Source organism: Schistocerca serialis, chromosome 4 (genome assembly GCF_023864345.2).
Source record: "Schistocerca serialis cubense isolate TAMUIC-IGC-003099 chromosome 4, iqSchSeri2.2, whole genome shotgun sequence".
Lineage (NCBI taxonomy): Eukaryota > Metazoa > Arthropoda > Insecta > Orthoptera > Acrididae > Schistocerca > Schistocerca serialis.
In genome coordinates this window covers 190052673-190124761 of record NC_064641.1, presented here as the reverse complement: position 1 = coordinate 190124761, position 72089 = coordinate 190052673, and positions in this window count along the sequence as shown.

Sequence of the window (72089 nt, the reverse complement as noted above, 5' to 3'; positions counted from 1 at the left end):
TTTCTTTTTCAGTTACTATAGTAATTGTCCATAGGACTGGCGATCGTAATTTCCCCCAAATCTCAAATATCTAATTACCGCTAGTTAATTGTCAACGTAACGGCCGCATATTTACTTTCTTTATTAACTTTACCCCTTTTCAAAATTAATTTCCACCAGTTTCATTTGCATTTTTCCTTTCATTTAGATGTAACCCTTTCCTCCCTCTTTACCGACAAATTAACTTCGGTGACGATCGCTTTTCCCAAATTTCCATTAGGTACACGCGGTTTCATTTTTCACTGTCATTAAGGTCGATAAGTGAGGGGGAGGTTACAGACTGTTCCACGAAATTGTTTTCACATCCGTGGTTTTAGCTAATCAACCTCAGGAGCCGAATGTTATGCATTTTCAATGTCCGTTTCCTGATTCAGATAAAGGCACTTTTTGGCCAAGAGCTACTTCCTGCCAGGGCTTTTCAAAACTTCTTTTGAGACACCTTCAGTAGTGGGAAAAATCACTTGCCTTCAAGCCAGAGTTTCTGACAACGCATGTAGAGGGATTATAGAAAGACCAGAACGTCATGCACGGGCTGAATGCAGCAACCTCCTCAAGGATACTTGAAACTGCTGTGGCATCTACAACGGCCAAGGGCGAGCACACGACTGTGCTCAGTAATGGTTAGTCGGTTGGTTTGGGGGAAGTGGGACCAAACAGCGAGGTCATCGGTCCCATCGGATAGGGAAGGATGGGGAAGGAAACCAGCCGTGCCCTTTCAAAGGAACCATGACGGCATTTGCCTGAAGCGATTTAGGGAAATCAAGGAAAACCTAAATCAGGATGGCCGGATGCGGATTTGAACCGTTGTCCTCCCTCATGCGAGTCCAATGTGCCGCTGCTTTTTATGATTTACATAAAGGATCTGGTTGATGGTACTGACAGGGGTATTAGACTGTTTGCCGATGATGCTTTAGTCTACAGGAAAGTAGTATCACACGAAAGTTGTGAACAAATCAATGAGGATTTGCAGAAAATAAATGCGTTGTCTAATGACTGGCAGTTATCTCTCTATACTAGTAAGTGTAACCTACTCCGTATAACAAATCGAAAATCCCAATTAATGTGCGAGTACAAAATAAATCCCCAGTCACTGTAAGAGGTAACATCTGTCAAGTATCTGGGTGTGACGATTCTAAATGATATCAAATGGAACGATCAGATTACATAAGTAACGTGTAAGGCGAACTGTAAATTTCGGTTTATCGGTAGAATCCTGAAGCAATGCAGTCCTTCAACAAAGTAAATTGCTTACAATACTTTAGTTGTCCAGTCTAAGAGTACTGTTCGTCTGTATGGGACCCTTACCAGTTGGGTCTGATTCAAGAGATTGAGAAGGTCCAAAGAAGAGCGGCAAGATTCGTGACTGGTACATTTAGTCATCGCGAGAGCGTTACAAATCTCATAGAAAGTTTGAAGTGGGACGCACTTGCAAATAGAGGACGCATTAAACGGAAAGGGCTGCTCACTAAATTCTAAAATCCGATCTTCGCCGAGGATGTAGAGCATATATTATTACCACCAACTTTCATATCGCGCAGTGATCACCATTCAAAGATAAGGGAAATAAGAGCTCGTACTGAGGCGTTCAGACAGTCGTTTTTCCCTCGCGCGATCAGCGAGTCGAACACAGAGGGGAAATATGACTTTGGCGCGAATAGTGCCCTCCGCCACACACCGCTTGGTTTGCTAGCGGAGTATATGTGTAGATGCAGATGTAGAACCACTGCGCCACCTCGCTCGGTGCTCAGAAATGATGTGTTTATATAAGGGGCAGTCAAATGAAAACGAGGCACATGGAAACAAAGTAAGTAAACTCCGTCTGCACAAGCCTCGGAAGACGCAGTGCTACTGACCGACCGCCGTGCAATCCTCAGCCGACAGGCGTCACTGGATGCGGATACGGATACGGAGGGGCGTGTGGTCAGCGCATCGCTCTCCCGGCAGTTACCAGTTTTCCTGCGCAGCGGACCTGCTTCTCAATCCAGTAGCACCTTAACTGACCTCACGTGGGCTGAGTGCATCTCGCTTGCACACAGCGTTCGGCAGACCCGGACGGTCCCCCATCCAAGTCGTAGCCGAACCCAACAGCGCTTAACATCAGTTATCTGGTGGGAATGGTGTTGCCACTGTGTTAAAGCCGTTGGAAAATAACTTAAGCAGTCTTTTATTCCAGATTAATTGCCATAACATTTAATACATTTATCCCACTGAGAGAGAAGACGTCAATGCCTTTATGGAAAAATATTTGTGCTTGCCTGCGGAATGACGATAGAGCCCAGGTTTGCACCTCTTCTTAAAAATTTTTCTTTTTAAAATTCAGTCTTGATCGCACCACGTAAGCTACAAGAACATAGGTGACCGGTTTCGGTCATATCACATGACCATCATCAGACTTGTAATTTAATTAATAAAGTAATAGAAACCTTACTAGACTGACAATAAAATATGACAAAATGCTTATAAGGATAAAATACAATAATACTTGTTATACCCATGGCATCTTTTCAATGAACAGTTGGATTTTCGTGAAAAACATATTTGTGATCTCTTTGACGAAATTCTATGAACACGTATGTACTCTTTTGTTCATAAAATCGTTGGACCCAGTTGTATCGATGGCAGAAATGTACCTTGGAACAGTACGTAAATATTTATATCACAGTCTTAAACTTCCAACTAGAAATATTACGAAATATGACTCCATTTTTAACAAATCAGTTTTATGACATTTTAAAAAGTGTAAGTAATATCATAGCACTCTGCAGCTGATCTTTCCGTTATTACATATATCACCAGTGGCAAATAAAGTTGATATAAGGCAGACAGACTCAACCTAGCATAGGTGTATACTTGCAGTCGAGTCACAACTCACATATCGATAGGATGCCGCAATGCCAAAGACCTTCACAACATCGTTGACTTTGAAACCATTGTGGTAGTACCACCTTAGCCCATAGAGGGCACACTGAGTATACGTCGTCTGTACAGTTATTTTAAAGCTTTTAATTGATATTTTATACAATATTAAAGTAGTTCCATGGTTGTAAAGAGATATTTGATACGTAACTATTTTTATGTTATTATTGTACTTCGTTTTTTACGTTTTGTCGATTATGTGAACCCGTTTTACACTGATTGGCTGACGTGAGATAGAGGGAGAAGAGGTAGGCGGAGGATCTTCGTATTTAAGCGTATGCCCGTTACTTGCTGGCACCAGTTGACATCACAGCAGCTGACAAGAGTGTCCCACCTAACATCTTCGAAGGATGCCATGGGTATGACAAGTCTTATTGTATTTTATCCTTATAAGCATTTTGTCATATTTTATTGACAATAAAATATGACAAAATGCTTATAAGGATAAAATACAATAATACTTGTTATACCCATGGCATCTTTTCAATGAACAGTTGGATTTTCGTGAAAAACATATTTGTGATCTCTTTGACGAAATTCTATGAACACGTATGTACTCTTTTGTTCATAAAATCGTTGGACCCAGTTGTATCGATGGCAGAAATGTACCTTGGAACAGTACGTAAATATTTATATCACAGTCTTAAACTTCCAACTAGAAATATTACGAAATATGACTCCATTTTTAACAAATCAGTTTTATGACATTTTAAAAAGTGTAAGTAATATCATAGCACTCTGCAGCTGATCTTTCCGTTATTACATATATCACCAGTGGCAAATAAAGTTGATATAAGGCAGACAGACTCAACCTAGCATAGGTGTATACTTGCAGTCGAGTCACAACTCACATATCGATAGGATGCCGCAATGCCAAAGACCTTCACAACATCGTTGACTTTGAAACCATTGTGGTAGTACCACCTTAGCCCATAGAGGGCACACTGAGTATACGTCGTCTGTACAGTTATTTTAAAGCTTTTAATTGATATTTTATACAATATTAAAGTAGTTCCATGGTTGTAAAGAGATATTTGATACGTAACTATTTTTATGTTATTATTGTACTTCGTTTTTTACGTTTTGTCGATTATGTGAACCCGTTTTACACTGATTGGCTGACGTGAGATAGAGGGAGAAGAGGTAGGCGGAGGATCTTCGTATTTAAGCGTATGCCCGTTACTTGCTGGCACCAGTTGACATCACAGCAGCTGACAAGAGCGTCCCACCTAACATCTTCGAAGGATGCCATGGGTATGACAAGTCTTATTGTATTTTATCCTTATAAGCATTTTGTCACATTTTATTGTCAATCTAATAAGGTTTCTATTACTTTCTAAATTAAATTGCAGGTCTGATGATGGTCATGTGATATGACCGAAACCGGTTACCTATGTTCTTGTAGCATACGTGGTGCGATCAAGACTGAATTTTAAAAAGAGAAATTTTAAAAAATTTTTTGATCGCTGTTCCATACATGTTTATTAAAATTGTTGCACCTCTTCGTCCGAAGCAAATCGACGGCCACGAATGTCTTTCTTTAGGGCGTCAAGAATATAAAAAACGCAGGAGGCGGGATCGGGACTGCATGAAGGATGTGTAAGGCCTATCCAGCGAAACTTCTGCAGCGGAGTCAAAACAACATTGGCAACTTGTGAGCGGGCATTATCGTGCAACAGATTGATGTCCGTCAACGCTCCTGACCATTTGGATCTGATAGCACGTTGTAATTTTTGCAAAGTGTCAACGAATGGCAGTGCCTTAACCGTGACGCCGTGTTCCAAAAAGTCAATGAGCACCTGGCCCTCACAGTCAAAGCAAATGCCCATTATTTCGACTACACTGCAGAAGTTCCGCTGGGGAGTATTTACACAGTTCCATATAGTCATGGTCTCTTCCCATGCTAATTCCTTATTTTTATTTTTGGAGGCCCGAAGAAAGAGATTCATTGCCGTCGATTTCCTTCGGCCGCGCAGGATTAGCCGAGCGGTCTTAGGCGCTGGTCCCGGCGGAGGTTCGAGTCCTCCCTAGGGCATGGCTGTGTGTGTTTGTCCTGAGGATAATTTAGGTTAAGTAGTGTGTAAGCTTAGGGACTGATGACCTTAGCAGTTAAGTCCCATAAGATTTCACACACATTTGAACATTTTTGATTTGCTTCGAACGAAGAGGTGCACTGCTTGGTACAATCATGGTTCCACAGGCAACCGAAAATATTTTCCATGAAGGCACTGTCCGTCTTGTCACACAGTGGGATAAATGTATTAACAGTTACGGCAATTATTTTTAAAATAATAAACAGTTTACTTACTTTTTTCCTTGTGTGTCGTTTTCATTTCACTGCCCGTTATGTGTGGCTGTGATTAACGCGATTTGATAAATCGTACTAGCATACCAAGTCTTCCATTTAGAGGGTTGAAATTATAGGACTCCATTTCACTGTTAATGTTGTCCGCACTCCACGTATTCACTAACCTTTTTCTCATGAAGGCACAACCTCAAAACGATGTATATATGGAATGGCTGATATTGGTAGAATCTGTGCTATATCAGACAATAGCATCACAGCCAGTGGGCTGAGTACACAGGGAAAAACAGCCATCAATAAATGAGCAATGTGCGTGAACATAGAGTACGCCATTTAGTACTGACTTCTTCCCAGAACTAAAAGCGCCTATACCTCAACTAAAATTTGTTCTCCGCTAAGGATATGGAACAATGTCTTTAAGTACCTGTGGAAGACCTTATCTCAACGACACAGATGAAGGGAAGTGATGGTCAGCACGTTACGAAGAGGACATTGTCCATTCACACACAGTTTTCCCCTCCGGCGGGATGATACGCCAAATTACGGAGCTTGTGGACTACCACTTTTCGTACAATAATGTCGATTAAATGTCATATCGTAACATAAGATCAAGTTTCAGATTTGTTGGAGACCAGTCCAATCATCCTAGCTGATACCAATAATGGTGTGACACGAGTTATAAATTTTTTGGAGGTATTGTGGAGAGTGCACTGCAGCACAGAGGTGTCGTGGTATCCATCCTACCGTTGGAGGTTAAAATCTACCTAGTTCATATATAGAATAGATTCTAACGTAACCTCCTTGACCCTGCCCCAAACTGACGAAGGAGATCGGATGCACCGTGACCGAGCTGTTGTCAATGAGTTGTGATCGGAACAATCGGTCCCTATTTTTTATTAAATGGTCAGTCATTCAGATGTTACAGCCAGAGTGTCGTTAGCACGTTTCTCCAACTATTGTAGGATTTTGATACATGATAAGCTAACTGACAGGTTGATTTTTTCAGTGACTAATAACTTACATGTGTAATCAGACATTTTAAAGAAAAATTTTAGTATGACTTCCTGGCGAATCGTCACAGCACTTTCGCTTCTGATAACAAACCACGAGATGCATCTACATATATTGCTCCGCTAGCCACCAAGCGATGTGTGGCGGAGGGCCCAATTCGCGCCAAAGTCATATTCCCCCCCCCCCCCCCGCCCCCCTCCGTCGCTGTGTTCCACTCGCGGATCGAACGAGGGAAAAACTACTATCTGAACGCCTCAGTACGAGCTCTAATTTCCCTTAACTTTGAATGGTGATCATTGCGCGACATGAAAGTTGGTGGTAATAGTATATGCTCTACATCCTCGGCGAAAATCGGATTTCGGAATTTAGTGAGCAGCCCTTTCCGTTTAATGCGTCGTCTGTCTGCAAGTGTGTCCCACTTCAAACTTTCTATGAGATTTGTAACGCTCTCGCGATAGCTAGATGTACCAGTCACGAATCTCGCTGCTCTTCTGTGGACCTTCTCAATCTCTTGAATCAGACCCAAGTGGTAAGAGTCCCATACAGTCGAACAGTACTCTAAGACTGGACAACTAAAGTATTGTAAGCAATTTCCTTTGTTGAAGGACTGCATCGCTTCGGGATTCTACCAATACACCGCAATTTAGAGTTCGCCTTGCCCGTTACTTGTGTAATCTGATCATTCCATTTGAGACCATTTCCAATGGTCACACCCAGATATTTGACGGATGTTACCGCTTCCAAAGAATGGGCATTTATTTTGTACTCGTACATTAATGGGGATTTTCGCTTTGTTATACGCAGTGGGCTACACTTACTAATATTGAGAGATAACTGCCAGTCATTAGACCACGCATTTATTTTCTGCAAATCCTCATTGATTTGTTCCCAACTTTCGTGTGATACTATTATCCTGTAGACTACAGCATCATCGGCAAACAGTCTAATGCCTCTGTCAATACCATCAACCAGATCATTTACGTAAATCGTAAAAAGCACCGTGACCTATTACGTTGCCCTGGGGCACACCTGAAGTTACGCTTGTTTCTGTTGAAGTCAGCCCGTTCAAGACGACATACTGCTCTCTGTCTGTTCGAAAACTTTCTATCCAACCTCATATGTCATTGGATAGACCGTAAGCGCGCACTTCTTAGAGCTAGCCACAGTGCGGAATTGAGTCGAACGCCTTTCGAAAGTCGAGAAATGTGGCATCAACCTGGGAGCTAGTATCTAGAGCCTGTTGTATATCATGCACAAAAAGGGCCAGCTGTGTCTCGCATGACTGCTATTTCCTAAAACTATGCTGGTTTCTGCAGATGAGCTTCTCAGTGTCTAAAAAGGTCATTATGTCTGAACACAAAATATGTTCCATGATTCTACAACAAATCGATGTCAATGAAATTGGCCGATAAGTAAGTGCATCCGATTTGCGACCATTTTTATAGATTGCTATGACCTGGGCCTTCTTCCAGTCCCGTGGAACTTCCCGCTGTTCCAATAATCTCTGATAAATGATGGATAAGAATGGTGCTATATTTGTAGCATAGTCAGCATAAAATCTGGACCAGATGCCTTCCTAGCGTCTAAGGATCTTAATTGTTTTACAGTCCCACTAAACCCTATGGCAGCCATCCGTGCGTTTGTTCGATAAATGAATAGGGGAATGGTGCTGCAGTCCTCTAGCGTAAACGAGTTTCTGAAAGCTATGTTCAGAATTCCGGCCCTCTGTTTATCATCATCTGTTACATTGCCCGTACTGTCAGCAAGAGAAAGTATTGAATTATTTGTAGCGTTCATAGACTTTACATACGACCAAAATTTTTTGGGGTTATTTTTACAATCTCCAGATAAAATATTGTTTTCAAATTCGTTAAAGGAATCTCTCATTGACCTTCTGACAGCTGCTTTCATTTCGCATAATTTATGTTTGTAAGCGGGACAGTGACTACGTTTAAAACGACTGTGCAAAATTCTCTACTTTCTCAGCAACTTCCTAATTGTTTGTTGTACCAAGGTGGAGCCTTTCGCTCCCCTATATTTTTGCTACACACTTACTTCTCTAACACGTGGTGAACAATACCTTTAAATTCCAACCAAAGATGCTCAATATCTTTGTGTCCCGCGGTGAATGCTTGGAGCTGACTATGAAGATATTCATTAATGACACTTTTAAATGCTTTCCCAAACAAGAAAACTCTACGCTGTTTCTTTCGGCATATGTTGATATGCAGTGCGGGCTCTGATGACCTCATTGTCACGCGCTCTAAATCCAGCAACGTCCTTATCCTCTGAACGGGACGATGTTCTGACATGACGTCACCGCTGGGGGCCAGGGACTAGGTAACGAGTCCCAGTCCCTGTGTGGTCGCAGACACGTAAGGCCGTTGCGCCCGCTGCGGAACCTAGCAGGCCCTCTGGCAGCATTCCTTTCGCGAGCCCGCAATCCGCGGAGGGCGGAAGCGGCGCGCCTCTTAGCACCTTTAATTAGCGACGCCGCGCGCGCCGCGTAGCGGCAACAAAACAAAACAACGGCGTGCCACACAGCCAGTAGGCGGGCGGCGGTGCAATTAGCGGCAATAAAACAGAGGAGTGCGCCATCTGCCGCTACCAGCCACCAGTGCCGGTCCCGAGGCGCCGGCGCCGACACAAATATCGGAGGTCTTAGGCTGCGTTTACAGTGGCATCGACAACGGTCCTCAAGCTCAGTAGCCACAGATCACCCGATAACATCGGCCAACAGCTCGGTCACGGTGCGTCCGATCTCCTTCATCAGTTTGGGGCAGGGTCAAGGAGGTTACGTTAGAATCTATTCTATGTACGAACTAGGTAGATTTTAACCTCCAAGGGTAGGATGGACACCACAACACCTCTGTGCTTCGAGCTGAGTGCTGCAGTGCCGATGCCGAATACAAGTAAATAAGCTATAGCTGTCTCGAAGAGAATGTAGCGAGTACTGTACACTGTCATCAATTTTTGGAATTACCAGACAAGTTTTGTGAATATATGAGATGAAGGGAAAAGCGCCATGACACAAAAGTTAGAAACGCTTTAACTTTGTGACGTCACTTTCCTTCTCTCCGAGGCCTACGAGAAAGACAGGCTGCGGCGCGTACGTAACGAAGGTAGTCCTGCGCTCGTTTGCTCGCTTAAATCAGCAGACAAACTATGTTTCTACACCTCTTAACTCGTAACTAGGCGTGTCCGTACAAACTAAAACTGAATCTTCTTCTGGAATCCGCTACTATGGAATCTTACTGTTGTTAGTCCTATAATGATGAGAAGTTCGTTACGGCTGTACTGGCGTAGAATAAAATAAAATCATGCTAAAATGATTATCAGTTGCATAAGGCACCACTTCCAGCATGTAATGAGTACTGTTAAGTAGAAGTGACTAAATGCTATAAACAAACCGGTATACCATTTATATCGAGTATTGATCTTCAGTTAAATTTTGCTGTAGTACTATTAATCAGTAAGACTTCATAAAAGCAGATTCCAGTGGAAGATGAAATTCTAGTTAGTATTTACACGCCAAGCTGAGAGTTAATAGGTTTAGAAACACCTTTTGTCTGCTGAGCTGAGCGAGCGAGCGAGTTCAGGACTACCTTCGTGACGTATGCGCCGCGGCCTGTCTTTCTCGTGGGCCTCGCCTTCTCTCACCAGAGATTGCTGCGGAAGCCTACGTTTATAAAATTGAAGTGAGTTTGAACGTGGTGTTGTAGTCGGCGCACGAGTGATGGGACACAGCATCTCCGAGGTAGCGATGAAGTGGCAATTTTCCTGTACGACCATTTCACGAGGGTACCGTGAATATCACGAATCCGGTAAATCATCAAATCTCCAACATCGCTGCGGCCGGAGAAAGATCCTGCAAGACCGGGGCAAACGACAACTGAAGAGAATCGTTCAACGTGACAGAAGTGCAACCCCTCCGCAAATTGCTGCAGGTTTCAATGCTGAGCCATCAACAAGTGTCAGCGTGCGGACCATTCAACGAAACATCATCGATATGAGCGTTCGGAGCCGAAGGCCCACTCGTTTACCCTTGATGACTGCACGACACAAAGCTTTATATCTCGCCTGGGCTCGTCAGCACGGACATTGGACTGTTGATGACTGGAAACTTGTTGCCTGGTCGGACGAGTCTCGTTTCAAATTGTATCGAGCGACTGGACGTGTACGGGTATGGAGGCAACCTCATGAATCCATGGAACCTGCACGTCAGCAGGGGATTGTTCAAGCTGGTGGAGGCTCTGTAATGGTGTGGGGCGCGTGCAGTTGGAGTGATATGGGAGCCCTGATGCTTCTAGATACGACTCTGACAGGTGACACGTACGTAAGCATCCTGTCTGATCACCTGCATCCATTCACGTCAATTGTGCATTCCGTCGGACTTCGCCCATTCGAACGGGACAGTGGGACATCCCACCCACCCACGATTGCTACAGAGTGGCTCCAGGAACACTCTTCCGAGTTTAAACACTTCCGCTGGCCATCAAATTCCCCAGACATGAACATCATTGAGCATATCTGGGATGCTTGCAAAAATCTGTTCAGAACAGATCTCCACCCCTCGTACTCTTACGGTTTATGGACAGCCCTGCAGGATCCATGGTGTCAGTTCCCTCTAGCACCACTTCAGATATTAGTCGAGTCCATGCCACGTCGTGTTGCGGCATTTCTGCGTGCTCGCTGGGGCCTTACGCGATATTAGAGCAGTGTACCAGTTTCTTTGGCTCTTTAGTGTATGAAGTAGATTATATTTCACCCCCCCCCCCCCCCATAAGGATGGGATGGAACCATGATTCTATTGCGTCCGGAAACGAGAGCTGGAATGTGGCGTTTGCTATTAAAAAGATGCCGATTGCATGTAAGTGAGCGTGGCGAGTACTGTATACTCTGTCTTCAGTTATTGGAATTACCAGACAAATTTTACGAATATATGGAACGAAGGGAAAAACGCCATGCCACAAAAATTAGAAGCGGTTTAACTTTGAGACGCCACTTCCCTTGCCTCACCGCCGATTATCGTCAGAAAAGACAATTACCTTTGCAGCTAACATGCGTGTATTTACGAAAATATTTGCTTTAAATGATATACCACCCTAAGGATCTCTCCAAAACGCTTTCCTTAGAGTACGCTTTGTTGTGTCACAGAGATAGGATGTACGACTTGTGTGTGTAAAGGTGTATCAATGAGCACAAAATGGTTAATTTATGAGGTGAAACTAGATGTTTCTGTTACATGATGCATGGATAAAATTTGTGTGTGAATAAACAAATGTTATTTAATTAATGAAAGGTACATGTGTGGTTTCACAGAAGCTAACTTTGTCCTAAAATGGTGAAAATTAATGCTGTAATAGCAGTATATTCAGACAATCAGATTCTAGTAAATTTGGCTGCCCTTTAATCACTTGCTCAGCGAGTTTGAAGAAAGGAAGTAACAAGATTACTGGTGGCAGTATTATTTCAGATTGAGTGTAGCTTTTAAAAAAGAAAATCGTAAATATTAGTCTGTTTTAGTGCACTTCCACGAAGCATGGTACTGAATAAACTAAAAATTTCGTAATATCGGCAACTGGAGTGAAAGAGTGGAAATATTAGATTAAAAATTTGTATTTAGGGCATCGTAAATAGCATCCAACATATCACACAAAACTTTGAAACTTTTCAGAACGTGGATGGGCCTAATTACCGGAAAGATGTAATCGCCAGATGTCAAATATAAAAGTGTCATTTCTAGTTGTACTTGCATGTTTAATAAGAGTATCGGATTTTTTAATAGACCTCGAAACATACCTCTTCAAGTAGGGTTCTACTCGAAATGTGTTTTGCTGAATTTATTTGAAAGTATGCAGACATATGTAAGTTAACCTTCAAAAGGTGCCATTCAGTAAACACCTAAAGCTGTGGAAAGTAAAAACACATATGTACACTACATTTGCAAACTACTTCATGCAACAAAACCACCTCTCTGCTGCCATACAAACTCCAATAACCAGTAATAACAATTTGTAGACAGCTAATGTCCACCTACAACAAGCGAAAAAGATCCACTACAGTAATTTTAAGCATAAGATTCGTCACCTTTGTCACTTGAACAAATTCTAAGTTATAATCCACACCTAATTTTTTTGATAAGAGTATTGTCTAGTTGTGGTTTCCAATAAACCTGCGATTTCAGTCCATAGATTCCGAACTACATCCCGGTTACGACTTTTTTTGTTTTTTTTTCAGGACGACACAAACTCTGCCTTTGACTAAACTTATCAGTTTCTCGCAGTCCATGTTTCTTGTCGTATCGGCTATTATGACCGAAAACATACTAATTTGAATTTCATGGATCGAAATCTGTACTTTCGGCTACATTGTGACCGCGCAGCGTGGCGTACTGATATGAAAAGATCGGCCATATTCGGTCGATGTTGATCGTCGGCGGACTCCAATGTTGTCGGTGCATACTATGACCGCAGCCTTACACGCGTTCTCTACGCATTCGGCTACGGAGATATCTAATCCAAAATCGATTTGTTCTAGATTATAGGCTGTCGCACTCATTCATCTGCATCTGTATTCCGTCAGTCACTTTATGGTGTGTGCCAGAGGGTACTTTGTGCATCACTGTCGCTTCCCCCCTTTCTCGTTCTGCGTGGGCAGAATGATGTTGGCAAGCCTCTGCGTGAGCTCAAATTTCTCTAACCTCACCTTCATGGTCTACTGCGAGATGTACGTGAGAGGTAGCACTGTGTGACTTGATTCTTGTAGGAAGGTAAGTTCTCAATTTTAACCGCGTTACATAAAGCCTGTCCTGTAGCCTCTGCCACTGGAGTTAGGTAAGCATCTCCTCAACGTTTCCGCAATCAACCTGTGACCAATATTCAGTTATTCGTGGAACCAGCGTTTCGTAAACTATCTACTTCATGGGCGGATTATACTCCCTGATGATTCTTTTAATGAATCTGAATTCGATATCGGTCTTACCTACGATTAGTTTAATAAGGTTGTTCCAGTTTAAATCCTTCCATGCGCATTATCTAGTATCTTCTTCGCCTCGAACATTGATATGAATAAATTATATCTATTAGCGGCCAAGGACAATAATTAACATACCGCAAGTAAAGAGGTACAAACTATTTTCTATCGCTGCCGATTTCAACTGCTTCCGACGTTCATCTAATACTTTTTCCTCGGCACAGCACAGCGTGCTCATGTATTTACTGTCTCCCCCGTTTTATCCGTAGTGGAGTATAGACGTACCTACGTGACAGTCCTTGGTTATATGTCATAACTAAAACTTTGTGTTGTGCCTTACGGTAGATCTTGTCATGGAGGAAGCCCCGACAGGGAGGTCCACCGCATGAGCGTCTAGGGAAGTGATTCCCCTTGTGGTTTCCCGTTGCCTTCCACTGATGATAAGGAAATGATAATGAGGACAACACAACACCCAGTCCATGAGCGGAGAAAATCTCCGACCCAGCCGGGAATCGAACCTGGACCCCTTGGCGTGACAGACCGCCGCGCTGACCACTCAGCTATCGGGGCAGAGATATGTGCTAAAGAAACATTTTATTATATTGCACTGTAAAGTTAGCAACTTTTATATAAAGACTGATATGTTCATTTTTGAAAAGGTGAAAAGACAATTTCAATTCCTAAGTGTTTTTATTGTAACCTTTACCGAACATCCGCTACTAAACACGTTTGTATTGTCTAGCTTCTATGTTCTTATAATTAAGGAACGCTATGATTTGAATTTGCACAAGAGATATGAGGTTTGTACCGATGCCAGGCTCGTGACAAAAATATTTAACTACATAAAAATCCAAGTGTCGATACTCGCAGTAATTCCTGCATTTCGCCGCAGTTTCCTAGCGTTGCAACTTCTCTATACATAGCAGCATCATCCGCGAAAAGCCTCGTGGAACTTACGATGTAACCCATTACGTCGTTTATACCTGTTGTGAGAAGTTTCCATCGCACCGTGTAGTACACCAAAAATTACTTGTACATCAGAAAGTTTAAAAATGACTTGCTGTATTCTGTTCGGTAGGAACTCTTCAGTCCATTGCCAAAGAAATTTCATCATTCACTAGTCAGAAAACGATTTGCACTTTCTGAAGCATTATACTGAAAGTTCTGCACTGTTCACCAACTAGCGTTTTCAAAAGTCTATTAGGAGAACTAAAAAACTTGAGTAAATAATCCTGTGACTTCAGTCTAAGTTGAAAGGTTTCATTATAGCACATACTTCTGCTGTATACAGGAATTCCTCGTAACTGCTGAGAACTATTGATTTTAATATGTTAGGTATTCGTGTACTGATGTTATGTGGCAGTTTATTCCCAAAGTTTTGTAATTATAATGCACATCCCAATAATCAGTCAAGTCAAATCACCAGCACTGCATGCGAACTGGAATGAATATTCATTGCTGCCAATGACTGCATTTCTGATTGTTTCTGTATCTCCTTGCCTCTTCGTATGGTGAGAGAGTCTTGTAATTATGGCATCTTTGGGAGTTTTAGTTGACTCGCGAAAGGCAAGTTTCACACAGGGGAACGAATAGTTGCAAAGTTGTTTTCTACTGAAAACAGTGCTCTGTGCAGGTATAGAGCAGTGGAGGACGGTTTGCCACCCCAGACCAGCAGGTGCTTCGAGTGACAATGGGCGGTGTGCCATAAAACTGCATTGTGCGAGTAGTGAAAGGAAACCTTTTTAGCTAAGACGATAACCTGAAAGACAGGACAGGGGAGAAGCCGTTAAGCCCAGCGGAGGCTGTTGGAATGTTCGCTCAGATTTCAGTAAGGGGTTCTCTGGTTGGCTCATAGCAATTATTTCGGTAGGAGTGGCTGTCTGGGGGGAAAGGGGGGAGGGGGGACACGTGGGTATACGTGGACGTCTTCTGGTTGGCCAAGACTGAAAATTTCGCACGTTGTGGGGTAGGTTTCCTACTTTCTACCCCATGCCAAGGGACAAATATACCATGTTGATTAACCACACAAAATCAAATAATGATTCAAATGGCTCTGAGCACTATGGGACTCAACATCTGAGGTCATCAGTCCCCTAGAACGTAGAACTACTTAAACCTAACTAACCTAAGGACGTCACACAAATCCATGATCGAGGCAGGAGTCGAACCTGCGACCGCAGCGGTCGCGCGGTTCCAAACTGTAGCGCCTAGAACCGCTCGGCCACTCCGGCCTGCACAAAATCAACAAGAGTAGGAAATTGTTAACCTCGTTACTGAATTATCTTTGGTCAGAACTCGTAAGGTGTGCTGCAACTGGCTGGCGAGATTCCATCGCTGTCAAAACGAGATAAATTATGTAGAGTACATTAATGACTCGCTACTCCTTAGGCCACCACAAGCGTGACTCCTGTTCCAAGGCTTGAGGCAGTACACTGTGCATTAGGGCTGCAGGACGAGATGTCTCCGACTTAGAGCAGAATTCAGAGGCCAAGCTGAACTTAGAATTCTCAGTCAATATTGCAGTCGTCTTCTGTCCTCGCAAATCTTTAGAGTGGTAAGCACGGGCCGTCATTACTGCCACCGGTATGACGTGAGTGTAAAGTCTGTAAACTTGCATCAGCGTTTCGTTTTTCACATGTAGTTGTTATAGCCAGCTAACTGCACTCATCATGCTCTTAGATGAGAGCATTAGAGTTCATTCATGCTTTTCCGGGACATTTCTTTAAATAAGCAAACATTTATGCAATTATTGGCTATAAATGTGACAGAGTTTTATGTATCCACCAACCTGTGCCAAGGATATAGTTCTAATTTACAATCTCTTGTCCACTTGTGAAAAGTCTCTGTTCTTGACTCAGTAGATAAATCACATTTTTCATAACTTTTGGCGGTAAACCACTAATGTCATTTCATAGTTTGATATTTCCCGTTATCAGTATGTCCGTGTGAGGTGAGTTACCCATACTTTCATGTTTAGTTGGGCCATCTTCGCAATTTTCACTTAATAAGTGGTGAAACGTTATGCGACGTTGTTTCTTTTAAGTGAGCAAAATCTAATGGGGAGATTTTTATCCCTGTAGGTCAGCGGGGACACGATCTGCAGCATCTTAGGGGTATGCTAAATAGCTCAACCAGCACCTCTCAATGGCTCATTTTTTCAATGTTTTATTAATTATTTACACAGTTTGTTCATGAAATTTCTAATCATCATTAAGTAAATTATGAACTGACTCATTCCACGGACTATTAGTTTTGGCTCACATGGTCCCACAGAATTTTAAGAACAAATAAATTAAAAAAATAGTTTTATTTTATTGGCGATAGATTATCAAACGAGGTCTCTGCAGCATGTCTGACGGTCTTAGTGACTTCATAATGGTTAAAAAATAGGTAGCAGTTGGAAGAAGTCTGGCCAGATGAAAAAGGAGGAAGGGTGTTGACGAGTATGCAAGCGTCAGCTAGGTGTGTGGGTTAATGAGCTATGTGTGACAAACAAATGTCTTTTCATTTCCTTCAGCTGATTAAGAAGTCAGGTATAAAAATCTCCGTTTATGCAAGTACTGCCCCAGGAAATGTAGTCCACCATTACAGTATCTTTCTTTTCCAGAAAACGAAAGCGACGACTTGATTGTTCTTTGGTTTCGCTCTCATAAATGTGGAGCCAAGTTTCATCCTTTGTCACTAATTCGTGCCTTCTTCTATTCACATTTGGGCAGCCACTTTGCTGAAAGCTTCCTCGTGGACCCAGTGTGATTGTGTGGTTCGGCCTTGGACGCTCCCCCCCCCCCCCCCCCCCCCCCCAGGGGAACGTTTCATGCCAGACAAATGTAACCCCAAATGTAGAGTAATTATGGTGTACACGTACGTGGAGATAGTGTTTGCGGAGCAATCGCCGACACAGTGTAGCTCAGGCGGGATAAGGGAAACCAGCTCGCATTCGCCGAGGCAGATGGAAAACCGCCTTAGAAACCATCCACAGGATGGCCGGCACACCGGACCTCGACATTAATCCACCGCATGGCTAGCCGGGCGCGCACGTTGTGCGTCATCCACTGCCTGGTTCAACAGTGAAATTCTCAGTAAGAGAGGAGACAACTGGATTCTGACAATGCTGTGAGAAGAATTCGCCTCTGTGTGAATGACCTCTGCAGACATTCCTGGGAGGAACAAAAATGTTCCCACTTGAGTTGTCCAAGGAGGTGTGCCTGTGAATGGCGGCCTATCTTTAGTACCTAAACTAAACGCTAAGGTGTCCAATGCTACCCTCACGTCACACCAAAAATTCATAAACATTTTCGTTAATCATTTCTCGAATACTTCTTGATGGTTCCAATAACTCTACGAAAAAGTAGTAAAAGTTTTCGGATAATCTTGGATGAATATTTAGATCAGGAAGAACAAATTTGCAGCCTGCGTAGAACTGTCTATCTTTCTTGCCTACAAATAACACAAAGAATTAGAAAAACATTTCCAGCAAAAGGAAAACAACAATTTGTCTGCTGTTTACTCCAGCCGAATCTTTAATTCCGTTGTGTAGCTCAACGGGGCACAGACAATGAGAACTGCGGATGACTAAGGCCAGTGATGTATGCTTGGAAAGTGTGTGACTGTGTTCGGTTAGAGTGTATGCCACCGGATGAGCGGTGCAGTTATCACATACCCTCGCTTCTTCATAACTTCCTATGTGACTGGTGTCCTCAATACTTTACTTAAACGTCATATGAACATGCCTGCAATACAAGATCAGATATGTCCAGCACCTTGGGTGCAACTATCTTCCTCCATCTATTTTTCTGATTCACCCATACTAGTCTTGAACAAACTTCTCAGCAGCCCGCGTCTTATTTAAAATGACTCAGCATCCAAGAGGAGACCACAGCTTTACCTTTCATCATCGCCGTAGCTCTTCTCTGCGTATACCAGCTGTTTTCCTTCAATCTTACGGAGAAGTAACATTCCTGTAGTATTGTCAACAGTATTCAGGCTTAATTCCGCTGCGCGGGGTAGCCGCGCGGTCTTGGGCGTCTTGTCACGGTCCCCCCCCCCTCGCCCCCTCCCCCCCCACCCATAGGATGTTAGAGTCCTCCGTCGGGCATGGGTGTATGTGTTGTCCGTAGCGTAAGTTAGTTCAAATGGTTCAAATGGCTCTGAGCACTATGCGACTTAACATCTGAGGTCATCAGTCCCCTAGAACTTAGATTTTCTTAAACCTAACTAACCCAAGGACATCACACACATCCATGTCCGAGGCAGGATTCGAACCTGCGACCGTAGCGATCGCGCGGTTCCAGACTGAAGCGCCTACAACCGCTCGGTCACAACGGCCGGCGTAAATTTGTTTAAGTTAGATTAAGTAGTGAGTAGGCTTAGGGACCAATGACCTCAGTAGTTTGGTCCCATAAGACCTTACCACAAATTTCCGAATTTTTAATGCTTTCTTCACGCCAGTATATATCTATTTACTTTGTTCTATCTCATCTGATAACTTAATTATTTCCTTTTGTTCCCCTAAACACTCAACATTTCAACACTTGATTGTTTCTCTACTGCTGCCATACATCACCGTTTCAAAAATTACTCACATTCGACAAGAACATGATGAGGAAACTGCTTGATAAGAAAAATACTGTACTTATTATCGTATCTGAAATTGTTATTATTATACACTAATTATTTACTGTGCGCATTGCAGTGGTTACTGTATGTGATGTTTTGACGCACCTGGGTAGGCCCGCTCGTTACCCCTTCGCTCCCGGATCGAATCTTCCCGTCGGATAAACGATGAGAACCTGCGTGCTGCACAGCCCGGATATTGTGTTTTCTCACATCTGACTAGATGAATACGAGGCTGGTTCCCATAACCCGCCTCAGTTGCAGCTTCACATTTTCTGATGGGATACCACAAAACGCAGACAGATGGTGAACTCCGTCCTTTAGGGAGAGCGTGTAGAGGTGACAACAGAAGCGGCATCCAGCCACCCTCTACCTCGAACATTGGCAAATCCACACTAGCATGCCCATCCCGAGAAGATACGTGAAAATACTAGGGAAAAAACCGTATGTACACTACGGGCCATTAAAATTGCTACACCAAAAAGAAATGCAAATGATAAACGGGTATTCATTGGACAAATATATTTTACTAGAACTGACATGTGATTACATTTTCACGCAATTTGGGTGCATAGATCCTGAGAAATAAGTACCCAGAAAAACTAGCTCTGGCCGTAATAACAGCCTTGATATGCCTGGGCATTGAGTCAAACAGAGTTTGGATGTCGTGTACAGGTACAGCTCCCCATGCAGCTTCAACACGATACCACAGTTCATCAAGAGTAGTGACTGGCGTATTGTGACGAGCCAGTTGCTCGGCCACCATTAACCAGGCGTTTTCAATTGCTGAGAGATCTGGAGAATGTGCTGGCCAGAGCAGCAGTCGAACATTTTTTGTATCCAGAAAGGCCCGTACAGGACCTGCAACATGCGGTCGTGCATTATCCTGCTGAAATGTAGGGTTTCGCAGGAATCGAATGAAGGGTAGAACCACGGGTCGTAACACATCTGAAATGTAACGTCCACTTTTCAAAGTGCCGTCAATGCCAACAAGAGGTGACCGAGACGTGTAACCAATGGCACCCCATACCATCACGCCGGATGATACGCCAGTATGGCGATGACAAATACGCGCTTCCAATTTGCGTTCACCACGATGTCGCCAAACACGGATGCGACCATCATGATGCAGTAACCAGAACCTGGATTCACCCGAAAAAAATGACGTTTTGCCATTGGTGCACCCAGGTTCGTCGTTGAGTACATCATTGCAGGCCCTCCTGACTGTGATGCAGCGTCAAGGGTAACCGCAGCCATGGTGTCCGAGCTGATAGTCCATGCTGCTGCAAACTTCGTCGAACTGTTCGTGCAGATGCCTGTTGTCTTGCAGACGTCCCCATCTGTTGACTCAGGGATCGAGACGTGGCTGTACGATCCGTTACAGCCATGCGGATAAGATGCCTGTCATCTCGACTGCTTGTAATACGAGGCCGTTGGGAGCCAGCACGGCGTTCCGTATTACCCTCCTGAACCTACCGATTCCATATCCTGCTAACAGTCATTGGATCTCGACCAACGCGATCAGCAATGTCGCGATACGATAAACCGCAATCGCGACAGGCTACAATCCGACCTTTATCAAAGTCGGAAACGTGATGGTACGCATTTCTCCTCCTTACACGAGGCATCACAACACCGTTTCACCAGGCAACGCTGGTCAACTGCTGTTTGTGTATGAGAAATCGGTTGGAAACGTTCCTCATGTCAGCACGTTGTAGGTGTCGCCACCGGCGCCAACCTTGTGTGAATGCTCTGAAAAGCTAATCATTTGCATATCACAGCATGTTATTCCTGTCGGTTAAATTTCGCGTCTGTAGCACGTCATCTTCGTGGTGTAGCAATTTTAATGCCCAGTAGTGTATATATTGTTATTGTCGTTATTATTACGTACAGCTGCCATATTTTGTACACTGTAATGTTAATTCACTAAGGTTGTCAGGTTGGATGTGCGCAACGACCTGCGGACCATAGTTTTACCAGGTGAAATAAATATTAAAAATGTGAATATTCTCAATACGTCTTCGTTAACTTGCAAATCCTGGAGATATAGAAACTTTCTTGCAGATTAAAATGGTGTGCCGGACCGAGACTCGAATTCGGGACCTTTGCCTTGCGCGGGCAAGTGCTCTGCGGTAGAGCACTTGCCCACGCAAGGCAAAGGTCCGAGTTCGAGTCTCGGCCAGGCAGACAGTTTTAATCTGCCAGGAAGTTTCTTATCAGCGCACACTCCGCTGCAGAGTGAAAATATCATCCTGCAGAGATTTTTGCCTTTAGTCCTTTGGCATTTAACAGTGTAGCCAACGTCCAGAGCAGATGTAAAAAGTACGGTTGTTTTGGTGGTGCTAGCTTGTGTACAGCGTGTTGTTTTTCTTGTTTGGATTGTGCAGTAGGCAGGTGGGCTTTCAGAGGGCCGCACCGGATCAGTTGTTGGTTGCGGCAGAGAGGTGTAGCGTTCCGCGGAGCAATCAGAGGGACGTCAGGTGCAGCTCACAGCCCACAGTGCCGGCCGCCCCCTGACAGCTGACGGAAGCCAACGGCGCGTCAGACTCCAGCGTATTCTCCAGGCAGCGGCACTGACGCCGAGGGCGCCAGCTGCGAGCTCTTCTATCCACGGTAGTGGCTGCAGGCGGCCGGGCCGCGTTAATACTGGCTGAACGCTTCCCTTCGTAGGAACGCTCTTGAGACCAGGATCTTCAAGAAAGCGCCTTAGCTGGTAGATGAATAACAAACTGCGTACAGGTGTTTGATGAGTGGGTATTGTATTATTCTCAATAGTAGGAAGTGATTCATTAGTAAGATATCAATTTGAAATCGGGTGAGGCTTTGTGGGAGAAGTGGGGGAGGGGGGGAGGAGGGGCGGGAGGGGGGGGGGGAGCGGCAGGGTGTGGGATCGATTCGTATAACTATGTTTAATGCTATTTTGTCTAAAACTAACATGGTGAGACCGTGACTGTGTACAATTAATATAGGTTAATTCTTACAAACAAGAAAACAGCAACCAGCCACTATTAATACTGGTATTTATTTAGGTAAATAGCGCCGTTACCGTTTTAGAACTGGCAAGTTCACCATCAGACGGCTGTTCACATGATTTTCAAGATACTTTTTACATTATCGTCCGTTTTCGATTTTTATTCTTCCACTGTGGCGAAGTATTTTTGATGTGTTGTTGTCCTACGGTAGAAAACAGTGTTATAAGCGCCCTATGTGAAAATAACTAACCTCCAAACGAGGCTGTCCTACGAAAACAGTGTTATAAGCGCCCTATATGAAAATAACTAACCTCCAAACGATAGGGCGCTGTTTTCTACCGTATGACAACAACGCACCAAAAATACTTCTCCACAGTGGAAGAACAAAAATCGAAAACGGACGATAATGTAAATTGTATCTTGAAAATCATGTGAACAGCCGTCTGATGATAAACTTGCCAGTTCTAAACCGGTAACGGCGCTATTTACCTAAATAAATAGCAGTATCAATAATGGCTGGTTGTTGTTTTCTTCTTTGTAAGAATTAACCTACCTTAACTATGTCTAGGTTTCCATAGTTTTCCTAAACCTTCTCTTTTTTTTTTTAAATTCCTATCATGTACCTACAACTTCATGCCAGAGTAGCACTTACAACCTACGTCTTTATTTATTTGTTGAATGTATTCCAATCTCTGCTTTCCTCTACAGTTTACCGCCTACAGTACCCTCTAGTAGCTTGGAAGTTATTCCCTGATGTCTCAACAGGTGTCCTACTATCCTGTCCTTCTTCTTCTCAGTGTTTTCCACATATTTCTTTCGTCGCCGATTCTAAAGACAACCTCCAGTCAGCCGACCTAATTTTCAACATTCGTCCGTCGCACCACGAGTTAAATGTTTCGATTCTCTTATTTTCCGGTTTTCCCACAGTCCCTGTTTCACTACCACACAATGCTGCGCTCAAAAAGTACATTCTCAGAAATTTCTTCCTCAAAATAAGGCCTATGTTTGATACTAGTAAATTTTTCTTGACCTGGAAAGCCCTTTTTGCCAATGCTAGTCTGCTTTAGATGTTCTCCTTACTCCGTCCGTCTTTGGTTACTTTCCTATCTAAGCAGTAGAATTCCTAAACTTCGTCTACTTCGTGATTACAAATACTGATATTAAGTTTCTCGTTGTTCTCATTTCTGTTACTTCTCATTACTTCCGTCTCTCTTCGGTTTACTCTCAATCCATATTCTGCACTCATTACTGTTCATTCCATTCAGCAAATCCTATAATTGTTCTTCACTTTCACTGAGGGTAGCAATGTTGTCAGCGAATCTCATCATAAATATCCTTTCATCTTGAATTTTAATTCAACTCTTGAACCTTTCTTATATTTCCCTCATTATTTATCCAATGTATCGATTGAACAATAGGGGCGAAACACTACATTCCTGTCTTATACACTTTTTATCCGGGCACTTCGCTCTTGGTCTTCCACTCTTACTGTTGCCTCTTGGCTTTTGTATATGTTGTACATTACCCGTCTTTCCCTATAGCCAACCCCTATTTTCCCCAGAATTTCGAAGATCTTGCACCATTTTATGCTTGCGAACGCTTTTTCGACGTCGACAAATCCTACAAACGTATCTTTATTTCTCTTTAGTCTTGCTTACATTATCAACCGCAACGTCAAAACTGCCACTCTGGTGCCTTTATCTTTCCTAAAACCAAACTGATCGTCATCTAACAGCTCCTCAATTTTCTTTGCCATTCTTCTGTATATTATTCTTTTGGCAACTTGGATGCAGGAGCTGTAAAGCTGCTTGTGCGATTATTTTCGCGCTTGTCGGCTCTTGCAATTTTCGGAATTGCGTGGATGGCGTTTTCCGAAAGTCAGATTGTATATCGCCAGACTCGTACATTCTGCACACCAACGTGAATAGTCGCTTTGTTGCCAGTTCCATTGATGATTTTAGAAATTTTTATGGAATATTATCCATCCCTTCTACACTCCTGGAAATTGAAATAAGAACACCGTGAATTCATTGTCCCAGGAAGGGGAAACTTTATTGACACATTCCTGGGGTCAGATACATCACATGATCACACTGACAGAACCACAGGCACATAGACACAGGCAACAGAGCATGCACAATGTCGGCACTAGTACAGTGTATATCCACCTTTCGCAGCAATGCAGGCTGCTATTCTCCCATGGAGACGATCGTAGAGATGCTGGATGTAGTCCTGTGGAACGGCTTGCCATGCCATTTCCACCTGGCGCCTCAGTTGGACCAGCGTTCGTGCTGGACGTGCAGACCGCGTGAGACGACGCTTCATCTAGTCCCAAACATGCTCAATGGGGGACAGATCCGGAGATCTTGCTGGCCAGGGTAGTTGACTTACACCTTCTAGAGCACGTTGGGTGGCACGGGATACATGCGGACGTGCATTGTCCTGTTGGAACAGCAAGTTCCCTTGCCGGTCTAGGAATGGTAGAACGATGAGTTCGATGACGGTTTGGATGTACCGTGCACTATTCAGTGTCCCCTCGACGATCACCAGTGGTGTACGGCCAGTGTAGGAGATCGCTCCCCACACCATGATGCCGGGTGTTGGCCCTGTGTGCCTCGGTCGTATGCAGTCCTGATTGTGGCGCTCACCTGCACGGCGCCAAACACGCATACGACCATCATTGGCACCAAGGCAGAAGCGACTCTCATCGCTGAAGACGACACATCTCCATTCGTCCCTCCATTCACGCCTGTCGCGACACCACTGGAGGCGGGCTGCACGATGTTGGGGCGTGAGTGGAAGACGGCCTAACGGTGTGCGGGACCGTAGCCCAGCTTCATGGAGACGGTTGCGAATGGTCCTCGCCGATACCCCAGGAGCAACAGTGTCCCTAATTTGCTGGGAAGTGGCGGTGCGGTCCCTTACGGCACTGCGTAGGATCCTACGGTCTTGGCGTGCATCCGTGCGTCGCTGCGGTCCGGTCCCAGGTCGACGGGCACGTGCACCTTCCGCGGACCACTGGCGACAACATCGATGTACTGTGGAGACCTCACGCCCCACGTGTTGAGCAATTCGGCGGTACGTCCACCCGGCCTCCCGCATGCCCACTGTATGCCCTCGCTCAAAGTCCGTCAACTGCACATACGGTTCACGTCCACGCTGTCGCGGCATGCCACCAGTGTAAAAGACTGCGATGGAGCTCCGTATGCCACGGCAAACTGGCTGACACTGACGGCGGCGGTGCACAAATGCTGCGCAGCTAGCGCCATTCGACGGCCAACACCGCGGTTCCTGGTGTGTCCGCTGTGCCGTGCGTGTGATCATTGCTTGTACAGCCCTCTCGCAGTGTCCGGAGCAAGTATGGTGGGTCTGACACACCGGTGTCAATGTGTTCTTTTTTCCATTTCCAGGAGTGTACCATATTCGACCTAAAATGTACCAAAGCTCTTTTTAATTCTGCTTGTAATACTGGGGCTCGTATTTGTTCTTCCCCAAACCTGTCGTTCGATCCATACCTAATGTCGCATGAGACGCTATACCCCTCCTTCTTTCTTCTACCTTCAGGCACACAATGCGGTAATCGAATTATAGTACTCACACAAAAATAACTAATTTGCTGTACATTCGCAAGTATCTCAAGTGATCACAAGACAATTTAACCATCCAGCCACACGTTTTCATACCTGTCAGTGGATGGATAACGTGCATCACGTGCAAGAGATACACTTGTGGATGTATTGTACATTGATTCCCGCATATCGTGTCTGACGGTGGAAACCTTGCTGCTTCGAAATCGACTGAGATTCAATTGGAAAGCAATAAAAACAGTTGTCTGAATACACAAATATAAAAGAATAAATATTACTTATTTTCCTCTGCGAAAAGTTAATGCCCCCATTTCTTCCGTCAGAAAGAACGGTTCAATGGGTTTGTTTATAAAATAACTTATCCGCTGCCAGCCACATCCCCACCCTTGTTTTTCTTCTTTCCATGACGCGTTTCGGGAAATAAGTTCAATTTTCAAGTGTATTATTCGTGTATTATGCCGTTTTTTCGTGATGTTACAAACTTTCAGGGACGGTGGAGAAGTGTGAATGTATCAGTCTGAGATAAGGGGCCCTGGTCCGGAAACGACAGAGTCGAAAGTTGCAAGCGAAAGTTTTTCTGGTACCTCGGACAGCGGAACACATGTACAGGTACCGTTGTTGGTAAGATTGTAGGGTAGTCAACTTTCAGAGGTGGTAGTATGGACCAAAACTTGTTTTCCTCCATACTACGACCTCTGTAAGGTCCATAGCCTTCAGATGTAGCAATAACGGGACCGGTAAATGTATACTACATCAGAGTATCAGAACGATGTTCCGTTGTAACTTTCAACTCGTTCGTTTTCACATCATATAACATCATCACGGAATCACCATGTATAAGCAAAGTAATTTCGTAATTGATGGACTACCTATATGCAGAGTTAATAGCGAACTACGAGGAAAGCTTCTACTTACTGTTTTTTTTGTAGTGCACTTATGCAGAACCTCACACATACGACGCGTCACATACAATTTACTGCATAGTACACGTTGAAAACAGTAAATGCACAACGACAAAAGTCATAAAGACATACAATTGCTGTTTTCAACGAGTACTGTGGGTAATAAATATGACTTTGAGCGTAAATAAATTACAAGACAATGGTAAGTAGAATATGTTCCAAATTTCATAATTAACTACTTATAAATATCGATCAACAATATCAAAACTGCTCTTGTTCTTGTATTACAATGATAGGAACAGAGCAATGCAGCCCCTCAAACATCTGAAAGAACGAACTTGAAAATGGGACTCATTTCCCGAAACGATTCGTGCAAAAGATAAATAAATAGATGTGATTGTCAGCAGAAAAGTTATTTCTTAAACATACCAATTGCTTTTACAATCGCTAGCTTTCACCATAAAAATAAGCCACGTTATCATTACAGTATATTCAATAACAAGTGAGGCGGTATGAATTATTGTATATATATATATATATATATATATATATATATATATATATATATATATATATATCTCGGCAAATAGAAGAAAGTAAGGAAAACAACCGGATTTCATATAGCTCACAAGAGAACAAATGAAAACGGCGAGAGGCTGATAAACTTCTGCGAAAATTTTGATCTTAAAATCATGAGCACATAATTTCTCAAATCTGTAAGCAAACTTACAACATGGAAATCACCAAATTCAACTTTGGGTGAATTTCAGATAGACTATGTTGCCATATCTAATGAGAATACCAAAGAAATACTCAAATAGAATTTCAGATACACTATGTTGCAATATCTAATAAGAATACTAAAGAAACACTCAACGTACGAACAAGAAAGGGATTTCAGACCACCATCTGCTGCAAATAAAGATTATATTTCAACCTAACAGAAAGAAACCACCTATGAACAAAACAGTTAGAATTGATCCAGAATACCTTTAACTTAAGAAGAGGGAAATTGTCGAAGAAATTGGGCAATCAAACGCAACAAATAGTAGGACCTTGCAGAAGTACTGAAAAAACACTATGAAATTTGGCAAACTCCCAAGAAAAAGAAAACACAGATGGTGCAAGAGCGCATGTGATCAAGAAATATAAGAAATAATACGAGCTTGGAAAACTTTCAGTAGCAACAAAACCACAGAAAAATGGAAGGAAATTTTTAGAAAATAGAATAGTTCATCCAAGACAATACGAAGAGAAAAACGTAGATATGATATAAGCCGGCTTAAAGAAATTGAACAAGAATTTATCAAGAAAAACGCCAGAAATCTTTACAAAATTTTCAAAGAAAACCTAACAGGGTATCAACCACCTAATCTGTACATTCGCTGACCCGATGGTTCACTAGAAACCAACCCTAAAAACAACTGTCAAATTTTAGCTAAATATTTTCTCTCACTTCTCAACTGCGAGATTCCGACAGAACTTGATTTAGAAAAACCCACATCCGATCCATCCCGATTCAAATCCACCATAACTTAAAGAGGTTCAGAAAATAATCAATTCTTTGAAGAACAAGTTCCAGGGGAAGAAGGAATCATAGCAGATATACGGAAATTAAATGACAATCTCAAACAAGCAACCCACAGAATTACATGAAACATTTGGGAAACTGAACAAATACCTGCAGAGTGGAAATGTGCATTAATTCAGCCTCTCCACAAAAAAGGTTCAAAAACAGATCCAAATAATGACAGGTGAATTTCACTGCTCCCTGTAATATACAAAATTTTTCGAAGGTCCTGTTAAACAGACTAGAATAACAAGCGAACCAGTTAATAGGGTGTATCAGACAGGGTTTCTCTAAGGTCGATCTTGCATCGAATAGACATGGAACTTAAAAACAATTTTGCAAATTAGAAGATGTAGAAATACTGTAGTAACTTCTGTCGATTTCAAAAAGGGTTACGATTCGATAGACAGACAACCATTACTCCACGCTTTAGAGGAGTTCACAATTGACAGGAAAACCAGGTCAGTTATTCAACAGGCATTAACAGATACAACCTCCAAAGTTAAATTCATGGGAGTAACATCAGTAGCATTTCATATCCATACTGACGATCGCCAGGAAGATGGACTGTCCCCCCTTCTATTTCACATGGCTCTGGAAAAAGTTGTGAAGACATAGGAAAAGGAAATAAGAGGAATTCAGCTTGGGATTAAAAAGAGCAGGGGAATCAGGGTGAAGTCTCTGACTTTTGCGCAAGATCTTACCATTCTAACGAACAATAGAGGAAGCCAAACATGCATTGAAAAAATTACACGAAATCTCACAGAAAACTGTGCTACAAATCTCCTACTAGAAACTACAGTACATGGAAAAAAAAACTGTAGATAGTCTCTCCAATACTACTCAATATGGGAAAGTGTCACAAGTTGCCCACTTCAGATATCTAGGAGAAATACTCCAACCATCAGGACCGAACTCAATAGCCAATAAAGACAGAATCTCCAGATTGCAGAAAGCATACAAGCTCACTTGGAATCACTATAATAAAAAACCTATTTCTGTCAATGCAGAACTAAGGCATTACAACACAGTAGTCCTACCAGAAGCACATTATGCGGCAGAAACCACAGTGATTCATGGTCATACGAAGATCAGAGAGATCGAAAAGCAGGAAAGAAAAATTCTGAGGAAAATATATGTGCCAGTGTTTCGAGAAGTAATTTGGGTGAAGAGGCCAACTAGAGAGATTTGCAAAGACATAGAAACAATAACAGACACCATTAGAAAGAAAAGGATGAAATTTTATGGACATATCAGCAGGATGAATAAAACCAGGCTCACAAGGCAAATCTGTGAGATAGTAAACAAGAGCAAGAACAAGACAAAATGGATCACTGAAACAGACGACGATATTAAAGAACTGGGGATCACACAAGACAACATAAACAGTAGAGATAAGTTTAGAAACATCATAAAGAAACACATACTTAAACAAGAACACACGGAGAACCGAACGGGAGAAAGATGGTCGGAAGAACGCAAGAGAGAACACAGTGAACGTATTCCAAATCTATTATATCCCATTCAGTCTTACCCAGCCCCACACACATAGACCTAAAGAGCACATTCGAAATTGTGAGGTAATTTGAGGAAAATACAAACAATAATAGATACAAAGTACAGTGGCAGACGAGCAATTAACAGATTAAAGAAAAATCAAATGTGAATCGTAATAATGGAATATTAGAAAAGCGTCGTATTAAGACCGTCTTCTAAGTTACCAGCGCTCTTGCTTATGGTTCAAATGGCTCTGAGCACGATGGGACTTAACATCTGAAGTCATCAGTCCCCTAGAACTTAGAACTACTTAAACCTAACTTACCTAAGGACATCACACACATCCATGCCCGAGGCAGGATTCGAACCTGCGACCGTAGCAGTCGCGCGGTTCCAAACTGAAGCGCCTAGAACCGCTCGGCCATCACGTCCGGCTGCTGTTGTTTATATTCTGCGCGCACGCTGCTGTGGCCAAGCGATTCTAGACGCTGCAGTCCGGAACTGCGCTGCTGCTACGGTCGCAGGTTCGAATCCTGCCTCGGGCATGGATGTGTGTGATGTCCTTAGGTTAGTTAGGTTTAAGTAGTTCTAAGTTCTATGGGACTGATGACCACAGCTGTTAAGTCCCGTAGTGCTCAGAGCCATTTGAACCATAAACAACAGCGCTGGTAACTTAGAAGACAGTCTTAATACGACGCTTTTCTAATGTTATTTTCCATTATTACGATTCACATTTGATTTTTCTGTAATCTGTTAATTGCTCGTCATGGGACTTAACATCTGAGGTCATCAGTCCCCTAGAACTTAGAACTACTTAAACCTAACTAACCTATCACACACATCCATGCCCGAGGTAGGATTCGAACCTGCGACCGTAGCGGTCCCACAGTTCCAGACTGAAGCGCCTAGATTCGCTCGGCCACTCCGGCCTGCCGTATGAGAAGAAATGACAATCACTTTTAAACATCCTTCGACAGCAGTTCTAAGTGGCTTAAAGGATTCAAATGTTAACGTTCAGTAACTTCTGATAATTACTCTGGAGTCCGCCTCCATAGCGTAGCGGTAGCGTTACCGCCTACCATGCAGGGAGCCCGGGTTCGATTTCCGGCAGGGGACTGGGTGTTGTGTGTCCTTCATCATCATTGACTCACAAGTAGCCGATGGGGCGTCACCTAAAAGGGACTTGCAATACGGCGTCCGAACTCCCCCAGAAGGGGCCTCACGGCCAACAATGCCATACGACCTTTTTTTTTTCTTTTCATTGCTCTGGACTTGAAAAGCTGTCACGGAGTCACGTCATGGGATGACAAAGATCCTATGGGTCGAAGTGGGCGACTTTTGTAATGAGGTTTGATTGGCTGTCAAATTAAATGTTTACTGGCGTAGCACAAGTGTCTGTTTCGCATGGTGTTGCGTTATGTTACACTGCTTCTTATTAAAACTGCAACACCAAGAAGGAGGCATGCAACAAACATCAAATTCTTATGAAGTGTACTACAATCTTAGACGTGCAAATAATTAGAATCTCAGCGCAACCGCAAGAACTAGATACAAATAGCACTATCTACAAAGGCAAAGACTGGACAGTGGGATTTCGCTCAGAAATAGCATTTGAGTATTGTTTGTTTGTGAGAAAACAGTTCTTTCGATAGTAATGGCATCACTGATTCGCATAATGGGATCAGATGTAAACGCGGAGGCCTGTAGCACGCGACCCATAGACTGGACAGCTTATAATTGTTAAGAAAGAACAGAAGGAAGTAAGTGCTACAATTGGGATAGCCGCCACGACATCTGGGCACATTTAACTTGGGAGGAGTGACAGAAGGGCAATGATTTCTGGGAGATTACGAGGGTTAGGTTTCCCTCCCTTTTCCTTCGTACGCAAACAGTTAGCCGTTTCCTGGCTGTCTGTGGGATTGTGTCACAAATGCGTCTCTTGAATGTAGATGACAGCAATAGTTGTGCGTGGTGTCGTGTTTGTGTTGCATGACGATGAGAGACGGGAGAGGGCGAAATCCGGTGCCGGAATATTACTCACTTCCATCGAATAGCAGTAGCGGTCTGTCAGGATTAACGTTCCGATCTCAGTTCATCAGATAATGCTCGGAGGTTTTGTATTTAATCCTGAATATGAGTGCAAAGTCTGGTGAACCACCTGCATATTTCTTCCATTACCAGGGGTCGAACCAGCTATCTCCGAGTCTCGCAGCACCGCACAGGTGTGAGTTAGCGACCTCGGCGTCTCCTGTTTCTGATATTCGTGAGAGATCGAGAATCAGTATATTTCAACAGTTTGCATAAATCAAGTCGATCGAATACTATGTACTTATCGCTAGCACCTGCTGCGTACCTTCATTAAATCGTCATGTACAGTCCAAGTCCTCAACAGCCGATTTGTCAGTGTACTCCGTCAGCGCCTCCAGCGGACAAGGAGTCGTCGTCAACTTGAGTCGTCGGGCACTGGAAATGAGCTACCTGGAGAGATGAATCACGCCCTTGATCCATGGTCCATGGTCCTGCCAAGGAGTGCTATCTTCGGGAGTACACTCAGACAGTGATGGCGGTATTATGCTACGCGGGGCATTAACTCTCAAGGACCTATGAATACTGCAAAGGACACCGCGAAAGTTTAAATGCACAGACGGCGAAATAAGTATTGGGTCGTGCAGAGAAATACTTCGGTTTCGCACGTATTATTCGTTTAGATCACTGCGTTTTGCACAACATTTATCCTGCGAGCTTATTCCAGTTTTGAAATGTTGGTCTAGAAGGTCTGGAAAATAGACTTCTATACAGTTGCCTTTCACCTCTTCAGTCTTTTCATTCGACTCAAAACGTTTCCCAGACCTAAATTGCTTTAAATACGACAGGAAGCTACGTCTCTCGGGAGAGGCAGCTGTCCCAGTAACTCATATTTTCCTTCTTCAGTCCCTTCCTGTTACCATACTGACGCATTTTTGTTCAAAAATGTTTAAATGTGTGTGAAATATTATTGGACTTAACTGCTAAGATCATCTGTCCCTAAGCTTACACACTACTTAACCTAAATTATCCTAAGGACAAACACACACACCGACGCCCGAGGGAGGACTCGAACCTCCGCCGGGACCAGCCGCACAGTCCTGACTGCAGCGCCTTACGGATTTTTGTGGCCAAAGCGATGTCTTACACAGAAATGCATACACTTTTATTTAAATCCACGACACTTCTAACGAAAGGTAATCGTATATCTAACTAGGCATCCTTCGTAAGTTAACATTACAATGCGTGTAGAACAAGGACAGTACGGAATAATAATAACAATAATAATAATAATAATAATAATAATGGATATAGTAAACAATATATGGTAGTTTAGGAATATCAACCTAATTAACACAGTCTTAAGTAATTTCCTTATTAGTCTTTTGTGCAATGTGAATAAGACATGTAATAGGAATGCACAGTGGCAATAAAGAAGAGATTAACTCTGGAGAACTTCGTCTGGAGGAGAGCGATAAAAATTAAAGGTTAGAAGATGGGAAGCTAGAAACAAAATAGAAACAGTTATGGATTAGGGAAGCATGTATAGTATTGAAAATGTGAAAGAATTACTGGATCGCTAGTGGGCATACAGAAAACAGTTGCGATTTGCCGAACATAACGGATAAAGCTTCAGGTTTTTGAATACGACACGGGCTAATGGATACTGTGCTGCAGTCACGGAATGATGATGAACAGTTGATACACGAGGGGAGCTAATGAAGTAAGCAATGAATATGAAAATGATCAAGGAAAAACTTACATCTACTATCCTAGAGCATCCAACCAGACCATAAGAATGACTGACATGATCCAAAAGAAGACTTATACTCACATGTCTCCCGTAAGCATTCATCGCTAGACAGAGACGTCCAGAGTTTTCATTGTTTGTGGCGAGGGATAAGATGAACCCGTCAGATCAGCCTGTTTTGTAGTGACGCCTCAAACATAGTAATAAATTAGCATACAAAGTCAGTTTAATTCCCTTATAAAAGGCCAAACATTATTGAAGCTTAGTTTTAATATTGTCTTTTGGTCAGCATACCACAAATACAGCGCCCATCTCTCACAAAGCTTCCACACGATTACTTTGTAGCATTATCTCCTTTTTTAAAATGACATTTAAAATCAATACTGTGGGTAAAGAGAGGACAATGGATTCAGAAACGTATTCTCTAAGGAATTTCCTTTCGCAGTCCACTAGCAGATGAGCAGCGAACGCTTTTTGTTGTAATCACAGAAATTAATTTACACGTGACGAAGCAACTGGAATTTTGTTAAACGTCTATTTTAAATCGCTGGCAACAAATGAACAGACTGATCTTCAAATATCATATAATTACATAAGTACCTTTCGCCTGTGTTAGTTCTCACAGAACAGACGTAAGTTTCGTTCTCTCTGTTCGCTGGAAAATAATCACTTCATTTATTATACGTTGTCGTCTTAATTATTTAACAAATTAATCATCTCCCTTATCTCCTTGTCATGGAAGTAATTTTTATTGTGTTCTAATAATTTTCAGAGGTCAAACGCGAGGAGTTGGAGGCGGATCATTCGATAATGAAACGACCAAACACTATTCATGTTCTCTCGTTAACTCTTCCTTAAACGAAGAGCGAACTCCTTTGCGTAATAACTGTTTCCGACTGACCGGTCACGCAATATCGAACAACGACGTTAGCCAACATACTCTTTCGATTTATACCACCCCACATTAAATTATATTAATGATGGGCGATTTAAGATAACTAAATATCTAAACTTTAGGTAAATCAACTAGTTTGCACCTCTCTGTGCCTGTAAAAGAAGAAATTTTCGCCATCGTCATTGGGACGTGCATTCTACTCGCGATCATTGAATTAACGCGAAGTTATATATTCTTCGGAATGTTTTGTAATGTCGGTTACTGAAAAAAATTTCTTAAAATGTCTCAATGCATGAGAACAGCACCTTTCACAACTCTTTCGTACAAAAGCTTCTTGCACGTTCTTTTCATACGCCTCTGAACTCAACTAAGTTTTGATAAAGAATCTATTTAAAAGACGAAATGGAAACAATTAGTTCGAATTCGACAAACACAGAACACTGTCGTTGGAGTTTAAATACATCATAAACGGTGATCTACATAAAAACATACTAACTAAAGTAATAAAGGATGGACTACCCATCTAGGTGTAACGATTTTATTCGGAAAATATTGCAGAAACTGAGAATATTAACCTATGACTGCAAAACGAAACTGCAGAAACAATAAATCAAGAAGAGTTCATAGCAAATTCTGCCATAAAAGAGGATGTTCGTGAAGTTTATAACAATTTCCACTGCCTAACGAAAGACCTATCAGAAAATAACGAGTTCTACTCATTTGTAAGGTCAATGAACAGATCCAAACCTTCAACTTGGATCAGTGTGGTGTTGAAACCGACAACAAAAAAAGAGCAGAAGTATTAAATTCTGCATTTAAAAATGTGTTTATGAATGACGTTTTTATTGTCCCAATGTCTGAGCACCACACATACAAATGAAGAACAGTTATATTAATACATCAAGTTCGCAAAACCATTAAGATTACTTAAAGAGATGAAGGTACCAGACCTTGACGGTGTTCCGTTTAGATTTTACACTCAGTACCTTTCAGGCTTACAAATACCGGGAATTTCTTAGAAAGCGTATACTGCTGCGCGACTGGAAAAGTGCGCATATAACAGATGCGTATTTCATTATGTGAGGTAGGCAGCACTGCCTTGCGCATTAACTCATTTGTAACCGTGTGATTTTGGAGTGTTTAATATTTCGTTTAGTTGTGATATTGTTATTTGAGTACAAAGTGTTAGTGGCAGTTTTTGAAACGTACTGTTTTCTGGAGCAAAGATGCAACGTAAAATTTTGCGTGGAACTGAGGAAAACTTACACAGAAACGTATCAGTTTTAAAACAAGCTTACGGAGATGATGTTCTGGTTCGTGCGCAATGTTACAAATAGTTTTCATGATTTAAAAGTGGTTGTCGACCAGGAAGGAGCTTCCACTTCAACTGACGACTTACACGTTCAGGAAAGGTGGAACAGTCAAGGAGTTTTGCAATTCGCGAAAAGAGGCCAGAGTTGTGGCAAGACAACTCATTGTTCTTGCGCCACGACAATGCTCCTGCACACAGCTTTGTCAACCCAAGAAACAGATGATTGTCCTCCCGCAGCCTCATTATTCGTCTCATCTGCCTCCCCGTAATTTTTATTAATACCGAAATTCAAATCAGTGCTGAGAGGGCACTATTTTCGGGGTATTCATCACATTCATGACAGACTTAAAGGCCATCTCAAATGAAGCTTTCAGGACGGCTTCGAGAAATGGAAACACCGCTGGGAAAAGTGTGTGAATCGGAGGGGGGAGTTCTTTAAAGGGGACGAAGACCAATAAACTGTGAAATTACTGATAAAGTTTAAAAAACCAAAGTTTGTTTATTTTCCGAATACACCTACTACATAAACGGTTTATCAGATAGGGTGAGCAGCATTGGTGATGCTGTACTCCACAGGAAAGTTTCGTTCTCCGACGACTGGAAGGAAATGCGGAAAGCCTTGTATAAAATTGCCATTTGTGGTAATGAATGATAGCTATTCTTAAATGTGGGTAAGTTCTTTGCAGTTTCCAAGGTATACGGAAAGATGGATACGATAATCTTTTAGAAGCTGGGTAGATGAAGTCAGGAAACAAAATCAGTCGTTTATCCAGCAGAGGACGACAACTACATTACGAAAAATACGGTCTGCGAAATCCCTTTGTTACACATTTTTCGCTCTCTGTTAACGATTTGAACATGTCTGTTTTTTGGTACTTTCCCGGCATGCAGGAAGCGTGTTTCTCAATATTCCATTAGAGTAGTTCGGATGTCAATTCTAGGTGTCACTGATTGAAGGGTTCCGCCTACATGTCCCGACAGCTTTGCGTAACACTTAACATCTTACACAGGCGAGAGACTTGGCATATAACGTGTGGAAGAACGCAATTAGGCGGAGGTAAAAAAGGCCAAGAGCGAAGCTTTCGTTTCTGCTCTCCATTAAGTATGTTAATTTGCTTTTAACCACAGCTCGGTCGCAGGACCACTATTCTATTCTTTCTGTCGCTGGTGTATTATAGGTTCCCAGTTACGTAAGCGGAAATCTAATGAACATGTAAAATGATGTTGAGAAACCTCGCGGCCCTGTTATTAACAAGCCTTTGTTTGTTCATCAAATCTTCTGAGATACAGTAGAACGTACAATACTGAATGAAGTACTATCCTCACTGCAGCCCGTGATCTGAAGTAGACATTTTTTTATTTTTTACGTATTCATTACATTTCCTTTTATTCGACACTCTTGTCTTCTCTCGGAATCAAGATAAAATACTGTGTAAATGTAAATACGTATAGGACTGGTCACGCGCGTTGTGCAGGTTCTGCAGTGTTCCGGAAACAACCAACTCTGTTGTCACCAGACATGGCTCTTTATCTTTGCAACATGGCTTCAGATTAAACTAGGATAGTTTTATTTATGGATTCTTCCGTCGCTTCTTGATAAAACAGTTCCATATTGAGCGTTGAATAACACTTATGCGGTTTTTTGTTCTACTGATTTTCATTTGTATGAATTAGTTTTCGGCTTCTTAGGCCACCTTCAGATAACTTCTGGCTATTGTTTACAAGGTGCTTGTGTTCTTACGAACCAAACAATCTAGACTAAGATACAACGCACTTACAGACGATTTTTAGCTGTGGTATTGTCTTTGGAATTGTCAAACGGGTCTTTTGACTTTTTGTGCTGTAAAACTGTTCTTTAACATAAAAAATCACATTTTATGGTTTGTCAGTACCATGTATGACAACAATTAGAATTATTTAGAATACAAATTATTAAAAATTTACATCGTTTTTTTTGTATTTGTTGAGAACATTCCTAACTGTAACTCAAGTGTAACAATCTAATATTTGGTATGTATTAATGCACAATTTTCTTATAACAAAATGTAACCGCCAAAGGAAACTTCGCTGTTGTACAACCAAGAATTAATGTCCATGCAACTGTTCACAACAAAAAGAAATTGTAAATCTGTAATAATGTGTATTCTAAATAATACTAATTGTTGTCATACGTGGTACTGACAAACCGTAAAATGTGATCTTTTATGTTAAAGAACAGTTATATAGAACAAAAAGTCAAAAGAGCCGTTTGACCATTCCAAACACAATACCACAACTAAAAATCGTATGTAAGTGCGTTGTATCTTAGTCCAGAATGTTTGGTTCGTAAGAACACAAGCTTATTGTAAACAATAGCCAGTAGTTATTTGAAGACGGCCTAATAAGCCGAAAACTAGTTCATACAAATAAAAATCAGTAGAACAAAAAACCGCCTAAGTGTTATTCAACCCTCAATAGGATAGTTTTAATTGACGCTAAGAAGTGGCTGAGAATCTCTTCCTCACAGTTCTTGCTAGTTTATCCTAAACATACCCTGCCATGAGTCACATGTGGCATCCCTGATTTTCGCAATATCCCTCTATTTTTTTTTTAAGTTCACGCTGAAAATGTCCATTTTATTTCCATCTTTTCTTTCCAGGTGCATAAAAGACCAGGAAAAATATATCTATAGGCATTTACACTAACGAAAAAAAAAATTAGTAACCCTTTTAGACGTTTCCAAATCCTTCAAAATTTATTGTTCCAACAGTACACATAGAGTGCATGAGATGACTGCATTTACAGATCAATAGCAGAAGCGGTCTGAAGTACCCAGTATCGAACCACTCTGAAACACCAGTATTAGTACGTGGTGCAGTCTCCGCGGGCTAGCATGCGGACGCTGACTTTGGCATCCAGTCTATCGTACAGATGGTGACTACTGTCCACGCCTCCTCGACCCGTTCACGTAGTTGTTGGTTGCGGAGTCGCACGAGTCACTTCTCGTCCCATCATATACGACACGTACTCACTTCGAGACAAGTCCGGAGATCGTGCTGGCCACAGAAACTGCACGTCTTGGAGAGTACGTTGACTTTCACGGGCAGTGTGTGAACGAGCACTATCCTGTTTGAACAACACATCACCTTCTGTTGCAACAAGGGCAAAAGAACGGATCTAACAAAATTATACACGTACGAGGCGCTGGTTATCATCCCCTCCATGAAAACCAAAGGTGAACTAGAGTTGTGACTAATGTCAGGACTGGGGTAGGGCCAGTATGTCTTGGACGAATGCACTCTACGAGACAGCGCTCGCCAAGTTTACGTCCTACGAGCAAACTACAATTACTTGTGTGCAGACATAACCTGTTTTCATAGCTGAAGACCACGGCGCGCCGTTCTAAGTGATCCTCTGACGGCACCAACCGATCCGTGCACGTCGATTGTGTGGCGTCAGTGGAAGACGGGCTGGAGGTGTGGCCACTGCCCACTGCTAATAACCAGTTCGCAACAGTTCGTGTCGGCACGTCTGGGCTCACAAGCCCCCTTATCACTCAACTGCTGTCCTTACAACACGACTATCATGGTGGGCTCCCGTGCAGTGTGGAGTCCAGAACCTCGTCTGCGTGCGCGAGTATTTTCACATGACCACTGATACCACATCGCTTCACAACTGACACAGCACGTCCTACTTGCGTGGCAATTCTATGAAAGGACTATCCCTCCATTCGGAAGGCCACAATTCGACTGCTTTCAAATCCACTAAGTTGGCTGTAAGATGCACAAGTGCCTCTATGTGGCATGGTTGGCTGCTTGCTTCATACGTCTGCTCCACACTGAGCCTTTTGGCTGTGAGCATTCCCTATTAAAGAGTAGACACAGGTGACGGTCTGATAGCTACTGCACTATGCTATCTGTTGGCGGGTGGCGTTGAAGCCATTTTCAGTACATTTACTATTCCGCAAGTGGTATATGTCATAATCGGATCAAAACCAACGTCGTCTTTCCACTTGTACTAGATGTTTTTTTATCCAGCAGTATTTTTCACATTTTTTTTCCACTAGTTCCCATGGTTCAGCTTTTCAAGGGTACCATCAACGCCGATGTCCTGGAGAACTTCTGTATCGTTTACTTAATTCTTCGGTTTTGCATCTAACACGTAATCCAACCCGCCAGGGTAGCCGAGAGCGCTAGCGCGCAGCTTCCTGGACTCGGGTAGGCGCGCCAGCCCCGGATCGAATCCGCCCAGAGGATTAAAGACGAGGGCCGGTGTGCCGGCCAGCCTGGATGTGGTTTTTAGGCAGTTTTCCACATCCCGATAGGTGAATATTGGGCTGGTCCCCACGTTCCGCCTCAGTTAAACGCGTCGCAGACATTTTAAACACGTCCGCAGACAGTTGGGGTACACTGATTCCGTTCCGGGGGGGGGGGGGGGGGGGGGGGGTACGGGGTGAGGGCAGGAAGGGCATCCGGCCATCCCTAAAAAACTAACATTGCCAAATCCGTTGTAACCACGCCAACCCTGCGATTGCTGCGGGACTATGGCGTAAGCGAGAGAAAGAAAGTATCTAATGCGTAATCCCAAGAAAGGATGAGAAGGTATACCAAGAAAGGTAGACCTGTGGATCTGTTTAATATACGAGGTCTTTCAAAATATCCTTCCAGTTTCAAAAGATCATACCATCCACATATCCTCCCCGATAGCTGAGTGGTCAGCGTGACGGATTGCCGTCCTACGGGCCTGGGTTCGATTCCCGGCTGGGTCGGGGATTTTCTCCGATGAGGGACTGGGTGTTGTGCTTTCTTGATCATCATTTCATCCCCATCCGGCGCGCAGATTGCCCAATGTGGCGTCGAATTTAATAAGACCTGCACCAAGGCGGCCGGACCTGTCCTGCAAATGAAAACCGAACACCCGCCACAGCGGATCGACGGAATGGTTCCACTCAAAAGTAACCACCACGCGCATTAAGACGGTATCCCACCGGGAGACGAGACGAGGCGATCAGTTGCTGTTTCGTAGATAGCGGTCGGCCGCTGATGGATCCACAACTTCACCCACTCTTGCACTTCCGACTGAGACTGACGTCCACGCATGGCTTTCTTCAGGTCGCCAAACATGTGAAAACCGCTCGGTGAAAGATCCAGGCTGTACGTTGTGTCGCGTAATCCCCACCGCACGCCCTTTTAACTTTATATAGAGTTTATATGGCATAAAATTTTAATTAATTCTATATTGCTTATTGTTGCGAGCACGACAGTTAAAATACGATTCTTACTATAAGTTTCTGCAGGTGAAAATATTTTAACCTTATGCACTTTGACCTATTATGTGGGGATTCGCACAACACTGAAAGATTTCCTGATGTGGACGTACAATCTTTAATTTGCAAACTAGTTTTATATAACACTGATCTGGCTTGTTAGATATGGAACATGGTATCATTACTGTAACTAATTACGGAATAAAAAAAAATGCCCTTCGCTACTTTCATCTCTTGAATGCACAGGAAATTACTCTTATTACCTGTACAGAAGTTACAGTATGTTATGTTCACTAAACGTAAAAGCTGCAGTGGACTTTTTTTTAAATATATGAACACTATTATCTGCCACGACTAACACGAGAGCATGAAACTAAAAAAAAATGAAGTTTGATTATTATGATATTAGCCAGAACAGGTTTTGCACAGCAGTCTTTGATCACACACAAGTAAAATTTTATCACTTATGAATTATTTACGTAACTGATAACGTAATAGCAGCTGTCCATGTCCACCTGAAAATGACAAAATAAAATCCACAATTTCCCTCTGAAGTCTCCAGGAAGCTGAAAGAGATAATTTTAATGTACCGTTACCTGCCCGCTATATAGCGGGAAAACTGCTTTCATTCAGTTTAATTTGAATTTGCCGCGGCAGCTGCTCCCGCCATCGCTGCACGGCTCTGCGTCATGAAAAATTCCTGACATGCTGAAAACGGCTAATAATTTGGAATGAAATCTTGGGCAAGCTAGCAATAAATTATTACGGGTAATAATTTTGACAATTTCTATATTCAAAAAAATCAACATAAATTGAACGTACACACCTTTTACAAATATCAGCTTCCAATGGCGTCTTTCTCGATCAGAGCACAAACGTAAGCATTCAAGCGAGCGTCACAGGCTCTTACAACTTTAACGGCTACAAGAAGACAGAGAGAGTAATGTTTTAACCTCCGCTATTTATAGGCAATTTAATATACATCTTTGGTATCTCTTTGAATTTTCATTGTCTGCTTCGATACATACATTCGCCGACCACAGACGTTATTTGTGAAATATAAATACACAAATATTGCACAAACATAAAAATGAAAAAATGTTATTTCCTTTTAACAGTAATCTACAACCATTCATACAGTAATGAAATAATAATAATACAGATAAATGTTTATTTTCATTATTTTTTTATATATTCTAACGGTTTTGTAAATGTCTTGCCAGGAGACGTCACATTAGGATGTTGCAGTGTTTCCCAACGCTGTATGTAGCCTTCATCACATTAGCATTGAAGAAGGATCATAAGAACACGGAAGTTGTCAAGGTCTTTCGGTGCATGTCATTCAACTGATTACGAACTATCATCCAATAGAAGCACACATGTAGGACACTGGCGATTCACTATACGGCGATGCTCATTGGCTCATCGCGACGCGAAGCCATAACCCACAGGAGACTTGCAACTTATTTGAAAGATGGGGATGCTGTTCCTCTATTACTACGAGCAGATAGACAGAGGCTTAAAACTTAGTAGATTAGAGAACAAAGATACCATTCAGACGGCGCAAAGATTATCAGGAAGTCCGACATAGCACAGTAACGAAACAAGTAGTTTCCCCACAACAGAACAAACTGGTCGAATGTTCCTTCAGTCTCTCAACATTAAAAAAGTCTCAGCGATCTTTTTAACGTGCTTAGTCGAGCATGCGAACGACGATCTCAAAAACTGGATCTCAAAAATATCTAGAGAGATCTAGTTAGAGCCCATGGGAGGGTGTAGGTCGACACCTCTCAGAGAGCTCCGAAATGCTACGCATTTATGGCGGACCTCTAGCGTGAAACTCTCGCTACATAACCCAATAAGGGTGGCTGCAGAACTCAGGAGAGATTTAGAGGGACTGGCAATGAGCTCCACTACGTTGATGATAGTCGATTGGCGGCTTATTCCCCCTGATGGTAGGATCGTCACGAAGCATCGAAATGTCATGGCGGTAATCCTATTAGCCAGTCTAAAGTGGACTTCCTTGAAGATATTTGAACAGTGTGCCAAACACACAGTACGGTGATCACAGTACGGTGATACTATCATCAGCGTATTCTCATATTCGCAGAAAGCAGGAAGTTATCTAGAGCACATTAATAGATTCGTCGACTGTGCAACGAGGCACAATATCCTAATAATGATAGACATAATAACGACGATCGGTGTTCTGGCACTTTAATCACAGTGATGAATAGGGGAAAGACGGGTTCTGTATGCGCTGAAAACACCTGTCAAATGCCAATGTACGAAGTAAGAACGGGGCAGTCAAGCAACATCGGTGTCGCCGTGTCAAGTAGGAATCGGCTGCGTGCTATCAGCAGTTGAATGGTGTTATAGGTACTTCCTTCCAATGATCGCACTGACTTGTACACAAAAACTAAGGCAGCGCCGCTGGACCTATAGTGTGAAAGGAATGAGAAAATTTATAATTCCCTTTGGACGCAGTGGAACCAAATTGAAGCATTTATCTAACTACGAAAGGAGACACAGAGTAGGTCGGTTCCGCCGATAAAACAGGGAAATTCGCAGACTACCCCGAGCGGCCCACAGAGAAAAGGCAAACTAGGATTGCCGGAAGACTGTAGCAAAGCGCCATTACAACGGTGGATAGGCAACCGAAAGTGGAATGGTAGAGGAGGCCACAAAACGCCGCCCTGCAAGACGAGGAAAGACTCATGGGAAAAGCGTCTGTACACTCAGTTTCAAATAGATATACGGAGCACGAACTATAAAATCCCGGCTGATCTGGTCGACACACTTGTGGTCTTGACCACTCTATGGATAGGAGACGGAGTTACACGAGGGTATATAGGCATACAGTGGAATATATGCTGCCGCGCGGTATTAGCCGAGCGGTCTCAGGCGCTGCAGTCATGGACTGTGCGGCTGGTCCCGGCGGAGGTTCGAGTCCGTCCTCGGGCATGGGTGTGTATGTTTGTCCTTAGGATAATTTAGGTTCAGTAGTGTGTAAGCTTAGGGACTGAAGACTTTAGCAGTTAAGTCCCATAAGATGTCACACGCATTTGAACATTTTTGAATATATGCTTCCTCAATTCTTTGCGAAAGATGATCTAGAAAAAGATCGGAACGAACATCCCGAAATCATGGTCACATTATGCCAAAATTATACAGTAGCATTGGCTCCGTCACTCACCCCTCTATGCAAGAGAAGACTGCGGTAGCTGTGGACCCGTTTTTGGAAAGGGAAACCAACCGCATCCAACTGTGTCGACACAGACATCCTGCAACAAACAGCGCCGCGGGTCGTAGCGTACGGAATATCTATACTAAACGAGATAATAGGGGGGGATACCTGAATGATGGAAGACCGACGAAGCGGCAATTATCAACAAAGCGAAGACGAGAAGGCCTCGCTAAGTGAAATGGCAGGCCTGTTTGCCTTGAAAACTTCCTGGACAACGTACAGAACCGCCTCCTGTGTTACCGGCTCCAGGTACATAATGAACTTCATGGGCTACATTCGGTTTAGATAGGGTCTATCAATAAATGAGGCATTCGACATAATAGACAAAACCACTTGGTTGTATTCCAAGACCGTTGCTATTGACATCAGCGGCACTTTTGATAATCTTTGGTCCTGCGCTGTTCGCGCTACTGAGGAAGAAGCAAATACCATTGTCACTTTATCACAGCTTCCACAATCACTGAAAGGGAAGGGTGGTGGAATGTCCAGTTACAAAGCGGAAGGTGATTAAACGTATCACGAAAAGATGCCCGCAGGCATCCATCTGTGACTCTGCCTCTTGGAATTTCACGATAGAGCCCCTTCTCACTTTGATGGATGGGGTTGTGTACGGTGACGATCTTCTAATAGAGGTTTCAATGGAGAGTCGCTCTTGAGAATGGAGCCTGTAGTGAGTTGAGCTGTAAGAAAGAAACAAACCGACGACTGGTGAGCACAAAACTACTTACTTTCTGCTTAAAGGTATCTTATCAGTAGCTAAAAATTCAATACTCAAATTAGAAAACACCTCTCAAAGTAGAAAGACTTGCAGTTATGATTACAAAGTGATGGGAAGCATAGTTATCGTGATCGTGTAGGCTATCAGCAGTAATGCTTCTAAAATAATGCAGAAGGTAATGAGTACAACAACTACTTAATTCAGTCTGCCAACGTCCACCATGAAACTGTACTACACAGACATATTCACAGCGATAGCCAGTGTTAGAGCCAGAATGTTGGCGCATCAACTCAGCCTCGAGCGAAATGGAATTGCTGTGCGTCTAGGACAAAGAGGTGTGTTGGAGAGGCTACCTACGGAATTTCTAACATTGCAGCGGAGCCATTACGTGTGGTTCTCAAAATATGCCCAATAGACATATCTTTTAGATGCACTACTGCTGCAAACTGATCAAGGAATTGAAGTATAGGTAATACACAGAATATATAAAGTGTGTTTGCAAAACCAACAAACCATGGTTAAAAGACTGGAGTGTACCTGACAAGAGTCAATGGGACAACACTCATATGGGCCTACAACTTAACTCTCTCCTCCAGAATATTAGGGAAAGATTGAAAAGACATTATGTCTATCCAACTCTTCTTGAACGTCTGAAGCCCAAGCAGAGGATATGCGAATGCGGAAACGAAGTAACTACAGAACATGCTGTCTTTCACTGTAAGGTACTTAACACGTGTAGACAGAACGTTCCGTATACATCTGATCTATACACGACCAAGAGATACCGAAAAGCCGTGTATAATTAACTGTGTACCGAGCAGAATTTCGGGCTGCTAGTGGAAGGTAAGGAAAGGTGTCGTCGCGGATTTATCAGGATGCCGCAAGAGCAAAACAATGAGACTAGGCTCCTATAGTCAGTGGGAGTGAAGGAAGAGCGCCAGTTAGTGAAAGTGGAATGTTCTGTGACTACATTATGTCTCCTTTGTTAGATGGCGGCATCATCGCCAACATTTACAATTATAACGTCATCTAAACGACAAAAAGCAGAACTGATTTTCCGACATATGGCTTAAATCAAATAATTACGCTTATATAACAAATAAAGTTATATTACTGTTATATTAATGGTAACAGCAGCCATTGGTTGTCATAAGTGCAAAACATAGTCGTCGGTTTCCAATTTATCATAATGTTTCTTAGTTACTACAAACAAAGGCACTGTAATAGTTGCGGAACCTCTAGATCTTCATTGCCTGGGCCACACTTTCGTATGTTTTAGTTAGATTTCATCTTTTGTGTGTAGTTCATAGTAGTAACAGGCTGCACAAACCACTAGCAGATATGTGGTTTCTTCGTGTTATGACTGTTCATTCGGACCACATGTATATACAAATCGTGACCAAATGCCATACTTATATATGATTTTACTATTTTAACTAGGATCATTAATTTTGTCGTTAACTAAATGAACCGTGACATAGAATCTGGATGGCGACCACAAAGTGACTCCAACAAATAAATAAACACATAAATGTGTGTGTGTGTGTGTGTGTGTGTGTGTGTGTGTGTGTGAAATCTTATGGGACTTAACTGCTAAGGTCATCAGTCCCTAAGCTTACGCACTACTTTACCTAAATTATCATAAGGACAAAGACACACACCCTTGCCCGAGGGAGGGCTCGAACCTCCGCCGGGACCAGTCGCAGTCAATGAGTGCAGCGTCCTAGGCCGCTCGGCTAATCCCGCGCGGCAACACATAAATAAAATTATAATGCACTGCTATTAGTACTCAAACACCACTATGTACGAAATCCATTTCATTGTTCAAGTGATCGAGTGTGATTGATGGTATCTTAAGCTTTCCTTTCCCAAGTTGTCAATTCGTATAATTCATTGTTCATTGTCCTGCTCGGTCGTTATGCTGTGGTACCACTTGTCCTGTTTCCTTTAACTGTTGGTACGGTCGTAAAACAGGATATGCACCTTGTCAGTACTTACCATATCAAGTACATTTCACCTTACCTGCGGTGCGTTAGTAGATTCTACTGATCCCATCCCTCATGATGTAACCCTACACGTCGGTTGTGTTACCCTGCTCTCCAATGTTGTCAACCACGTACACAATATATCGCGTTATTATTGTCTTAGAAACAACTGTTCGAAGTTTCTCGTACTCTACTGACAGAGTTATCCCACAACACGTTTGGCTTCATAACTGCAGGCATAGTTCTTTCCGTATGTCCATTCCTCATCTCAAATTAATACATTTCTCCTCCTCCATAAACTCATCACCAATGCAAAAGCCCCTATAGTGAACATTAACAGATCTGTCATACTTTGCTGCGGCACTCTGGACCGTATTACTGGCTATAATCAGTGTTTGTTGTTCGCATCGATTCTATGAACCAGTTCGAGGATAAAAAGGAAAGAGGAAGACCTTTCGCCAACGAAATACGTCCTCCAGTGGAACAGTTGCAAGGGGTAACGCTCCTATTAGATGGAAGAACAACGATAAGCAGCGTAGGGTTTTGGAAGTGAATTCCAGACACCATCCCCTATCATCCTCCTGCTTGGCTTATTATGGAATAAAAATCGATACAACACCAGGAGTCGAAAACGTAACATGTAGGCTAACAGCGTTCGTTAGTGGCCTAGACAAAGCATTCGTTCGCTTTACTATTACGTGCAACAAAAATTAATTGAATACTCTTGTGTGCAACCAATACCGCGGCTTTTTCTTCTTAGCAACTTCGTCGTCATCAGTGCAAACGACTTTCCTAACTCGTTTCCTACAGCAGGATTGGAGTATGGCTGATATCAAATTATCTCTAAGACTGCACTCTAATCCGAAGTCACAGTTTATAAGGGGTCTTATGACACATATCAGCCAGCAGACAGGAATAACTGTCGTTCAAACGCCTGACCTACTTGTTATTTTCTGGGGTCTTTCGTTTGTGGTACGAGAAGGCGCTCGTTGCGTACATTATCAGACGTCTGCTTCAGCTCTTTCCAATAGGTAAACCATGTTGCGTGTCTAAAATGTTCTCAAAATTTCTAGAGAAGTTGTCTTAAGCAATGGATAATGACCAAAATTTATTAGTGTTTATGGTATCCTATCTATTCCCCGCGGCTCCGCTGGGATGTCAATACTTTTATAATGACGAGAGACAGTGAGTAACTAAAGTAGAATTTTACGAGTGTCTGTGTATATAGTGGTTTAGAGATGTATGTATAAGAAATGTATGCATTGCTGGTGTGTAGTACACAGTGAATGTGTTTCTGTCATTTTTCTGTACATCGAATCTGAAAGCATGCATCATATTTTCTAATTATATTCAAAAAATGCCTCTGTTCATTATATCCGCGCAGAAGTAAAGTATTAGGGGTTTCTCTGGCTCACCTAGTATTGGATGTGAGATTTTGCTACCAGAGTAACACATACCAACCGTTTCTCCCTTCCATTTTAATGCCTTCTGGGGCCTAAATTTTTGATCCGTCCCCATACGATGACTAATTTATGATTAGCATAGCCAGTTAATATATCATAATCAAATGCAGCCTCACCAAAAGCCTCCCACTTTCCACACGTGAAGGTACGACTCTCTGCTTGTCGTACATCATTTAAATGACGCCGTCGTTGTGAGTCTGCAAGCGACTTTGAAGCCGCAAGAGCAGCGTGGCGCTCGGCGTCTAGAATGCGACGGGCTTGCGACTGTTCTGCATCTCTGAGGTTTCTTGAATTCGAGTAACGTTCGCAGCTTGAGCTCTCTTAGAACTTTGCGCTAAATGAGACATATGTTTGCGAGGCTTATAGTAATATTTTTAAATATGGTTATCCAGCTTACCGTCCGATTTTATTGTTATACCTCCACCAAAACTCTCCATCTATCCCAAGTGGCGTACGAAATCAATATCATGAACCACGCGCACAGTAAGATTGGATTTTTCAGTCGCACTGAATAATCTATAGACACTAATAGTTTCTGACCATCGCACGACCGACGTCTGCATGTCACTCACATATACCATATTTAAAATTGTTAACACAACCCAAAAAGATACAGCTTTCTAAAGTAGCTTATGATCTTCCGCAGGGTTCAAGTTATCTCCATACCAAATACCATGGGAATTGGTTCCGCAACTTTCTGTACCACACAAACCTCAACCTCATCCTTCCAACGACCCTCCCCCCCCCCCCCCTCCCCCAACCAATCCTAACGTAACTGAGTGAGCTACTTTCGCTATTAATACTACTGACATAAGTGTGGTTTAAACACTTTGAGAAATGAACAAGCATCGTATTGATTACGCTGAATCATATTACGTAGAACATATCAACCAATAAAAGTATTTTCACAAATACGGTAAAGTTCAGAAGTGAAAGAGTGAATAGCTTTTCAAAGAGTAAATATTTTTCCTTAACTTTCGTAATATTCTTCACATCAATAAATATCTGGTACTAAACACTTTGTAAAGTAGCCTATGTTCCACATCAGGGATCAAGCTATGTCACGCCACATTTCTTGAATACCGGTCCAGCAGTTTAGTCGTGGAAACGTAACAGACAGAGTTAGATTTTTATAGTATTATTATGGAAGTATGGACTGGCATGCAGTAAACACGATGAGGGTTCTGTAAGCATTGTACTGTAGCTCTTACCCAAGGCTGGGCTCGCGTACCAGCGAAATGAAATGAATTGTGCATATGGCTTTATTGTCCCGGAGATTCCACTTGGGATGTTCGCGACTTGGCTGCAAGGTTTTTTATTTGCCGCTAATTCGGTGACTTGCACATCGATTATGATAAAATGATGATGAAGACAACGCAAACATCCAGACGCGGGCAGAAAAACAACGCCCTAGGGGAGAACTGAACCCGGTAACACGTGAACGTGAAACAGCAACATTAACCGCATGACCACGAGCTGTTCACGGAAATTTAAACCTAACAAAGAAATTGTAAGACACGCATGACGCTCTGCGGTTAAAATGTGACTGGTATTGGTATTAAACACGTAGAGAATTATTCTATTCATTGAACCGAATCGTATTATGTAGAACATATCAAACAGTAAAAGAATTTTCACATATGATAAAGTTCTATAGTCTAAGAGGAAACAGCTTCTTCAAATTGTTCCATCCTTCACGTTATATTCTTCAAATCAATACATACTTTGTACTACACCCTTCCTAAAGTAGCCTATTCTCTTCCTCAGTCTTCAAGCTATCTCCATACCAAGTTTGATCGAAATCGGTTCTGTGATTTAGTCGTGAAAGCGCAACAGACAGTTACTTTCGTATTTGTAGTATTAAGTATGGATACAAACCTTCTGCCCGCGTAAATATATGTTGACAAGTATTGACAACGGTCGATTTATATAGTGTTACAGACTTCGCACATCAGTTGACCCGATTCTCGATTTGAAATTGAAAAACAAAGCACGACAATGAATATTACTTTCGTTCATTGAACATATACTTGCTACTTCACTGCGGAAACAACAGTTTATCCTGGACGAGACAAACCCAGCTGCAGTGCTACTGGACCCAGGCAAAATATTATTAATTCCTATTCGAGACCTGTCAGTCACTACGAAACCAGCTGAGTCCAAGTGCACAACCTTAAATTTCAGAGTGGTTCGTTTAATCAAAAGGGGTCGATCGGATGCATGTACATCTACATGTACAGGTATACTCTGTAAACGACCGTGAGGTGCGTGGGAGAGCGTACGTGCCATTGTACCTCTTATTAGGGCTTCTTCCTGAACCATGAATGATTGTTTCAATGCCTCTGTGCGTGAAGTAATTATTCTAATCTTATCCTCACGGTCCCTATGTGAGAGATACGTAAGGGGTTGGAGTACATCCCTAGAGTAATCATATAACGCCGGTTCTTGAAACTTCGTTGGCAGACTTTATCGGGAAAGTTTACGCCTGTCTTGAAGAGTCTGCCAGTTCAGTTCCTTCAGTATCTCTGCTACACTCTCCCACGCATTAAACAAACTTGTGACCATTCGTGCTGTCCTTCTCTTTATACGTTTAGTGTCCCCTCTTAGTCCTATCCGGTACGGGTCCCTCACACTTGAGCAATATTCTAGGAAGTGTTGCCATAAGATACTATGTTTTTTTTTTTAATTCTATGAAGTGTAAAATTTTACATTTCTGAACATTCCGAGCAAGTTGCCAATCTTTGCATCACGTTGAAACTGAATATTTATGCAGCTTTTCTCAGATAGTACATCATTACAGCTAACTGCATTATCTGCAAAAATCCTGATTTTATTATCAATATTGTCTACAAGGTCTTAATATACAATATCAACAGCAAGGGTCCCAACACACTTGCCTGGGGCACACCCGAAGCTGCGTGTACATCTGATGATGACTCTGTATCCAAGATAACATGCTGTATCCTCCTTACCAAAAAGTCCTCAATCCAGTCACAAATTTCACTTGATACCCCATATGATCGTACTTTTGACAATAAGCGTAGGTGTGGCACTGAGTCAAATGCTCTTCGGAAATCAAGAAACACTGCATCTACCCGGTAGCCTTGATCCAAAGCTTTCGGTACGTCATGCGAGGAAAATGCGAGTTGGATTTCACATAATCGATGTTTTCGAAATCCATGCTGGTTGGAATTGAGGTCCTTCTGTTCAGGATACCTCATTATGTTTGAGGTCAGAATATCTTCTAAGATTCTACAACAAACCCATATCAAGGGTAGTTTTTGGGCTCACTTCTACTGCCCTTTTTGTAGACAGGTGTGGCCTGTGTCTTTTTTCAAGAACTGTGCACGGTTTTTTGTTCGAGAGATCTACGACAGATTGTAGTTAGAAGAGAGGCCGTAAATTCAGTATAGAATTTGACAGGGATCCATCGGGGCCTGGAGCTTTGATCAGTTTCAATAGTATCAGCTGTTTCTCAACACCACCGACACTAATAATTATTTCATTCATCATTTCAGTGGTTGCTTCTAAGCTCTAAACAGCAAATGATTTTTTTTTTATTTTGAAGAAAAACTGTCTTTGTTGCGAAATCATAGTTCAATGACTAAAGGGTAAGCAATATGAAATAATCCTGCTGGAAAATAATGTGGGCTACAACGGATGGTTTTTTCAAGAACTGCGTACGATTTCTTGTTCGAGGGATCTAGATTAAGAAGAGCTTGGCCGTTTTTTGTTTATTCAAATAAGTACAAAAATACACTCCTGGCAATTGAAATAAGAACACCGTGAATTCATTGTCCCAGGAAGGGGAAACTTTATTGACACATTCCTGGGGTCAGATACATCACATGATCACACTGACAGAACCACAGGCAACAGAGCATGCACAATGTCGGCACTAGTACAGTGTATATCCACCTTTCGCAGCAATGCAGGCTGCTATTCTCCCATGGAGACGATCGTAGAGATGCTGGATGTAGTCCTGTGGAACGGCTTGCCATGCCATTTCCACCTGGCGCCTCAGTTGGACCAGCGTTCGTGCTGGACGTGCAGACCGCGTGAGACGACGCTTCATCTAGTCCCAAACATGCTCAATGGGGGACAGATCCGGAGATCTTGCTGGCCAGGGTAGTTGACTTACACCTTCTAGAGCACGTTGGGTGGCACGGGATACATGCGGACGTGCATTATCCTGTTGGAACAGCAAGTTCCCTTGCCGGTCTAGGAATGGTAGAACGATGGGTTCGATGACGGTTTGGATGTACCGTGCACTATTCAGTGTCCCCTCGACGATCACCAGTGGTGTACGGCCGGTGTAGGAGATCGCTCCCCACACCATTATGCCGGGTGTTGGCCCTGTGTGCCTCGGTCGTATGCAGTCCTGATTGTGGCGCTCACCTGCACGGCGTCAAACACGCATACGACCATCATTGGCACCAAGGCAGAAGCGACTCTTATCGCTGAAGACGACACGTCTCCATTCGTCCCTCCATTCACGCCTGTCGCGACACCACTGGAGACGGGCTGCACGATGTTGGGGCGTGAGCGGACCGTAGCCCAGCTTCATGGAGACGGTTGCGAATGGTCCACGCCGATACCCCAGGAGCAACAGTGTCCCTAATTTGCTGGGAAGTGGCGGTGCGGTCCCCTACGGCACTGCGTAGGATCCTACGGTCTTGGCGTGCATCTGTGCGTCGCTGCTGTCCGGTCCCAGGTCCACGGGCACGTGCACCTTCCGCCGACCACTGGCGACAACATCGATGTACTGTGGAGACCTCACGCACCACGTGTTGAGCAATTCGGCGGTACGTCCACCCGGCCTCCCGCATGCCCACTATACGCCCTCCCTCAAAGTCCGTCAACTGCACATACGGTTCACGTCCTCGCTGTCGCGGCATGCTACCAGTGTTAAAGACTGCGATGGAGCTCCGTATGCCACGGCAAACTGGATGACACTGACGGCGGCGGTGCACAAATGCTGCGCAGCTAGCGCCATTCGACGGCCAACACCGCGGTTCCTGGTGTGTCCGCTGTGCCGTGAGTGTGATCATTGCTTGTACAGCCCTCTCGCAGTGTCCGGAGCAAGTATGGTGGTTCTGACACACCGGTGTCAATGTGTTCTTTTTTCCATTTCCAGGAGTGTATATGTAAAGGATAATATCACAACTATTGATAATTTAACACAACAATGATTCAAGGCAGGAACGAAAATATAGAATCAGTGCAAGCAGCACAAGTGCTTTAAGCTGTACAGGAAATTCACGAAAACGCACAGTTAGAATCTCAAAGTTGGACAGTACAGAGTCTTGCTACTATTCAGTGCGAAATCTAATGTTCATTAACGCTGTTGTTTCTCCTAAAACCAGTCAAGTTTATTCCATTAATGAAATTACACAATGCAACAAATCTGTCAAGGTTCACAGTCTCCTACAAATATTTAAAAAGCAACTAATTTCTCAGGGTTGTAAAACATTCTGTTATTGAAACCTGCGTGGAGTTCTTAAATCCAGCTGCATTCAGAGTTTCTAAAATATTCTCCAATTAGTGGATACTGAAATATTCTAAGTCTGAAATAAAAGCCGAAGCGGCAGCCTTACCGCATAATGCTTTCAAAACATCTTATCAAGCCAACTGCACACCAACCGATGACCCCTAGCTTTCCCTTGGTCGCTTATTTAAAACCTTGGTCACCTGACCACAACATCAATCAACGCATTGTTTTTCGCGCTCACCATTATTCGTTAAATTTGAACATACGAGTAATTTCATAAAGTACATTGGTTGATTTCTAATCTCATCTTACTTCTTTCACTGTAAATTTAGCAGTAAAAATTGGCTTTATTAACTTTATTCACCACTTTAGGAGTTGCAGTTAAACTAGTCGAAACAATGTCTTTACACACCTTGGCAACTAATCTATGCAAATGACAATTTCACATACATTAGAATACAGAAATATTGTGGAAAATCTATGATTAGGCACCTTTCTTCATGTTATTCTAAAATTAGTTCATAACTATTCACTTGTTCATGTTGCAATAATAGCGGTTCGTTCTCGTAATTGCATCTATTAAAATATGCTCCAGAAGAAGCTTTGAAGAAGACAAAAATATGTGCAAAATTTTTCCTTGACTTCTGAACTAAAAACAACTAGACGAGGATACCTGCCACTTCGTGGAAATGGAAAACGCGAGCAGTTCTAGTCTGGGGAAGATCGTCATGGATGATGGTGACGAAGAGTTTTGGTCCGCAGTATCTGGATGGCCTAAGGTTTAGTTGCAGTAAATGAATGGTCGGGTGAACAACGTGGTTACATGCTGAAAACGCAATAAAACTGGTGAGAGTTTGCAGAAAACTCGACATGTCTTTCGACGTCATTTTGACATAGTGCCTATTCCATCAAATAATGTGATTCAACCACGGATAAGCAACCCAGAGCTCTAGATCTAAGAGTAAAAAATAGAGGAGGCGCTGTGAGAACTTTCTGGACTGTGAAAACGTCGCAAATGGAGGCGGAAGAGTATGTCGATCAGATAGAAAATATTCCCTACGACTTGGAAATGCCGGCCGGTGTGGCCGTGCGGTTCTAGGCGCTTCAGTCTGGATCCGCGTGACTGCTACGGTCGCAGGTTCGAATGCTGCCTCGGGCATGGATGTGTGTGATGTCCTTAGGTTAGTTAGGTTTAAGTAGTTCTAAGTTCTAGGGGACTGATGACCACAGATGTTAAGTCTCATAGTGCTCAGAGCCATTTGAACCATTTTTGAACTTGGAAATCCGATATATCGATAACAGTGATTCTCCAAGCGGATTTTAGTTTTCACCATTACAGACTTCAGATTCTGCATTAGCAAACTACTTGATTTTGTTGTAAATACATCAGATTCTTGAAGATAATGACAACAAAGCGGCGCACTTCCACCAGTCTGGTTTTGATTATGTAAAAAACTGCAACTACTGGCCAGCAAAAACTCTCGTTTACTTCTTTTCGTCCTCAGAAAGTCAAAGTGTGGTGCACAACTTGTGTATGGATGGCAGGATCGGTCCGTTGTTTTTTCGTACCTAGAATGAAGCTGCTAATGCAGTAACTGATAATTTTGAACGATACTTCGAAATGATTCTTAACTTTCCCTTTTTTCATTTTATTATCACACATTTTTCCGACAAGTTGGAGCACCAATCACACCGTAAGAAGCTTAATGTATATTGTGACTGATTTGTTTCTGGATAGTGTGATATTTCTCAGCGAGAACACCCATTGGCCGCTCGCTTGCCCAGCAACATATATGATTTTTTAATTTAATTTTATTTTTTTTATAAAAATAAAATGTTAAATGTTTGAAGCAGTGGTAGTTACAAGAATCCGAATCTTCATATGACACTTTGTGGACGAGGTTCGGGCAATACCTTTCAATATGCTGCTGCAGGTCACGCTAAACTTCCAGGTCAGACTCCACCAACGCCTCACTTAAAACGGAGGACACCGGCTAGACGTTGCGTTCAGGAAATAATTTTCTTTCTATTATTCCCATAACTGTCATTGCTATACGTGCAATTAATATAATATTAAAAAAATTATCGTACCGTAAACAATTACTTTTTGAAATAACGCAGTTACACTGGCGACCCTGTATAATAAGGGAATTAATTGTTGAGTTATTGTTATTTTTGAAAATTTTCTCTTAACTACGTATTTTTTGCTCAATTATTGTTGGTGATATAGAAATGGTCTCAACTGCATACGTTCCATATGACATCTTTCTTCTACAACAGAGGCATTGTGTAAAATAGTGTCGGCTAGGTACGTAAATATTCTCCCTGTGCGATCAAATAATTCGAGTTTCGGTATCAATTCACGTACATTTATAAAGGCAGCCGGCTCATAAGTACAAGTCGCTTAACTTAAACCAGATGACCTCGAAGAGTGGAAACGTTGTCAGTAACGTAAGCATTTCGCCCCGTCTTCTTTTGAAAAGTAGCTGCAAAGGTGCATACCAAAAGTGATCTACAGATCGTCGGTGCTTGACGGAACACGTGAATAATATTTTATGTAGTAAACGTTTTCTTTAAGTTTTGCAAAACAGTAATTATTTGAGCACCGACCTGCTATCGGCATCTGAGGCTATCATTAGGTGACAACTGAACATCTGAAGCACAGATAAAATGACTTGTGGTCCAAGATGCTACTCCTGGCAAGTGTAAAATGAATATGCGCAAAGGAAAATACTGAACGCGAAAATGAAGATTTGGCCCTGTCTGACCACCCCCTGAAGGAGATCTTAGGATCTCTTAATGGTGAAATTATCTCCTCCTTCTTGCTCTTTAACGTATAAATTACAACATAAACGTAAATGAATGATTAAGGGAACTAGTAACTACAAAATTATAAATTCTGTTTCTGCTTATACATTTATTGTAGATTAAAACCCATTAATATACCACGAATGTTTATATATCAATGTCCAATGGACATAAAGAGACGCAAATGAATTTCCTAACTAATATTATTGATCAATTACCCAAATCAGCCCCTTTTATGGCTACGCGATCTAATATAAATAACGCGAGATGACTGACATCACCTGTGCACCAAACACGAGAAGACACTAGTGTCAAAGATGATCTGCAGTGGTGCTTAACCTCAGTGGAAATAAAAGTTACGTGACCACAGCTTTTTAGCTTTATAGCCCTAACGAGCCAAAGTAATTAGCAATATCACCGTATGTACTGCGTCTGGTGCGTCGGAGTGATGGTTCTCTGACACGTCTGCAACAACAGAAGAACTCCAGCCATAAAATATAAAAACAACTCATTCAAACACTAGGATAGCAGAAGACGGTCTTCTGACTAGTATAATCTAATACTGTCTTCTCCTCTCTGTGTTCTACAGACGAGAAACGCGAACTCCCAGCCACAAGGATGGAATTCAGATAACGTCTCAATGTGAGTATAGGCAGAAGAAGTGCTCTCAATCACTGAACGCTGCATACTCAACGATGACTCCCTACCGGAAGCGAAATTCAGGATCATACAAGTTTGCAACAGTACAGTGCCTAACGGTTTACTAACTATAAAACCCCCTGAGAGCAAAGCAACTCTGTCCGTAGCAACAAAAGCTGATACTGAGCAACTGTCAAAGACGGGCGCTCAAAATGGAAGACCTCTTTCTCTCCACCGCTGACTTCCCAGCAAATCTCGGCTCCCCCCTCCCCCCCCCCCCTTGTAACTGCAGAAGGCGAATCATATTCTCGAAACCAAACCACGGAATATTCTCCCTCTCTACAGATTCTTCCGAATGCCAGCCAACCACATTTTAGACTTCTGTCGTCCAGTGCGGAAAGTTGGCGAGGAAATACCTACACCCGTTAATTAGGAATTTATACAATGGTACGCTTCTCAGAGTAATAATCCTAATAAATAACCCAGCCTGCGTGATTTCTGAAGTCACAAGAAAATGGTTCAAGTGGCTGTGAGCTCTATGGGACTTAACAACTGAGGTCACAGTCGCATAGAACTTAGAACTACTTAAACCTAACTAACCTAAGCACATTACACATATCCATGCCTGAGGCAGGATCCGAACCTGCGACCATAGCAGTCGTGCAGTTCCGGACTGAAGCGCCTAGAACCGCTCGGCCACCACGGCCGGCTCAGAGGTAAAACTTCCTCGTTCATCTCTGTGACGTCCAAGATTTTCAAAGTTTCCAAAGTATTACCCAGTTATCCTTCTGGCTCCTCTATAACACCGCCCGTCCGCCGCTGTATTGTGCTTCAGCGCTCAGGTGCCCCAACCGTCCATCTTGGGATACTTCCTGGGTTAAGCAGACCAACACATTTGTGAGGGCTTTTCCACCCAGGGCCTGAGTTGCGCCTGCCATTTTATTTCCACTGGCGTTCCAACCTTTTTAGTATAGGCAATCATTCATTACGCCGTTTTGATAATAAAAGACATTCCATCACCTTCCATGCAGTAAGCGTTAACAACTATTTACAAGGTGTACGTGACAATACCAGTCTTCTTTAAATATTCATATATACGATGTACAATCTATCAAATGATACCAGTTTTTAAATCATGGCAAAGTATGTAGATGATTGCTTGTAGGGAGCCAAATTATAGCCACCTTACAGCGGCTTACACTGATATTATTGATGCAGATATAGAAGACACAGGGATCAAAATAAATGTTGCATATCGCCAAAACTTTAACACCGAACGTGGCGATCCAGAAATACGTCATGATATCAGTTCAGTGGTTTGCTTGTAATGTAATTCTAGAGGAAATAGTCATTGTTTCCACCTCGGGGGAGTAGTATGTGCTGTCTATGGCAACCTGTCACCTGTTACCATTGGAGTACATACGCCATGTGTCATTACAGGAGCTGTGTTGCTTCATGATGGTTAGGGTAACAGTAACTCACTGTCGGAAGTTCCGTATAGTCACTCTAATCAAGCAGGGATTTAAATAGATGCACGTCACAGAGAATGGCACTTTGATTCGAGGTGATGTCTCCAAAAGTTGGAATAATTTTCTAGCGCCAGGGTCAGCTGATGATCGTAACAGAAGTGGCCGCGGAATATAACAACACATGTGTTGGACCGATAGCTGCATATAACACCAAACAGAAGCTCTCGTCACAATGCTACACGTCTAGGGCGGCATTTCCAAAAAAGCTACAGAAGTGCAGGTGTCAACGAAAGGAAATAGTCTTCAGGAGCAGGGATTACGTGCCAGAAACCCCTCAGGGGTCCTCCTGTAAGGGGGGTTCGGAGAGGCTTGGGCATGAAACTACTCTTTGTGGAATAGCCAGCAGTGGGGCACAACGGTCTTTTCTGAAGAAAACCGTATGTCTCCACACTGATAATACTATATTCGTGTGTGGAGGCAACGAGGACAATTTTTACACCCTCTTTGTATCGTAGTCTGCCACCTTTATCACGGAGTTAGAATTATACATTAATACCTTCAGCTGCTGACGGGCGTTGATATATATCACCGGGGACAGGTGAAAATGTGTGCTCCGACCGGGATTCGAACCCGGGATCTCCTGCGTACATGGTAGCCGCTCTATCCATCTGAGCCACCGAGGGCACAGAGGATAGTGCGACTGCAGGGGCTATCTCGCGCACGCCTCCCGCGCGACCCACATTCTCACCTTATATGTCCACACACTACTACATTCGTAGTGTAGGACATGTCCGAAAGAACAGACATCATTTCCATATAAGTTTATCACGGAGGTTCGGTCATATTTTGGGGTGGAACCATATATGGCTACAGAACACCTCTTGTGGCAGTAAATGGGAAGTATCTGGACGACATACGTGCAGCATCTTGGCTCCATTTGGCGAAAATACTGGAGTGGAATTCACCCTGTGGACGACAATGCACACCCCCAGCGTCGCAATCTTGTGCACACCTTTCTGGTGGAGCGTAGAGTTAACCGGATGGAACGCTCTCCATATTCTCCAGATCTCAGCTGCATTCAGAACGCCTAGGCGATGCATAAACGAGCGGTTTACAATCGTCCTGTCCCATTACGGCCTGACAGGGCATCAAAGAGGCAACCGTGGAGGGGTGGGGCATTATCACACAGGCTTCTCTGGGCAATTTGGTACGGCTAACCGCACTCAAAAGTGTCTCCATGTCTCCAATTACGATGATGAAGGGGGGGGGGGCAATTGGTTCAAAAACAATGTGTTACGCAAGATGACAGTGAGGAGAAACTGTAGTGCTTGCACTAGAATCTTTTTTAAGGGGGGTAGGACGTCAAACGGGCCGACTTGGAGCAGGAGAGGCACCACCGGACATTTTATTTTCTACTGTCTATACTTTTGCAAATAAATTCATAAAACTTTGTCAGCATGACCAGGAAGAATTCAGAATTCACACTCATACCAGTGGAAGTGCAAAAACATAACAAAATAAAATTTTTTTAGACATGAAATTTCATCATTTTTTCACTAACTTTTGGCTGCATGTGTTGCTATAGGTACATTTTTCTTCACAAGTAAGAGAGATTTTTTAAATGAATTTTTCACAGCGTACAAACCATACTTACAGGTGTATGAAACTCTACAATTTTCCAAATCTATTAAAAACTGTGGTAAAACTTGAGATAATTAACTACAAAATTTGATTCTTTCTAAACATAAAGTTTAAAACGTAACAGCTCATTCACTTTTCATAAATTAAATAGATTCTAGAGTTTCAGACACCTGTAAGTATGGGTTGTATGCTGTGCAAAATTCATCGAACAGTCTCTCTTACTTGTGAAGAAAAGTGTACCTATAGCAACAAATGCAGCCAATAGTAAGTGAAAAAATGATGAAATTTCACAAGTAAAAAAAATTATTTTTTTATGTTTTTGAACTTCCGCTGCTACGAGTGAGAATCCTGAATCCTTCCTGCTCATGCTGACAAAGTTTTATGAATTTACTTGTAACAGTATAGACAGTGGAAATTAAAATGTCCTGTGGTGCCTCTCTTGCTTCAAGTCGGCCCATTTGACGTCCTACCACCCTTAAGGGTTTTGTTCTTGTTTTTTAGTTTTTTTATCAAGTAGTGTTATTCTTCTTTATTTTCGTTTTATTATGATTGTAGCTGACAGACAAAATAAACAGTTTCATTTCCTGTTATGTCCACTATTGACAACAAAGCAATATGCGACATTTATTTTGACCACTGTAAAATGATAACTTAAACAACAGAAGTGGGATAGATTGTTTACAAAGGAAAGAACTTTTTTATGTTACAACGAAAACATTACACTTAACCAAAATGAAAAACGTCTTTTATATTACGTGGAAATCATGACATTTAACAAAAGAGGAAAAATAAAATCTAATCTGGAAACTAAGAAAGCAGTACTTGCAATCGTAAATTTATGACACAAATGCCAGTTCAGTTTTAAATGATCAAACCGCAATTTCCTTCCTCACCCCCCTCCCACTTCCTACTCATTATATTTCAGTAACGAAATACTTTATATTTCAATAGGTCTAATACATTGAATGTCATTTTTCGTCTTTTGTTAAATGTAACGATTGCCACCTAACATAAAAAAGTTTCTTCGTATCATTTTAAAAAAGTAATACTTTTCTTTGTAAAGACCCACTCTCGTCATTCTGATTCTATGTATCCTCTCTATCTGTATCAATAATATCTGTGTGAAGTCATCAATAATATCTGTGTGAAGTCGTGCATCACTTTATCTTCGGTTGCGATATTAAGTTGTCATTTGAAGATGGCCTAAGAAATGGTGGCCCAATAAAACGAAAGCTGGTTCGGGATCAGCTAAACAACATTTTGCAGAGCCCCAGAAAAGGATTTCCTGTTTAATATTTTAATACTGAATTACCTGGGTCTTATAATTGTACAAACCTTCCATTTACAAGTAGCAAACGTAAAGCAATATAGCCTGGGCTGCCGTTGAAAGAAAACTCAATCATACTGTCTCATGGTGGACAGCTGTAGGGTTTCCCGCAGAGTAAGAGCTGCCTGTAGTCTGCACAGTTTTAAAATTACAGTAACGAGAATTTAAAACAACAATACCGCCGAGAATTGTCCGTTTTGTTATTCAAAGGTAGACGAGTTTACGCAAACAAACATCCTTTTCTTCGTTTCTCATTTATCCGGATGTTTTTATTTTGTTAATTATATTTTTCTTTCATTACGGAAAAAATTGCGTCCGCCGATAGGTTCGCCCGGGCTTCCAATCTCCCTCGGTATTTTTGCGGCGACTGCCACTCCCTGCGCAGACGCGCCGCCGCCCTCGAGCCACTCGCTGCCACACAGGCGAGCGACCTTTCAGTGAGTCTGCTCCACTTCCCACCTCTGTTCAAGTGCGTCGTTTCCGATTGTAGCTGCAGCTGAGTCACATTTCCTTTGAGGCTGGCATATCTACAACAACACTCCACAGACGACAGAGCAGTTGAGGGTACTGTTATTTGTTCCAATACACTACTGGCCATTAAAACTGCTACACCACGAAGATGACGTGCTACAGACGCGAAATTTAACCGACACGAATAAGATACTGTGATATGCAAATGATTAGCTTTTCAGAGCATTCACACAAGGTTAACGCCGGTGGCGACACCTACAACGAGCTGACATGGGGAAAGTTTCCAACCGATTTCTCATACACAAACAGCAATTGACCGGCGTTGCCTGGTGAAACGTTGTTGCGATGCCCCGTGTAAGGAGGAGAAATGCGTGCCATCACGTTTCCGACTTTGATAAAGGTCGGATTGTAGCCTATCGCGATTGCGGTTTATCGTATCGCGACATTGCTACTCGCGTTGGTCGAGATCCAATGACTGTTGAATATGAAATCGGTGGGTTCAGGAGGGTAATACGGAACGCCGTGCTGGATCGCAATGGCCTCGTATCACAAGCAGTCGAGATGACAGGCATCTTATCCGCATGGCTGTAACGGATCGTGCAGCCACGTCTCGATCCCTGCGTCAACAGATGAGGACATTTGCAAGACAACAACCATCTGCACGAACAGTTCGACGACGTTTGCAGCAGCTTGGACTATCAGCTCGGAGACCGTGGCTGCGCTTACCCTTGACGCTGCATCACAGACAAGAGTGCCTGCGATGGTGTACTCAACGACGAACCTGGGTGCACGAATGGCAAAACGTCATTTTTTCGGATGATCCAGGTTCTGTTTACAGTATCATGATGGTCGCATCCGTGTTTGGCGACATTGCGGTGAACGCACATTGGAAGCGTGTATTCGTCATCGCCATACTGGCGTATCACTCGGCGTGATGGTATGGGGTGCCATTGGTTACACGTCTCGGTCACCTCTTGTTCGCAATGACGGCACTTTGAACAGTGGACGTTACATTTCACATGTGTTATGACCCATGGCTCTACCCTTCATTAGATCCCTGCGAAACCCTACATTTCAGCAGGATAATGCACGACCGCATGTTGCAGGTCCTGTACGGGCCTTCTGGATACAGAAAATGTTCGACTGCTGCCCTGGCCAGCACATTCTCCAGATCTCTCACCAACTGAAAACGTCTGGTCAATGGTGGCCGAGCAACTGGCTCATCACAACACGCCAGTCACTACTCTTGATGAACTGTGGTATCGTGTTGAAGCTGCATGGGCAGTTTTACCTTTACACGCCATCCAAGCTCTGTTTGACTCAATGCCCAGGCGTATCAAGGCCGTTATTGAGGCCAGAGGTTGTTGTTCTGGGCACTAATTTCTCAGGATCTATGCACCCAAAATGCGTGAAAATGTAATCACATGTCAGTTCTAGTATAATATATTTGTCCAATGAATACCCGTTTATCATCTGCATTTCTTCTTGGTGTAGCAATTTTAATGGCTAGTAGTGTGGTACCGTTTGATTTGCGTGAAGACATAATTTGACCACTACACTAACGGTCTCGCAGCTTTTAGCTACTACATTTTATCAGTATACGTGCAGTAGTTGGAAAATAAGTTTCCCCTGTCGACTGTGGTCAGAGTTGTGTGTGAAAGGAAAAAAAAGAAAATGAGACATTAAAGATAAGACATATCTTTATTTTTCTACATAATTTCGAAGTACATTGAGACGTTTGTCATACCGCTTTATAAGCTTCAAAAAGCCTTCCAGGAAAAAACCGGGGCGTTGCATACGGAAGAAGCCTTGAACGGGTTGTTTGACGTCAGCATTGCTGCCAAAGCGCCTTCCGCCGAGAGTCTTCTTCAAAGCAGGAAACAGATGGAAGTCAGTTGGTTCAAAATATGGTTCAAATGGCTCTGAGCACTATGGGACTTAACATCTATGGTCATCAGTCCCCTAGAACTTAGAATTACTTAAACCTAACTAACCTAAGGACAGCACACAACACCCAGCCATCACGAGGCAGAGAAAATCCCTGACCCCGCAGGGAATCGAACCCGGGAACCCGGACAGTTGGTGCGAGATCCGAACTGTAAGGCGGATGGTGTAGGCGCTCCCGGCCAAGACTTGCAATATGGTTTTGCGTTGCTGTCGCCGTGTGTGGTCTCGCATTGTCATCCAACAGCAGACCGTCAGATCTCAGATGGCGAGGCCGCTTTATCCGAATCACCTCTTTCAATTTCGACAGAGTGGCACAGTACCGCGCAGCACTGATGGTCGCATCCTCCAGAAAGTCCAGCTGCAAAGCTCCTTTGGCGTCCCAGAAAACGGTGAGTAGCGCTTTACCTGCAGACGGTGTGCTTTTGAACATCTTTCGGTCAGGTGATGATGGATGCGGCCTTCGACTCGGGCGTCTAATGGTAGATCCAAGTTTCATCCCCCGTCACAATCCGAAACAGAAGGTCATTGCCAGATTCGTAGTAACGCACGAGCTGTTCCAGGCTGAACGCCATGCGTTGTTCCATATGTGTCGGCGTCAGTTGGCGGGGCATCCATCGTGCTGACACCTTCCTGTATCGAAGAATGTCGTGGATGACCTTGTGAGCTCGCCCATGCCCAGTTCCAAGTTCTGCCGCTACTCCATCGATGGTGATACGCCGGATCGCTTTAATCATGTCATCCACCTTCCTGACATTTGCATCTGTAGTGGCCGTGCGCGTCCGTCCAGGTATCGGTATGTCCTGCACTTACTGACGTCCATCACTGAATTTCTGGCATCATCTCCGCACCATATGCCTCGACATCCCACCTGACCCCTACGCCTCAACAAGGTGGTTATGAATTTCTGTGCCTGATTCATAGCGGATAACAGCTCTCACTTCCGCCTTTGACCACGACTCCAAAACGCACCTTCTCTCCATAGCTCCGGGAAAAGGCTGAGCGCCTGGCCTCCGCTTTGCGCAGGCACCGCGACAGTTCCCTCTGCTTGATCGCGGCCGACCTCTGCCCAATGGTGCATCGGTGTCTTGCACGTGCGCGTTCAGCTGCCGTGTCGTCTTTCGCCCATATCACACAACTCTGCCCACAGTCGACAGGAGAAACTTATTTTCCAACTCCCCCTCGAATTTTAACAGAGTTCGTAAGGAGCTGCCTTCAGCGCAGTGAATACTCTACTTAAAATTGCAACACCATGAAGACGAATACTACGAATACCAAATCGGCAACAAGTGTAGTACATGCAGGATATGAAAATATTAGTAGATAGGAAAAAGGCCATTTGGATCCTATATACACTCAAAGAAGATGAAAAGGGAAAAACTCACCAATGAGGAATTATCCGAATGAGTTGGAAATCGGTAGATGTGGTGTACATGTGCAGACAAACAAACGATTAGAAAACTGGACTATTTATTCAATAAAAAGAGCTTCATAAAGTGAGCAAGTCAATAACACGTTGCCTCACCTCTCGCCATTATACAAGCAGCTATTCGGCTTGCCACTGATTGATGGAGTTGTTGGATGTCCTGAAGGATGTCGTTCCAAATTCTGTCCGGTTGGTGCGTTGGAGAGCAATACCAATAACACTGCAAATGTTCCCAATTGGGGCTACCTTGTTGCCAAGATACGATTATGAAAGCACGAAGACAAGCAGTAGAAACTCTCGCAGTGGGTGGGCGGGCATTCGACAATCAGGCTGGTATCCCCACTGCCCGGGGCCTCTCCAGACACGTCTCAGCTGGCCATCTGGCCTCAGCTCAAAGCGGGACTCATCGCTGAGGACAATTCTATTCCAGTTACTGAGATTGCAGGCTGCATGTGCCCGACACCACTGCAGACGGGTTTGTGGGTGTACAGAGGTCAGTGATAATCGACGCAAGAGACTCCCTGAGCACAGTCACCTTTCTGTGAGCCGTCTATTGTTGGTCCTTATGGTCGCTGAAGTACCAGTTGCACGTCGAATCGATGATAATGATAAACATGGCGCACCGAGTGCATCTCTGACGACTCCTCGGTCCTCACGTTCTGTCGTCTCTCTAGGTCGACCACTTCCTTATTGAGGCTGTGTTACGCCGTAGTTCATCCTTTCCTGCCAACATTGTCGAATAGTGGCATCGCTCCTATTCAAATGTCGATCGATTCGCCGATTACAGCAACCGGCTTCTTTGAGCCCAACTACACTTCCTCTTTCAGATGCTGTCATCTGCGTAAACTGTTCGCACTCCTGAAACTTCCTGGCAGGTTAAAACTGTGTGCCGGACCGACACTCGAACTCGGGAACTTTGCCTTTCGCGGGCACGTGCTCTACCATCTGAGCTACCCACGCACGACTCGCGCCCCGTCCACACAGCTTTACTTCTGCCAGTACCTCGTCTCCTACTTTCCATACTTTACAGACGCTCTCCTGCGAACCTTGCAGAACTAAAGTTTGGAAAGTAGGAGACGAGGTACTGGCAGAAGTAAAGCTGTGAGGAGGGGGCGCGAGTCGTGCGTGGGTAGCTCAGATGGTAGAGCACTTGCCCGCGAAAGGCAAAGGTCCCTAGTTCAAATCTCGGTTCAGCACACAGTTTTAACCTGCCAGAAAGTTGCATATCAGCGCACACTCCGTTGCAGAATTAAAATCTCATTCTGAAAACATCCCCCAAGCTGTGGCTAAGTCATGTCTCCGCAATATCCTTTTTTTCAGGAGTGCTAGTTCTGCAAGGTTCTCAGGAGAGGTTCTGTAAAGTTTGGAAAGTGGGATACTGGCAGAAGTAAAGCTTCGAGAAAGGGATGTTGGTCGTGCGTGGGTAGCTCAGATGGTGGAGCACTTGCCCGCGAAAGGCAAAGGTCCCGATTTCGAGTCTCGGTCCGGCAAACAGTTTTAACCTTCAGGAAGTTTCATATCAGCGCACACTCCGGTGCAGAGTGAAAATCTCATTCTGTTCACACTCCTATCTGCAAGGAACATAGCAGTTACTGTCCATATGAGGCCAAGAAATGAAATTCGCAAAGACTTCATACCCTACTGTTTACATGTCCTCTGTTTACTATCCTTGCCAGCCCTGCGGTTAAATTGCGCTGTAGCGTTACAATTTAATCCATAGGCAGCCAAAGTTTATACTTTTGCATTTCCCTGTATGAGTATCAATTTGTGATCAATTTGCTTAATTCCTTCGTGTTTTTCTTTTTCTTAGAAAGGATCTATAAGGGGAGATATCACAGCGACACCATCAATCAGAAATTACATTTGAGTGTTGGGTCTTTGTTAGAAGATAGTCTTATGCTTCGAGGAAGAAGGAGAAAGGTCCAGTAGGACACGTCTTGATTTGACAGCATTGGGATCGCGGTTTATCAACATTGCGGGTCATCATATCGTGTTATTGCTGCTCGCCTTGGTCAAGATGCCACGACTGCCACGCGAACATGGAATCGATGGATCCAGCAAATCCATATTTTATGCCCTGCAGGATTTCAGTCAGACTACGCGTCTAGCCCCGGCCGCTGTGGCCGAGCGGTTCTAGGCGCTTCAGTCTGGTACAGCGTTGCTGCTACGGTCGCAGGTTCGAATCCTGCCCCGGGCATGGATGTGTGTGACACCCTTAGGTTAGTTAGGTTTCAGTAGTTCCAAGTCTAGGGGACTGATGACCTCAGATGTTTAGTGCTGAGAGCCATTTCAACCATTTGTGGACAGATACATTGTTCGTTTCGCCCTGCAGGATCGCAGGATCGGACAGCTGTGTCACATACTTTGACTCAGAAAACACGTTTGTTTGCAGAAACCGAGTACCCACACGGACAGTGCGACATTGCCTGAAACTCCACTGCCAGTGCGGCGACCGTCTTAGCAGCTTCCCTCGATACAACAGAACGGAGTGAGGTGCGCCGAAAGTAGTGCGCCCAACAGCACCCGCGTACAGGGGCGTGGCATCTGGTCTTGCTTGTTTCCAGACGAATCCCTGTTCTGCATACAGCAGCACAATGGATGTGTCTGTGTGTGCAGCCTCCAAGGAGAACTAACGTTGCCGGGCTGCATTCGCTGCAAACCCGTACTTGTGTGAAAGTGAAATTAAACTGAATCTGGCTTAATCGTGATTCAAGCACAATCTTGAGACTCAGTGCTGAATTTAACGTATGCAACTGATTTACTAACACTATAACTTATATAGGCCCCAGCAGTGAATCTGAAGGTGGGGGGAACTGGCATAATATTTATCACTGAAAGAGACTGAATGTGATAATAAATTCAAGATTTATATTACCCTGTGGTTTATTACAAAAGACAATTAGATTTATAAAGCATTAAAAAACTGTTATAAAATTTGAACTTTACTATTTTGCCATTTCCGATGAGAACAGTAAAAAAAAACTCTGAGATGGCAAAGTTACTAAACGAGGTGTAGCTGCTTAATAACCTTGCATCTGACTTTATGAGCTGATTTGTGACTTGACTATGATGATTATAGTGACTGCCTGCAATAAGAACCTAAGGTCTCCCAAAGGTCTGAGGAAGCACTGACGAATATGAGACAGTGAAAACTGTCCTGATTCTGAACTACAGTACTCTTGCTTGTCCTAATATGACGGAATAGCAAGCCACAGTTACCATAATCTTCAGTGTAATGTGAGCTGAGTGGAGATACAGTCTGGAGTTCAGCGCTAAGTTCAGGCACCTGAGGACTCGAACATTGGACCCCAGACAATTCCGCCACTTGACAGCTCAGCCGCAACTCTTGCCATCATCTCCTGTCCGGGACTTGTCCGCATCTCATATTTTCAGAGTTTCCTATAATAAGTTTGCATCTTTTTTTTCCTGCCAGCAAACCGTGTCCACGAATCCCCTCAAAAGTTGCTACAGCCTGCCAATGGCATAATTGTTTCGTTGAGAAGATATCGTGCCAAGAGATAGCGAAACGTCACCAACCCAATGAATTTTCTTCCCCTCTTTTCTAAAAAACTGTCCACTAAGAGTTAAGTACTACTGGTGTCATTTCTAACACACCAACCAGTGCCCATTCTGCCACTAGCTAGCCTCGAATTAGAGGTCATGGGAAAATTTAAAAAACAAACTGTCCACGAGGCTATTTTTTTACTTTGCTGCAACTTCTGAATGTTAAGTAGGTCAGAGCTGTTTCGTCATGCTTTCAGTAAAGCCAGGAGATGCTTATGTCCTCAGCGTTTCCTTTAAAAAGCTCCTAGTGCCTACCATCTGCTGTCAAAGTTCCGTCTTCGGGAAAAAAGGCGGTTTCGTATTAGCCATCCCACAGACCACTCTATAAGCCGTACAATGGCCTCTCTGCCTGATCACCAATCGGCCAAGTAATTTTCACCCTCCGACATGGCAAGGACGCCATACATACTCTTCTTCTCCCTACGTTTCGGCAAAGGCGACGTGCCCAAGGCTACTCAAGGTTTTGTTTCACTGAGCCTTTCTAGAAGATATCTACCTCATATTCAAAGCACTCCTCAACTCCAAAGCTCACCTATAAATCAAACTGATGTACACAATACCATGTTAAATTGCAAAAGGTTAAGAAGAAGAAGTGATATTAACTAATACAATCATTTTCATATCAAGGTTCCCAGCAACTAATTCAGCTACCATACAGTCGTTAATTAAAGGTGAATAAAATAAAAGTGGAAAGGCGAAGGACTTTCCGCTTTTCATCGTCACTGTCATTCATGTCCAGCAGCTGTAGTGATGGTATGGGGTGGCATTGGGCCACGATCAGCTATGGTTTACGTAGCCAGTAGTTTAGACAGAAACCACTCCATTTCTGTCCTGTTAAGGCCTTCAGCTGCGCCCTGGCTTCGAGGTCTTGCAAGTGTTACTTTTCAACAAAGTAACTCAAAACTGCACCTCGCCGATACTGTCCTGATGTACCTCTATACGGACAGAGTTCGACTGTTGCCTTCGTTAGACCGTTCTCTAGATCTGTCACTCCTCACAAACATCTCGTGATGGGTCGCCGAAAGCCTGGCATGCCATCACTTGCCAGGCACTACGATTACTTACCTCTGTGACAGAGGATCGAAGCAGCATGGAATGACGTACCGTATCTATCCATCAAGCCTCAGTGAGACTCGATTCCCAGCAGGTATAGTTAGTGTTGCTGCCAGAGGAGGCAGCAGTGAGTATTAAATTTCGTACCCACAAATCTTTTACATCTTTAACCCCAGAACGGCCGGGTGAAAAATAGTTTCAAGAACGGTCGGGCTAGGTCTGTGGGACCCAATAAATAAAGCACTTACTGCAAGTGACAAACAGTACATTTACATCAAATGACGAATTTCTATTTTGTTCACATATACTAAGTGCTATATTGATATCAAAATGGTTCAAATGGCTCTGAGCACGATGGCACTTAACTGCTGTGGTCATCAGTCCCCTAGAACTTAGAACTACTTAAACCTAACTAACCTAAGGACATCACACACATCCATGCCCGAGGCAGGATTCGAACCTGCGACCGTAGCGGTCACGCGGTTCCGGACTGTAGCGCCTTTAACCGCACGGCCACTCCGGCCGGCTATATTGATATCATTTTAACTGTCTGAATTATACAATAATTGTAAAAAAAAGGTCTGAAAAACACACTTCTTTATAGTACTAAATGCAAGTAAACTGGAAATACTAGAAATTTGATTGAAATACGACTATAAGTGAGAATAAGTTGTAAGAACTAAGAATAAAAAACGTTGAATTTTCATTATATAAATGGAAATCGTGAATATAATGAATAGTTTATGAGATATCGTCCTCTAAAATCATCGTTCCTCAAAACAGTCGCCGCAAACCTTTTCAGCATGCGCCATGCATAACCACTCCCTGCTAACTATGTAAAAGTATTTAGTTTCGCTTTCCTGGCATTTGTAGCATCTTCTCCTTTTCTCGGTTGTGGATCTTCATCTGTTCTTTGTTCTTGGGTGCCAGAGAGGTTACAAGAAAGCAATGCCAATTTCGCGCGGGAGGTATGGCCGGGTTGCATACGTTGTCAAATATGGTGTTATGACAGACTTTCCTAGGCTTCTGAAGTATTCTCTTCTAACTGAAACGTTTTTGTTCGCTTTGAATACAATGTATCCATTGAGAGCTGAAATTTTCAACAACTGAAAAAAAGAGACGGAGGAGCTAACGTCTCGGTCCTCTAGCAACAGTAGATTCACCACACATAGCATCAGTGACATCACCGCCGCTCTTTGTTTTGTTGTAGTACATCATTATACTTGGTTTTTTCTTTTCGCGGCTGTCACTACCAATTTCATCATCATGATGGTTCAAATGGCTCTGACCACCATGGGACTCAACTTCTGAGGTCATCAGTCGCCTAGAACTTAGAAATACTTAAACCTAACTAACCTAACGACATCACACACATCCATGCCCGAGGCAGCATCCGAACCTGCGACCGTAGCGGTCTCACGGGTCCAGACTGTAGCGCCTAGAACCGCACGGCATCATCATGATGCAATGACGAATAGTACTGATTTGTTTCGTTTTGGTACATACAGGGTGTTTCAAAAATGACCGTTATATTTTAAACGACAATAAAAACTAAACGAACAGCGATAGAAATACACCGTTTGTTGCAAAATGCTTGGGACAACAGTACATTTTCAGGCAGACAAACTTTCGAAATTACAGTAGTTACAATTTTCAACAACAGATAGCGCTGCGGTCTGGGAAACTCTATAGTACGATATTTTCCACATATCCACCATGCGTAGCAATAATATGGCGTAGTCTCTGAATGAAATTACCCGAAACCTTTGACAACGTGTCTGGCGGAATGGCTTCACATGCAGATGAGATGTACTGCTTCAGCTGTTCAATTGTTTCTGGATTCTGGCGGTACACCTGGTCTTTCAAGTGTCCCCACAGAAAGAAGTCACAGGGGTTCATGTCTGGCGAATAGGGAGGCCAATCCACGCCGCCTCCTGTATGTTTCGGATAGCCCAAAGCAATCACACGATCATCGAAATATTCATTCAGGAAATTAAAGACGTCGGCCATGCGATGTGTCCGGGCACCATCTTGCATAAACCACGAGGTGTTCGCAGTGTCGTCGAAGGCAGTTTGTACCGCCTCAAATTCACGAAGAATGTCCAGATAGCGTGATGCAGTAATCTTTTCGGATCTGAAAAATGGGCCAATGATTCCTTTGGAAGAAATGGCGGCCCAGACCAGTACTTTTTGAGGGTGCAGGGACGATGGGACTGCAACATGAGGCTT